Source organism: Salvelinus fontinalis, chromosome 24, assembly GCF_029448725.1.
Source record: "Salvelinus fontinalis isolate EN_2023a chromosome 24, ASM2944872v1, whole genome shotgun sequence".
Classification (NCBI taxonomy): Eukaryota; Metazoa; Chordata; class Actinopteri; order Salmoniformes; family Salmonidae; genus Salvelinus; species Salvelinus fontinalis.
The window spans coordinates 34,037,847-34,103,424 of NC_074688.1; the positions used below are offsets into that span (position 1 = coordinate 34,037,847).

Consider the following 65,578-nt stretch of genomic DNA (forward strand, 5'->3'; position numbering starts at 1 on the left):
GAAGTAACATGCAGTGAAAACAAATATTAAACTTTAACTTTTAAACTTGAACTGAGTAAAAACTCTAAATATGTGATTGCACAGTAATGTTCACTTGTTTGAGGTTGAGGGTGATACTTGGTGGTGTCCCATCTTTTCCACAAGTTCATCAATGTTCGGGGTAAGGCTCTGAGCTGAGGAAATCCTCAGAATTGAGTGGAGGTGTTCAGCAGTAAGTCGACTTCTGTGTGATGTTTTGTTCAGGTTCATCAAAGAAAACAGTTGTTCACACAGGTATGTGCTGCCAAACATAGACAACGTTTGAGCAGCCTGGATGCGCAGCTGGGGCATTGTGTCGGGGAGGAAACGGGCGAACTCCGCAGCACCCACTGCCGCATATTTTGCCCTCAGTGCATCATTGCATTGGAGGTCAATCAACTCCATTTGGAGGTTTGGTGGTGAGCTTTCCACGTCAACAGCAAATGGGTTACCGAGCAGTTCCAACCTGCTTTTTTGTGCTTCAAAGTCAGCAAATCGGCGTCGAAAGTCAGCGGCAAGCATACCTATTTTATCAGCCAACTGTGCGCTCGGAAACGCACTGGTAGAGAGCTTCTCTTTCATGGTCTGGCAGCTGGGAAAGTGGCTCAAATTTTCTTTCCGCATCTGCGTCTCCCACAGAGTCAGTTTGGTTTTAAATGCCTTCACTGTACTGTACATATCAGAGATGACATGATCCCGACCCTGCAGCTGCAAGTTCATTGCATTCAGATGACTCGTAATGTCACACAGAAAAGCCATTTCACACAGAAACATTTCGTCTCGGAGTTGTGTTGTGTCTTTCCCTTTGCTGTCCAAGAACAGACAAATCTCCTCACGAAGCTCGAAACATCTTTGAAGCACCTTTCCCTGGCTTAGCCATCGCACCTCTGTGTGATAAGGCAAATCACCATGCTCCGTTTCTAACTCCGTCAGAAATGCCTTGAACTGGCGGTGATTCAAACCTTTGGCTCTGATAAAGTTAACTGTGCGCGTGATGATGCTCATTACATGCTCCATTTTCAAGGCTTTACCGCACAACGCTTCCTGGTGTATGATACAATGATAAGCTGTCAGCTCACCTGTCGCGTTTTCCTCTTGCATCTTTTCCCGTATCTTCGCCACCAGTCCGCTCCTGTGTCCACACATCGCAGGTGCTCCGTCGGTTGTCAAACCCACGAGTTTTTCCCAAGGCAGCTCCATCTCATTTACACATCTTGACACCTCTTCATACAAATCATGCCCCGTAGTTGTGCCATGCATAGGACGTAAAGCCAAAAACTCCTCTGTCACGCTTAGGCTGGAGTCCACTCCGCGGATGAAAATTGACAACTGGGCAATGTCAGAAATGTCGGTGCTCTCATCCACAGCCAAGGAATATGCAATGAAATCTTTTCCCTTTTTCACAAGCTGCTCTTTTAGATTGATGGACAACTGGTCTACTCTCTCGGCAATGGTGTTTCTGCTCAGACTCACATTTAAAAAGAGTTGCCTTTTTTCTGGGCAAACTTCGTCACAAACTTTAATCATGCAGTTTTTGATGAAATCCCCCTCCGTAAATGGCCGGGCTGATTTAGCGATCTCTTCTGCCAAAATAAAACTGGCCTTGACAGCAGCCTGGCCTTGTGATTTGGCTTTTTTGAACAGAGCCTGTCGAGATTTGAGGCCTCGTTTTAATTCCTCTGCCTTTTGTAGCCTTTGTTCCATGTCCATATTCTTGTTTTTGTCCGCGTGTTTCGTTTCATAATGTCGTCTCAGATTATACTCTTTCAGTACCGCCACACTTTCTCCACACAAAAGACACACAGGTTTTCCAGCTACCTCCGTGAACATATACTCCGACTCCCACCTTGTTTGAAACCCCCGGTTCTCAGTGTCCACCTTCCGTTTTGCCATTTTTGATGGGTATCTGAAAGTTAATTTTACTGTGATGCTGACGACTGCTGTGCCAATAAATATTGAAATGAAGCAGCCTACTGCTCGGTGCGTCACCGTTGCATTGTGGGAAATGTAGTATTGGTGCGTGTAAAAGATCTGCGGGCTGCCGGCTTGCTGCGGTCTGCGGGCCGGTTCTAATAATAAATCAAGATCATCCCAGGGGCCGTAAAAAACCTTCTCGCGGGCCGGATGTGGCCCGCGGGCCTTGACTCTGACATATGTGCAGTACAGTATGAAGATAAGCTGATCACACTTGTAAGCAATGTCGTGACAACATTGGCTAGCAAAGCTCTTGCGTAGAAACAATTCGGTTGCATTCCAAACCCTCTCCACTCAGCCCTCAAATTAAGTCGACACTTCTGATGACGTGTCATGACGTCTGTTTACACTTGCAGGACAAGGGTCGAGGGAGGGAGGAATTCATTTTAAATGGACCGCCCTTGCCCGGAAAATTGTCACTCGTTCGTCCCGCGACAATTGTGTTTTCATCCACCGGCATACACCGGTAGCTTGTGGGTGCTTTATATGCACTACCGTCAATTATGATTGCATGTCTACTTATATTAACTATATAATTATTAATATACGCTTACTGTATGATAGCTAGCAAATTAATTACCTAACTAACGCTAGCCTGCCTAGCTACTTCTGAAGAAGGAAAATATTTTATTTCTACAATTTCCAAAAGCTAACCAAACAAAAACATCATTACTTTTATGAGAAGTGTTTGTGCATTAGTAGCACAATTTCTAATTTATTTACATTCGTTTTTACTTACACTTGTATGTTGACTCAATATTGACATTAAAGTTTTGGCGGACTTTTCTGTGCAGACGTACAATCATCGCGAATTGAATTATGGGGCGTTTCGTGCCCTGAGTGAACATAGTTGTACACTCGCAAACTCCATTAAAATCGAGGGCTGAGGGGCTTACGTTGCAAACATCCCTTGCTTGGCTAATCATTTGGACCGACGACAAATATGGCCGCGGAGATCCGCCCAAGGGCATAAAGCGAGGGTAAGTGGACAAAGGTCTTTCATGAGTTTGAAAGGCAGCCTTCATCAGTTCTAACGGTCGTCTCGCACCCAACTGCGCATGTTCAGGCCGTCAAATCAAAGGTACTCTAATATAAAGTTGTTTTTGATGAAAATGAAAACGTGTCAGTTTGTCACTTTAACGACGTTGAAGTTAAACTACTTCAAACATTGTCTCGAATCTCGGTTGTGCCTTTAAAGTTTGAGAAAATTAACAACCAAGTAAGAATTATTTGCTTCTCATTGATTCTCAAACCCTGGCCAAGTCTGTTTGGTCGGTTTCACCAGCGTTCCCGGAAGTCTCGCGATGTTGCGCCTCTGGGTTATAGAAACTGATGTAAAAATATTTTCTTCATGTTTATGTCCTAATGAACACTAAAGAGGACAATTTTGCACTTAAAATAAAATAGAAAAAAATATATGTATTTTTGTTTCTTGGCAACATGTTTTTTTTTCTCACCCCAAACACTTATGTTATGTAAAAAATAAAAAAAATAAAAAAAACGAATAACTAAAAATAAACATAACGATGGTCATTATGGCCAAGCAGTTATATTTTTGTTTCATCAGACCAGACGACATTTCTCCAAAAAGTACGACCTTTGTCCCCATTTGCAGTTGCAAACCGTAGTCTGGCTTTTTTATGGGGGTTTTGGAGCAGTGGCTTCTTCCTTGCTGAGCGGCCTTTCTGGTTATGTTGATATAGGACTCGTTTTACTGTGGATATAGATATTTTTGTGCCTGTTTCCTCCAGCTACTTCACAAGGTCCTTTGCTGTTGTTCTGGGCTTGATTTGCACTTCACTTCTCGCACCAAAGTACGTTCATCTCTAGGAGACAGAACGCGTCTCCTTCCTGAGCGGTATAATGGCTGCATGGTCCCATGGTGTTTATACTTGCGTACTATTGTTTGTACAGATGAATGTCGTACCTTCAGGCATTTGGAAATTGCTCCCAAGGATGAACCAGACTTGCGGAGGTCTACAATTCTTTTTCTGAGGTCCTGGCTGATTTCTTTTGATTTTCCCATTATGTCAAGCAAAGAGACACTGAGTTTGAAGGTAGGCCTTGAAATACATCCACAGGTACACCTCCAATTGACTAAAATTACGTCAATTAGCCTATCAGAAGCTTCTAAAGCCATGACATCATTTTCTGGAATTTTCCAAGCTGTTTAAAGGCACAGTCAATTTAGTGTATGTAAACTTTTGACCCACTGGAATTGTGATACAGTGAATTATAAGTGAAATAATCTGTCTGTAAACAATTGTTGGAAAAATGACTTGTGTCATGCACAAAGTAGATGTCCTAACCGACTTGCCAAAACTATAGTTTGTTAACAAGAAATTTGTGGAGTGGTTAAAAAATGAGTTTTAATGACTCCAACCTAAGTGTATGTAAACTTCCGACTTCAACTCTACATATTTTATTAGACCCATTAAGTCTTCATGTTCAATATCAGTTATTGAATAAAGGCATGTAGCATAGCCTTAACCCCATTTGGCCTCATTAGGCTATATGTAAAAAAAATATTTAAAAAAGACTTAAAACGATGCACACACACCCTGCATATAAACATAGACTACATTGTCATCTCAGTTATAGGCCGATTAGCATAAACTATTAGAATACATTACGAATCTTTTAAAAAGTAAATATAAGGGTGTGATGGCCCCTCCCTACTCTGTCTACTGGGTTTAGCTGTGCTTACTTCCTGCAGGAGATTGGCGGGTGGAGTAGGAGAGGTGTGTGAGCTAGGAGGGTTGTCACTGCTGAGGCGGCACACCTGTGAAAGCTCAGCAGTGGCATAAAGGCACTGTTTCCCCGTTCAGCAAGAGATTCCTCTCTCCATGCATACCTTTGGTTTTCGTTGTGTCTTTGGCAGTTGAGACCTAATTTACTGACCTTCATGCCTCATCTGATTATTGTTGAGTGTTTACTTTATTTCTGGAATGAATTCATTTTGTTATTCCTTTACTCAGTGTGTGGTTTCCCATTGTTTGTTATAATCTTGAGCCAGGTTGTAACAAGGGTTTTAAAAAGAGTGGCTGATCGTATCACCTAGTCTAAAGGTTGGTGAATACGTCTGGGCAAGTGGCGCAGTGGTCTAAGGCACTGCGTCGCAGTGCTAGTTGTGCTACTAGAGATTCTGGGTTTGAATCCGCAGCCGGCCGCGACCAGGAGACCCATGGGGCGGCGCACCACTGGCGCTACGTCGTCCGGGTTAAGGGAGGATTTGGCCAGCAGGGATGTCCTTGTCCCATCGCGCACTAGTGACTCCTGTGGCGGGTCGGGTGCAGTGTACGCTGACACAGTCGCCAGGTTTCCTCCGACACATGGGTGCGGCTGGCTTCCGGGTTAAGTGGGCATTGTGTCAAGAAGCAGTACGGCTTGGTTGGGTTGAGTTTCGGAGGACGCACGGCTCTTGAACTTCACCTTTTCCGAGTACTTGGATACCACGAATTGGGGAGAAAAAGGGTAAATAAATACATGGTTTTGACAGCTTGGTGGTCCTCGCTTATCCCACACACACTTTTCAAACCGCACCTGCATGCCCAGAGAGCACACCTCTGTGGGATGCTCAGGGTTGGTAACATACTCTGTCGGAGTCTGTACCTGCCAGTCTATTCTCATAGGCTAGGCTACTGTATGAGAATAGACTGGCAGGCACAAACAAACTGCTTAAATATCTGGTCCGGAGCTTGTGGCCAAGTTCCAGAGGGCATGGGTTCTGTTCCCCATCGACGCCGCCAATCAGAACGGAAACTGGGCGCACCCTCTGCGGGAGACCCTGCTCTGGGACGCGGACGCATCTGACACTTGCTCGACTGCGGTGCAGTAATGGACTCGCTATTACCAATGAACAGGACAGCAACTCAAATTACAATCACAAGGAAACTCAATACAATGTTGTTGTAAGTGTAAACTTTTCTATAAGATTTGAATGAGTTATTGAGTTGGAGAAACAGAAGAAAGTAAGCTCCCACTGGGTGAAAACTGGTTGAATCAACGTTGTTTCCAAGTCATTTCAACCAAAACAGTCAATGTCATGACGTTGAATCAACTTGGAAAAAAGTGGATTGGCATAAAGTCATCAATGTAAGGCAAATTATGTATGGAAATGGGACTTTACATAGACTATGACAACTCAACCAAATGTAAATCAAAACTAGATGTTGAATTGATGTCTGTGCCCAGTGGGCTACAGGCTACCTTCTCAGGGCCGGCGTTATGGGCAGGCATTAGGGTGCCTGGGCAGCCCTTCTTTCCCAACCAAATCAAATATTTAAATATTGATCATTTATTTGGCTGAGATGTTCACCGACAGAAAGACCCATCAATCTCAGATAAAGCATCCGAGTGAGCAAAACATCTCCCTTCTGTCTCAGTATGTGTAGCCCATGTATCTGATGCTGTCTGATCAAAAAAAGTATGGCATGTCATACTCTTTTCGGCCAATCCACATCAGATACATGGACTACGACAGAATTAGACGTTCATCCATGTTTCTCAAATTTCGAACTTGTTCCAAAGTGTTTAAGGTTAAGTTTAGGCATTATCTCCAAAATCTTAAGGTTAAGCATTAACTCCGAATGGTTAAGTTAAGGGTTAAGGTTTGGGATAGGCTTTACACCAAAATTTCAAAAACATTGGACATGCAACCTTTGACAGATGCTTACGCCCATCTGCCTGAAACTTACTTGAAGGTAACATGGCTCACTGTTGCCCCTAGTGGCCGGTTTCCACGTCATCTTCTGACCTCCTCAGACATGGATGGACATCCAATACTGGCTTGTATCACTGAGGATGGACATCAAATATTGACTTGTATCACAGGTAACCTGGCTGGGGCTACATCATGTAAGACAGAGGGGTGCTGTTTCACTCTCTTGGATGCTTTCTCCAGTGAGATAATTTCCGCCATGGGAATTGAAGGAAAGTTGACAGGTACACAGTGTACTGTTCAGATGCTGGAAATATTTTGGCCGAAACGTGCAAAGGTAGCCTACTTTTTGAATAAGGTTTAAATAGGTTTAAAGTAAATTCAAATACAACATTATATATTTACACCTGTCTATAGAGAAATAAATTAAATCATTCAAAATACTTCACCAGAGAGCATGACTTAGCTACAGAGGATCATCAGCTTCTTAAAAAAAAATAGCTGTGGATTGTTATAAATCAAACATGCATAGGCTATTCCAATTTGAGCAGTACACGTGGCAGTAGGCCTGGCTGATTACCAAGTTGCGGCTGTCAGTGAAAAAAAAAAGTGTGAAGATAATGTGCCTTGAGTATAATTTAAAATATTGAGACAAGTAGAAGGGGAGGGGTCCGTGGCAAATATATAGGCGTGTCTCTCCAGAATGTGCTCAACTCTCCAGAATGCCTCACCTGTCTACCACCAGTTCTTGTGCATTCATTGTTTCATTGCATGAAGAATTGTTTGCACTTGGATAGTTTATTTTGTTATAAATTCCTCATTTACATACAGTACCAGTCAAAAGTTTGGACACACCTACTCATTCAAGGGTTTTTCTTTATTTGTACTATTGTCTACATTGTAGAAAAATAGTGAAGACATCAAAACTATGAAATTACACATATGGAATCATGTTGTAACCAAAGTGTTAAACAAATCAAAATGTATTTTATATTTGAGATTCTTCAAAGTAGCCACCCTTTGCCTTGATGACAGCTTTGCACACTCTTGGCATTCTCTCAACCAGATTCATAAGGAATGCTTTTCCAACAGTCTTGAAGGAGTTCCACATATGCTGAGCACTTGTTGGCTGCTGTTCCTTCACTCTGCGGTCCAACTCATCCCAAACCATCTCAACTGGGTTGAGGTCGGATGATTGTGGAGGCCAGGTCAACTGATGCAGCACTCCATCACTTTCCTTGGTCAAATAGCCCTTACACAGCCTGGAGGTGTGTTTTATGTCACTGTCCTCTTGAAAAACAAATGCTAGTCACACTAAGCGCAAACAAGATGGGATGGCGTATTGCTGCAGAATTGTGTGGCATCCATGCTGGTTAAGTGTGCCTTGAATTCTAAATAAATCACTGACAGTGACAGTGTCACTAGCAAAGCACCCCCACACCATCACACCTCTTCCTCCATGTTTCATGGTGGGAACCACACACGCAGAGATCATCCGCTCACCTACTCTGCGTCTCACAAAGACACAGGGGTTGGATACAAAAATCTCTAATTTGGACTCATCAGACCAAAGGACAGATCTAATGTCCATTGCTCATGTTTATTGGCCCAAGCAAGTTTCTTCTTATTATTGGTGTCCTTTAGTAGTGGTTTCTTTGCAGCAATTCGACCATGAAGGCCTGATTCATGCAGTCTCCTCTGAACAGTTGATGTTGAGATGTGTCTGTTACTTGAAATCTGTGAAGCATTTATTTGGGCTACAATCTGTGGTGCAGTTAATTGCCGATTTCTGAGGCTGGTAACTCTAACAAACTTATCCTCTGCAGCAGAGGTAACTCTGTGTCTTCCTTTTCTGTGGCGGTCCTCATGAGAGCCAGTTTCATCATAGCGCTTGAAGAAAGTTCCTGAAATTTTCTGGATTGACTGACCATGTCTTAAAGTAATGATAGACTGTCATTTCTCTTTGTTTATTTGAGCTGTTCTTGGCATAATATGGACTTGGTATTTTACAAAATAGGGCTATCTTCTGTATTTCACCCCTACCTTGTCACAACACAACTGATTGGCTCACATGCATTAAGAAGGAAAGAAATTCCAAAAAAGTACTTTTAACAAGGCACACCTGTTAATTGAAATGCATTCCAGTTGACTACCTCATGAAGCTGGTTGAGAGAATGCCAAGAGTATGTAAAGCTGTCATCAAGGCAAAGGGTGGCTACTTTGAAGAATCTCAAATATATAAAATCAATTTAGATTTGTTTAACACTTTTTTGGTTACTAAATGATTCCATATGTGTTATTTCATAGTTTTGATGTCTTCATTTTTATTATACAATGTAGAAAATAGTACAAATAAAGAAAAACCCTTGAATGAGTAGGTGTGTCAAAATCTTTGATTGGTACTGTATGTCACCAGTAGTAAATGTACCATTAATCCCCATCATTTGGTTACATTCATTTCTGTCAAAGCATGTATTAATTACAGTCACTTTCCATTCTCAGTGTGAAAACTGTGTTTGCAGATTTCAAAACCTGCTACACTTGTGAGAAACACGTTTTTGGTTTATTTCATAACCATAATTTATGAGTTTTGACAAATATTTTATTGTCTTCTGTTTGGGGTGCTCCATGTGAGCAATGAGCATGTGTCTGGTTTCTCTGTCCTGTTAATGTTGAGGGAGCGTACGGGCCTAATCACGCATAGAAGTAGACCTACACTCTTAGAAAAAAGGGTTATTCGGGTGTCACCATAGGAGAACCCTTTTGGGGTCCAGGTATAATCCTTTCTGGGTCCAGGTAGAATCCTATTTGGTTGCAGGTAAAACTATTTTGGGTACCATGTAGAACCCTCTGTGAAAATGGTTCCCAATAGGGTTCTACATGGAACAAAAAGGGGTTATTCAAAGGGTTCTCCTATGGGGACAGCCGAATAACCCTTTTAGGTTCCAGATAGTACCATTGTTTCTAAAAGTATACCTTGCCTGCTGTGAGCAAAATTGGAAAGTGCCCATTTTGGGAAGTCTGATTTCTGATTGTCTTAACTCAACATGTCCACCACTAATAAGCTGACCTTCCCAGAAATGTTTTCTTCACCTCACAAGTCAACAAAGTCTGTTTATTTAACAGTATTTGAAAAAACTTTCTAACACGCTCCCCCTGGATAATCACCAAGCCTCAGTGTGAAATAGCAAATATCATGATCTGATATATCCAGTGGAAACATCATGAAATACATGAACACTTTTTCCAAAAACAGCCGTCTGTTCCGAGCTCACTGGGATGGGGAAACTCTGAAGGCCCAGAATAGGACATTTGATACAATGTTGCAAGTGTGCTAGAGTGACAGCTTCAGGCTGGACCCAATCATTGATTGATTTGATACAATGTTGCACTTCACTAGCAATAGTTAATGTCAAGACAGAAAGAAAGGGAGGCAGAAAGGTGGAGTAGAGAGATGAATGTGATTGAAAGAACCGTCATTTTCATCAGGATATTATTTTTTTTATACAGTTTTTATTTGTTGAGCTTATGTATTTTTACTTAGTCGACAATGGAAATGATAGGCCTACTACTGCATTGGCCTATAGGCAGGCCATCGCTGAGTTTCATGCATGCACTCATTTCTTTAGCTGCCAATGAATCACAGTGTGCTTTCGCATTTGTTGAGTTTTTACTTTTAGATTAATTCAGATTTGTATGATTAACAAGTCACAATGATTTTGAGAAAAGAAAATGTTATTATTTAAATGAAAGTTCCATGAAAATGTGCATATGAAAATCCTAACTGGCATGCAGATTTGTAGAAATGGAAGGATAAATTGTAAGCTTCCCCAAACTTGAAACTCATGCGCGGCCTGTAAAGTGGTTTGTTTGACAATCAGATGAAAACATAATGACTAGCCTAAACAAACAACCCAACATCCGTGTTTGTTAGGGTATTCAAATGGAACATTACATAGCCTATGACCTGACTTGAGCAGTTAGCCTATTGTTTAGTTTAGGCTACTTTAAACTTAGATACCACAGACATTCAGTATCAACAGCCGTTCCAGCCTGATGAGGACTGTTGATGGTCTTTTGGCTGGCGCAGATGAGGATCATGTCACAACCAGTGGTGGAAAAAGTACCCATTTTTCATACTTGAGTAAAAGTAAAGATATGTTAATAGAAAATGACTCAAGTGAAATTCACCCAATAAAATTCTACTTGAGTAAAAGTTTAAAAGTATTTGGTTTTAAATATACTTAAGTATCAAAAGTAAGGCTAAAAGTATGAATCATTTCAAATTCCTTATATTAAGCAAACCAGACCGCACAATTTTTTAGATATATATTTTTTAATGTACAGATAGCCAGGGGCACACTCCAACACTCAGACATAATTTACAAACAAAGCATTTGTGTTTAGTGAGTCCTCCAGATCGGATGACCAGGGATTCTCTCTTTTAAGTGCGTGAATTAGACCATTTTCCTGTCCTGCTAAGCATTCAAAATGTAATGAGTACTTTTGAGTGTCAGGGAAACTGTATGGGACACTTTCTTTAGGAATGTAGTGGAGTAAAAGTTGTCAAAAATATAAATAGTAAAGCAAAGTACAGATACCCCCCAAAAATACTGAAGTAGTACTTTAAAGTGGTTTTTACTTAAGTACTTTACAACACTTGTCACAACTGGATCTGTTTCTTTTTTCCCACCATCACACATTGGAGGTCCTGATGGTGACTACAGGAAATGGCAGTGCTAAAAACATGTTTGGTCAAGTTATTTTCCAAAAGACAAAATATTTTTTCTAAATTAAAATCAGAAATTAACAGCCATTCATTGCGTTTCATAGGCTATCCATGTGACTCATGAGATAAAGACTTTGCAACTGACAAAGCTGTCCAAAGGCTGGAATTGATAACAATACTCCATGGTCTATTATTTTCTACACGAGTAGAAAAGGCCATATACAAATACTGTAGTTGATCTCACTAAATGTTCATTTGAGGCTACAAGTAGTTCTCTTGGTCAGGATATGGTTACAGAAGAGTGAAAATTATAGGAATGACAATGACCTGCAATGAGCCTCCTTTTTGTTACTATGCTGTAGGCTACTGTGCTTTTACACTGTGAATGAGTGGCAAAAAGTTTACTGCAATCAGTAATGTTTCCCTCCTCTTCTGGTATCAGATATCCCAGATCTTATATTGTGGGAGTCAACCTGTCTGTGTAGAGCAGGGTTTTCCAACTGGCAGTCAGCAGGCCGAATTTGGCCCACGGGGGGTTTTCTGAGCAAAAAAATCCACAATTCAAATATTTAATTCTTGGACATAAAATACTGTAAAAACACCAGGAAATCAGCTCCAAGTGATTTTAATTTTGGAAATGTGTTCCCAAGTATCCCCACACATAATATAGAGATACAGTGGGGAGGACAAGTATTTGATACACTGCCGATTTTGCAGGTTTTCCTACTTACAAAGCATGTAGAGGTCTGTCATTTTTATCATAGGTACACTTCAACTGTGAGAGACGGAATCTAAAACAAAAATCCAGAAAATCACATTGTATGATTTTTAAGTAATTAATTTGCATTTTATTGCATGACATAAGTATTTGATCACCACCAACCAGTAAGAATTCCGGCTCTCACAGACCTGTTAGTTTTTCTTTAAGAAGCCCTCCTGTTCTCCACTCATTACCTGTATTAACCTCACCTGTTTGAACTCGTTACCTGTATAAAAGACACCTGTCCACACACTCAATCAAACAGACTCCAACCTCTCCACAATGGCCAAGACCAGAGAGCTGTGTAAGGACATCAGGGATAAAATTGTAGACCTGCACAAGGCTGGGATGGGCTACAGGACAATAGGCAAGCAGCTTGATGAGAAGGCAACAACTATTGCGCAATTATTAGAAAATGGAAGAAGTTCAAGATGACGGTCAATCACCCTCGGTCTGGGGCTCCATGCAAGATCTCACCTCATGGGGCATCAATGATCATGAGGAAGGTGAGGAATCAGCCCAGAACTACACGGCAGGACCTGGTCAATGACCTGAAGAGAGCTGGGACCACAGTCTCAAAGAAAACCATTAGTAACACACTACGCCGTCATGGATTAAAATCCTGCAGCGCACGCAAGGTCCCCCTGCTCAAGCCAGCGCATGTCCAGGCCCGTCTGAAGTTTGCCAATGACCATCTGGATGATCCAGAGGAGGAATGGGAAAAGGTCATGTGGTCTGATGAGACAAAAATAGAGCTTTTTGGTCTAAACTCCACTCGCCGTGTTCGGAGAAAGAAGAAGGATGAGTACAACCCCAAGAACACCATCCCAACCGTGAAGCATGGAGGTGGAAACATCATGCTTTGGGGATGCTTTTCTGCAAAGGGGACAGGACGACTGCACCGTATTGAGGGGAGGATGGATGGGGCCATGTATCGCGAGATCTTGGCCAACAACCTCCTTCCCTCAGTAAGAGCATTGAAGATGTGTCGTGGCTGGGTCTTCCAGCATGACAACGACCCGAAACACACAGCCAGGGCAACTAATGAGTGGCTCCGTAAGAAGCATCTCAAGGTCCTGGAGTGGCCTAGCCAGTCTCCAGACCTGAATCCAATAGAAAATCTTTGGAGGGAGCTGAAAGTCCGTATTGCCCAGCGACAGCCCCGAAACCTGAAGGATCTGGAGAAGGTCTGTATGGAGGAGTGGGCCAAAATCCCTGCTGCAGTGTGTGCAAACCTGGTCAAGAACTACAGGAAACGTCTGATCTCTGTAATTGCAAACAAAGGTTTATGTACCAAATATTAAGTTCTGCTTTTCTGATGTATCAAATACTTATGTCATGCAATAAAATGCTAATTAATTACTTAAAAATCATACAATGTGATTTTCTGGATTTTTGTTTTAGATTCCGTCTCTCACAGTTGAAGTGTACCTTTGATAAAAATTACAGACCTCTACATACTTTGTAAGTAGGAAAACCTGCAAAATCGGCAGTGTATCAAATACTTGTTCTCCCCACTGTATGTGATCATATAGAAATAATAATAATTGATTGGATTTATATAGCGTTTTTCTACCAACTGAGGTACTCAAGCGCTTTACATAGTAAGGGGGAAACTCACCTCATCCACCATCAATGTGTAGCACCCACCTGGGTAATGCACGGCAACCATTTTGTACCAGAACGCTCACCACACATCAGCTATCAGGTGGAGAGGTGAGGAGTGATATACGCCAATCAGGAAGGAAGGGGATGATTAGCTGGCAGGGATGGAATGTGCCCAGGTTGTGAATTTAGCCATGACACCGGGGTGAACACCACTACTCTTACAATAAGTGCCATGGGATTTTAAATGACCACAAAGAGTCAAGACACTGTTCCCACATGTAATCAAGGTTTGAAATGATTGTTTTAGTCAAATATATCTGTTTAGGCTTCTTGCGGTCAATTTGCAGTCTTATTATGTTCCGCACACCTGACCATCCGCTCAAGAGAAAATTGGCTTGCGGCTCAATCTAGTTGATCCCTGGTCTAGAGACTACTCCTCTTCGAATATGCGAGGTCCTAACTCTGTACCCCCCACAGCTGTCTGCTAGGCCGCAGTATGAGAGGAGGAATCGGCTGCTATACCTCCTGTTCCTGGTGTCAGCTGGGCTGGGTCACGAGGTCTTCTACATCACCTTCCCGCCTTGCTTACACTGGAACCTGGACCCCTTCCACTGCAGACGTCTCGTCAACATCTAGACCGTAAGTCACCTGTGGTTGCAAAAAGAGAGTCTTCTCTGCTCTTCAACCCATCCATATTTTCTCTCTCTTCCCCTGCTACCTATTCAATTCATACCTGTGGTTTCATTACAGAAAATACACGTTAAACTGTTGGAAATACCCACACCATAAGTCAGATATGGTATGCCAGATCAGCGTATGCCTTGGTGGTCACAGACTGATGCTTTGCTGGAATTGTTATTTTATTTTACCCATATCTTACCAGGTAAGTTGACTGAGAACACATTCTCATTTACAGCAACGACCTGGGGAATAGTTACAGGGGAGAGGAGGGGGATGAATGAGCCAATTGTAAGCTGGGGATGATTGGGTGGCCATGATGTTATGAAGACCAGATTGAACATCCCATACAATAGTATGTTTTATCGTATGTGAAAGAGAGAGAGAGCGTGCAACAATAATGCTCTTCTTCTCCTTCACCTCCTCTGACCCCTTACCCCTCTCTGACCCCCCCCCCCCCCCTTACCCCTTTCTGACCTGGTCCTGACATCACAATGTCCCCAGGCCACAAGGACCACATGGGGCCAGGTTGACTGGTGCTACAGGGTAAAAGAACAGGCAATAGGACAGAACAAGAGGGTCTCTAAATGACTCACTATTTGGCAAGCACCTATTAACAGTCACACAATTTCAACCATTGTATCATAACTATTTATTACTGGGTTATAAACAATCTAATAATTAATAGTTTATACTCATAGATCATCCATGTTCCTGCATCTAGTTATGCTTTGTCCATGAAGCTCAAACACACGCAAACACACGCACACACACTCTGACAACAAGTGACAGTAAGTTTGTTTCTTCTCCTCCAGCACAAGGTGTGTGCTCTTTGAGCGACCTGCCCATGTTCTGCCCCAGGGGAGGAACGGTTTGGGCAGTGAACTCTGAACACCTAGACACCTCGCACGCACACACACACACACACACACACACACACACACACACACACACACACACACACACACACACACACACACACACACACACACACAGTCACACACACACACACACACAGTCACACACACACACAGTCACACACACACACAGTCACACACACACACACAGAGTTCCTCTCTAGAGTGTAGTTAGGTATTGCAACCTAAGTTGATCTCTCGTCTAGTCAGCCTGTTTTATTGACCTGGTCATTGCTTTGAGGTTCTCTCTCTATGGGAACCATTTGGTCTGACTGCCCTTAGGGCAAACAGCTCTGCGGTTGTAACGCCCTCTCTTATTGTGAAGCTGGTGTTTTCTAGGGTTCACGCTGTGCCCCTTACACATGCACACACACACACTCCTCTCGTTTAGCACAACACGCACCTTAATTATAGGGTAACATCAGTTGCCATGGTAACACATGACTTTTCTTAATGATCATAACTAATGTCACTGAATTAGAGACTGACCCTCTCCACTCTGGTCCTCTTCCTAAAGCATGCTGTGTTGACAGGACTTAAACCAGCATTTATTACTTCATCAGAAAACTAACCAACAATGTTGTTTTTTATTATTTTGTTTTAAGCCTTCACCAAACCGTAGCCCTAACCTTAACCACTCTTAATGAATGCCTAAAGTCTTAACCTTTGAGTTGTTTCTGTTTTAACCCTGTAACCACACGGAATTGCTACTGTAACCACGCAGAATGAATGCGTCCATAATATATCACATTTCGATGGGAAAATATGAGATCTTGTTGCAGGAACAGCCCATTCCTCCCCAACCCACCACCCTCCCATGTTGACAGATCAAAGTCCAGAGCGACACTCGGCCTAATCAATACTCTCATTCATTCAGCTAACTCTGTGCTGCTACTATCTGTTTATGACCTGCACCATCTTTAACTCATGTCTTCATGTGATGGAGCCTGGTCAGTCCTTTGATGTGGCCCACACAAAGAGCCTAATGTGTCGGCCCACTGTATAGGTTGATCTGAGGGCAGTACCAGTGGCATTGATATGATTGGTTGGCTGGTAACAGGGTACGCTATTTGTCAGATTCAGAGTGTTTAATAGTCACATGTACAGGGTTGCAGGTGTGATTGCAGGGTACAGTGAAAATCTTAGGCTCTGAGCTCCAACATGCAGGACTAAGTGAAATAAAATAATACAAATGGTCATAAAAAACAACAATATAAATAGCACTATATACATCCTAACTATAGCAGTGATGAATAAATACATGTTCATTGGGGTGGAGGCAGAGTAAATGGTGCCCGTGTCTTACAAGCGGCTGATTGCTAAAGAGATAGATAGTGACTGTCTTTCCTCCCTCCCTACCTCCCTCCTCTTTTCACTTTCAGTCTATAAACTCTGGTTGCTATGCTAACCATGAGGATAAGAAGCCTATAGGCAGTTCTCTCTCTCATGGACCATGGTTACTCAAACACTCAATGATTATAGTCTCCCCATCTTGTCAGTTGGAATAGTCATGGTTACCACCTCTATCTTTCTTTCTGTAGCTTGCACACTCTTTCCTACCCCATCTCTCTCTCTCTAAATATAACAGGCAGAGCTAAATACAACTCTAGCCTGGGTGGAGGGTCAGCCCCCGTGTCCCACTAGCGCCGTCTCCTAAGGATGTGTAGTAGACAGTCAGTGTGTACTGATTGGCCGCACATCCCTGGCCTGGCATTGCCTGCACACTGCACACCCTCTCTGGCCACGTACACACTAAGGTTTTGCTACTGATGTACAATGCATTTGTGATACATCGTTTTTCTGCACAAACTCTCTGCTGTATCACTAAAATATCAGTTGTTTCACAACCATTGTGTCAGAACCTGAGTTCTGTGGAGCGTGTCTGTGTTACTGTAGGGGTACACAGTCAGCATCAACTGAAGACACTGTGTCAGAACCTGAGTTCTGTGGAGCGTGTCTGTGTTACTGTAGGGGTACACAGTCAGCATCAACTGAAGACACCGTGTCAGCAGCTCATGGATGTATTTGATTTTTACAGTAGATTGTGTTACTGAGCAACTGCAGACTGTGCTCCTTTTATAGAAGTGTGCCTTGCATCTTCTTGCAAACTGGTTACTACAGACTGAATGATTACATAGTTATAGGATACTGTGTGGCCATTCTTAATGGAGCATTGAACAATCCGGTTAGCTTCATACATTAGAATGTTTTTCATTTATTCTTTGCACAGTAAAAGTGTACCGAGTTCCAACCAATCAAATGTATTAGTAAAGCCCTTTATGAAGACTTACCCTTCTCTCTTTTCCTCTCCTATCTTCTCTTCTCCTCCTCTCCTCTCTCCTCCCCTCTCCTGTCTTTTCCTCTCTTCTCCTTTCCTCTCCTCTCTCCTCCTTTCCTTTCCTTTCTTCTCCTCCTCATCCTCTCCTCTCCTCTCTTCTCCTCCTTTCCTCTCCTCTCCTCTCCTCTCTTCTCCTCCTCTCCTCTCCTCTCCCCCCCCTCTCCTCTCCTCTCATCTCCTCCCCTCCTCCTCTCCTTCTCCTTCAGATGGTAATGTACATCGGCCAGGCCCAGAAGGCTGTGCTGAAGCTGCCTCGTCCTCTAGCGCCCCCAGTGGTTTAGCTGGAGAAGCGTGTGGACGCTGTGTATGGCCTTCCCACCACCCACGCCATGGCCGCCACCACCATCCTCAGTGTCGCTTCCAGGGTTCAGGTGAGGACCTTGCAGCGCCTTGAGCCCCTTGGGTCCCCTGCCAAGCTTCTGCTACTCAGTCTTGGGGGAGACTCATCACTTGCACCCTTCCCTGGGACAAGGCCTGTACAGAACCATAGATGTAAACATGAAGAGTTTCGTGCCACATAGTTACATATACTGAACAAAAATATAAATGCAACATGCAACAATTTCAAAGATTTTACTTAGTTACAGTTCATATCAGGAAATCAGTTTTAGGCCCTAATCTATGGATTTCACATGACTGGGCAGGGGTGCTGGGGAGCCAGGCCCAGCCAATCAGAAGGAGTTTTTCCCCACAAAAGGGCTTTATTACAGACAGAAATAGCCCTCAGTACCCCCACACCCCTCAGACGATCCTGCAGGTGACGAAGCTGGATGTGGCGGTCCTGGGCTGGCGTGGTTACATGTGGTCTGCGGTTGTGAGGCCGGTTGGACGTAATGCCAAATTCTGTAAAAGGACTTTGGAGGTGGCCTATGTTAGAGAAATTAACATTCCATTCTCTGTTAACAGCTCTGATTGACATTCTTGCAGTTACCCTCAAAACTTGAGACATCTGTAGTATTGTGTTGTGTGACAAAACTGCACATTTTAAAGTGACCTTTTATTGTCCCCAGCACAAGGTGCACCTGTGTAAGGATCATGCTGTTTAATCAGCTTCTTGATATGCCGCACCTGTCAGGTGGATGGATTATCTTGGCAAAGGAGAAATGATCACTAAAAGGGAGATAAACACATTTGTGGACAACATTTAAGAGAAATAAGCTTTTTGTGCATATGGAAAAGTTATGTGATGGCCAGTCACCATCAATCACCTTCAGACACACCCACACAGCTGCTGTTTGTTCCTCTGATTGACTATAGAGTAAATTACTGTCAATCTCTCTCCCTCTCAAACACACACAACAATCAATCAGCTACTCAAACACCAGCCTCAGATACAGTGGTTGTGTGCACCAGCCTCAGATACAGTGGTAGTGTGCTTCAGTGGTGACATTGTTTCTGAGAATCAAAGAAAGCACATAGCTATAGTGGTCTGGTGCAGTGGTGACTTAGTTTATGTTTCTGAGAGGGCACATAGCTATAGATGTGTAGTGGTCTGGTGCAGTGGTCTGAATGGCCTGAGGCGATCTCTTAGGTTGAGGGGTGAAAGGTCAGGACAGTCAATCACAGTGGCCCCTCCATCCCAGCATCCTTTGTGTCCATTGAGTCCTCTCTTCATTAACTTCTTCTGAAAGGCCCCCCTAGCTACAAGGGGAAGGAACAGACACAGGAAAGAGAGGAGGAGGAGCAGGGGAGGGAGGGAAAAGGAGGTCAATGAATATACATGACATGGGCTTGCTTCACTGTCATTGAAATGGAGAGAAACAAAAACACATAGGTAAATTATATAAAAGGAGGGAGAGGGAAGGGGAGCTGGACAGACATGAGTAAAAAGTGGCAGAATAGATGGATGACAGATAGCTGTAGTTGTCTTAGGGGGACTGGCTAATGGAGGACAAATATCAACAAGAAGAAAAGGATAGACAGAGGAAAAGAGAAAAGGTGAACACGAAGTGGAAGATAAGAGCATGGCCCTGCCCAGAAACAACCCCTACCCCTAGAGCCGTGTAGACCTGGAGGAATTGGATAGGTGTATAAACAATACGTACATTTCCCTCCTATTGGCTAGCAGGATTAAGCACGTTCCGACTATGTATGGAAGAAGGTTGGGAATTTCTTGGTTACACCGTCAGTCTGACAGTCCCAAACGGAGGTTTTCAGATTGTATCCCTTATTTATCAAAGTATCAGAGAACGTCTCATCAGATAGTTGTGTATTTTGTAGTAGTGTGTGTAGCCACGTCTGAGTGTGATTTGTGTGTGTACCTATATATTCTGTCCACAATTCCAGTTTGAAGTGGGTCTGCTTGTGGCGGTGGTGTTGTCTGTGTAGGTGTGTCTGAGGCATCTGTACACAGGCATGCATTCTGATCTGGTGAGTCTCTTCCTCTGCTCTGCCCCGACAGCACTATATAAAGTACTGTATAAAACATTCAGACCCAATACAGTATTTATTATTCATACTGTATGTCTGGCTGGCACTGTTAGTTAGGGGGACCTGCCTTTCACTTTGACATTCATCATGCCATTACATAAGAATAAGTAGTTCATTATGACCTGTAAAGTTGAGATAACAGAGGTTCCAGAGCAACACTCAGACCAGAGGAGGCTGGTGGGAGGAGCTATAGGAGGACAGGCTCATTGTAATGGCTGGAATGAAATAAATGGAACGGTATGAAACATATGGAAACCAAATGTATGACTCTGTTACATTAATTCCATTCCAGCCATTACAATGAGCCTGTCTCCTATAGCTCCTCCCACTAGCCTCTTCTGACTCAGACTAGCACTTCATCACCATAAAGACCACGTCACCCTTCAGGCTACTATGAATATGTCTGTCTAAGCAGTTGCAAAAATGTATCAAATACATGTACAAAATATACACTCCCCCTCCCTGCTGGTTTCAGGATGTGATCTGTGGTGCTTTAATCTCAGCCACATTGATAGTGGTCACCTATCCATACTGAGAAACATTTGACCGGCTCCAGCTCACCTCCCCACTCGGGGCATTGGTACTGGTCTTCTTCCTGAGCTACACCTACCCCAAGCTGGACCAGTACACCACCATCCTGGAGGTGAATGTGGGCTACTGGGTAAATGAGAGGCTGGGGGTGACGTTTAAGCCCCAGGGGGTGCTACCCGTACCCCTGCCAGCACTGACACTGGGTGGCTTAGCCCTGGGCAGTGCCGCTTTACGGTGGGTGTTGTGGCGTCTCGACAGATGGTGAAGACAGACAGTCTGTAGGTGCTGTACTCCTGCTATGGACTGTCAGTCAAAGACAGACGTAAGGAGAAGGAAGGAGATTGAGGTGCCGTATAAATTCACCACCTATACATTCATAGGCCTGGTCCACTCTATTCTGGTCAATAGTGGTCCCAGTACTATGAACAGTCTATGACCCAATGCTGTTACTATATAACATAATTGATGACAGGATTCTAGCAAGTGTAGTATAAAAATGTGCCTTGTATATTTGTGACATTTGTACATTGATTCTGTATTTCACACATTGTGTAACTTTGAAAGACTGAAGACAAATAAAAATAATCTGAATTGCACCAATTTTATTTGCAACATGTTATTTGCATTATTTGTTATTTGACCGGTTTATCCCTTCACTTTTGTAAGTTCTTCATATGTCCTTCCTCTCACTACCACAACCATACCTAAGCAACATCTGCATAATTACAGTACTGCATTGTACAGTATGTCAGAGTTTGTCCTGTTGTATCTTTCATTAAGTAGATGAAGCTCCGCCCAAGAGCATTCGCCCACCTAACAAGACCATGTAAGTCAAAAATAAAACCTGTTGAACAACAGCTGTGGCTTCCTGTTATTTACACTCATACAGCATATAGGCCTATTGCACTGTAAGACAAACCTTTAACGTAAATGACTGGAATTGAAATGATTGCTCAGAGCAATGCCTTTCAATGGTACAGTATATGGGTTAAAAGCTCATGTGAAACAGGACTGCAGTGAATTCAGACTGATGTCCCATGTACATTTTAATTACCATGGAGATAAAAATACAGCCACATTTTATGTAGTGCCTTCTGAAAATATTCAGACCTCTTTCCACATTTTGTTACATTACAGCCTTATTCTAAAAAATTATTATTATTTTTTTTACGATCCCCTCAATCTACACACAATACCCTATAATGACAAAGCGAAAACAGGTTTTTAGAAAATGTATAAAAAATTTAAAAAACAAATATCTTCAGACCCTTTGCTACGAGACTCGAAATTGAGCTCAGGTGCATCCTGTTTCGATTGATCATCCTTGAGATGTTTCTACAACTTGATTGGACATGATTTGGAAAGGCACAACCCTGTCTATACAAGATCCCACATTTGACAGTGCATGTCAGAGCAAAAACCAAGCCATGAGGTCAAAGGAATTGTCCGTAGAGCTCCGAGTCAGGATTGTGTCGAGGCACAGATCTGGGAAAAAAATGTCTGCAGCATTGAAGGTCCCCAAGAACACAGTGGCCTACATCATTCTAAAATAGAAGACGTTTGGAACCACCAAGACTCTTCCTAGAGCTGGCCACCTTGCCAAATTGAGCAATCGGGAATGAAGGGCCTTGGTCACGAAGGTGACCAAGAACCCGATGGTCAACCATCTCTGCAGCACTCCACCAATGAGGCCTTTATGGTAGAGTGGCCGGGACGGAAGCCACTCCTCAGTAAAAGGCACATGACTGCCCGCTTGGAGTTTGCCAAAAGGCACCTAAAGACCCTCAGAAACAAGATTCTCTGGGCTGATTGAACTCTTTGGCCTGCATGCCAAGCATCACGTCTGAAGGAATCCAGGCACTATCCCTACGGTGAAGCATGGTGGTGGCAGCATCATGCTGTGAGGATGTTTTTCAGCGGCAGGGACTGGGAGACTAGTCTTTCGAGGGAAAAATGAACGGAGCAAAGTACAGAGAGATCCTTGATGATAACCTGCTCCAGAGCGCTCAGGACCTCAGACAGTGGCGAACATTTCTAAGCACACAGCCAAGACAACGCGGAGTGGCTTCGAGACAAGTCTTTGAATGTCCTTGAGTGTCCGAGCCAGAGCCCAGACTGAAACCCAATCGAACATCTCGAGACCTGAAAATAGCTGTGCAGCGACACTCCCCAGCCAACCTGACAGAGCTTGAGAGGATCTGGAGAGAAAATTTTGAGAAACTCCCCAAATAGAGGTGTGCCAAGCTTGTAGCATCATACCCAAGAAGACTTGAGGCTGTAATCGCTGACAAAAGTGCTTCAACAAAAGTACTGAGTAAAGGGTCTGAATACTTATGTAAATGTGATATTTCCTTTAAAAAAAAATATATATATATATATATATATATATATATATATATATATATATATATATATATCTATATATATATATATATATATATATATATATATATATGGAATCCATTTAAGAATAAGGCTGTAATGTAACAAAAATGTGGAAAAGGTCAAGGGGTCAATACTTTCCGAATGCACTGTACCAGCCAAAAGTTTCTATGGTTACTTCATACACTGATGTACATTTGTCCAACAGAAATACCATGCATGATATCAACTGAACAATTAATTTGGGTCCGAATCCTAACTTTTGCACTTTACTCATCTCAAGCTTTCAATGTGATGTCAACGGGAGATTTGCGTGAAAACGTGAGTTCCGCTGGAGCGGGTTGGGCCTGTACTCTGCTGGAGCTGGGAACACCTGTGTTGGGATGGACTGGGCATGAGTAAATGAACCCGTGTTGGGATGGACTGAGCATGAGTAAATGAACCTGTGTTGGGATGGACTGGGCATGAGTAAATGAACCCGTGTTGGGATGGACTGAGCATGAGTAAATGAACCCGTGTTGGGATGGACTGAGCATGAGTAAATGAACCCGTGTTGGGATGGACTGAGCATGAGTAAATGAACCCGTGTTGGGATGGACTGAGCATGAGTAAATTAACCTGTGTTGGGATGGACTGAGCATGAGTAAATTAACCTGTGTTGGGATGGACTGAGCATGAGTAAATTAACCCGTGTTGGGATGGACTGAGCATGAGTAAATGAACCCGTGTTGGGATGGACTGAGCATGAGTAAATTAACCCGTGTTGGGATGGACTGAGCATGAGTAAATTAACCTGTGTTGGGATGGACTGAGCATGAGTAAATGAACCCGTGTTGGGATGGACTGAGCATGAGTAAATGAACCCGTGTTGGGATGGACTGAGCATGAGTAAATTAACCTGTGTTGGGATGGACTGAGCATGAGTAAATTAACCCGTGTTGGGATGGACTGAGCATGAGTAAATTAACCCGTGTTGGGATGGACTGAGCATGAGTAAATTAACCCGTGTTGGGATGGACTGAGCATGAGTAAATTAACCCGTGTTGGGATGGACTGAGCATGAGTAAATTAACCCGTGTTGGGATGGACTGAGCATGAGTAAATTAACCTGTGTTGGTTGATGAGTTTGGTGGTCTTACAAGTTCGGTGTGTGCCTGGGTGTGACATCACACCCAGGGTGTGGTTGTGACATCACAGGAAGGGCTCGATGTCGATGTCCAGGGCGGAGCATGGCATGGTGAGCTCAAAGTGGTTGATGACATTAGGGTGAAGGACCCCGAGGCGTCCTATGCTCTTCCCGCGTGCAAAGATCTCAGCACAGCGACCAGGGAAGAAGGTGGAATCTGAAAGTGGGGAAACAGAAGAGGGGGGTGGGAAGGAAGGAGAGGTGATGAGGTTTCTCAGTGGTCCAGTGAAAATAAACGTCAAAAGTGTAGTCTCTGAATAAATGTTTCCACAGAAGAGAGAGACTCAAGAGATAATGAGATATAACTATTCTCAGATGTGTGGAATAGTTAGTCACTTTAATAACTCTACTGTACCTACATGTACATTTTACCTCGACACCGGTGCCCCCGCACATTGACTCTGTACTGGTACCCCCTGTATATAGCCCCGCTATTGTTATTTACTGCTGCTCTTTAATCATTTGTTATTCTTCTCTTACTTTAAAAAAAATGTTTTTTCTTAAAACTACATTGTTGGTTAAGGGCTTGTAAGTAAGCATTTCACTATAAGGTCTACACCTGTTGTATTTGGCACATGTGACAAATAACATTTGGTTTGATGTGAGAGACAGCTCACTGACAAGGTTTTTTAAAACAATGACTGCTAGAGCCTGTTCAAGGAGAACATCTAGGCTCAGGGTTGCTATGACTCCACTTCCACAGACATGTTCCGTTCCTATGCTGTTCTGTTCTCTTCTCTATGGTGCTTCACTTCTTCCCACGTTGCTTTGCTCCTAAAAGCTAATGTACTCCTTAGCTAACCGTTCAGATGCTAACTCCTAACTAGCAACAGAAAGCGCTCTACATTGTGTGTCTCTTCGAAAGCAGGGCAGCACCATGACAACAAGTCTTTAAAATGGTACACTAATAGCTAAGTTCAAGCCAGCCAGCATGACAAGTGACAACATATTCCACCCACCCTGAAAACACTCTCAGATTCATTCTCTCTGAGCCAAGGTCAACACTAACCAGACAGTCAAGCATGTCTTTAACAGTGAACGGGAAGGGCTGAATTTGACAGTTAAGTGAAACATAGGCATCTGCTCCTTAAGAGTCCCTCCCTCCCCCCATAGGGTAACATTGCGGGAGGTCCTGCAGAAGATCATGACCCTGTAATGGGGTTAAGGTCACACGGACATGAGGAGCACATCTTTTTTTGCATGTGTGCTGTGTGTCTGGTCTGCATAATAGTTTGCTAGTCGTGTAAATGTAACAGTTTAAGTGTTTTTTTGTAGCTGTGTAAGTGTGTTTGTTTCAGGCAGTCTAAATGCCCATGGATGTGCCAGTCTATCTCCCTGTAAACCCAGACAGGGGCACTGCAGCAGCAGACGTGACTCACATGCAGTCTGACTCCCCCTGCTGAAACTACATGCTCTTACTCTCTATCCCCTGATTTCCAAGTCTCTCTCTGTCCCCCGCACCCCTGCTCTCCCTCTTTGCAACCTCCTCATCCCTCTCTCTCTGTGGTACTTGAGCCCATCGATTTCCCCTATGTCTGATTGTGGCAGGAGACACGCACATCGATGGGGGGGGGGGGGGGGGGGGTGAATGAGTGAAACAGAGAGAGAGTCCAGTTTAAACTAGTGAGATGGCTCCCTGGTTGTCTTACCGTCGGCAGCCTGGATGTGGTAGCCATTGCCCTGGCCTGGTTTGACCTCCAGCAGCTGCATGACCCTGTCCATCAGGCCGTGGATCACCTCAAACCCAGGACTCTTGTTGTAGTAGACAGCACACAGACGACGGTTGTTCCTGGCCCCCACATCTGAGAGGGAGAGCAGAGGACAACGTGGCCATTAGGATGTCTTTAAAACTGATAATGACAGTGTGTCTTCTTGAGTATGAGGGAATCAGTATGTACATTCATGTTTGTCCGAATAAAGAAATTAGAAAGGCAGGCATACAATGACATTATTTCTACACATATCCGTGAATACACTACATGATGAATACTTGGGTCACACCCACACACCTTTGGTTTCATCCTTGAGCACCACGTCTGAAATCTCAAACAGCCTCAGAGGCAGAGGCATCTTCCTGTTGGCAGCAACAGTCTTCAGCAGGCCTGACAGCAGGGTGGTGCGCGCCACCTGGTGGAGAAGACGAGCACTGCTGTTACCACCACCACCAGCCGCTGACCAACCCACCCAGTCACACAGCACTCTCTTATGTAGTAAACACTCACATCAACAGGGGGTGATAAAATCCATTCAACTGTTTTACTTGATAATTGCTGTAATTTATACCAATCATAAGAAATCATTCAGAAACTAAAGGGGGGCAGTTTATAATGTTATCAGAGAGACATGATTAATCCACGGTAATGGTGGTCCACCTGGAACTCAGCTGTCTTGGGGTTGGAGATGTGACATGCTCTGGTCTCTGAGATGTTCTTCAACAGCTTGTCAGCTATGTCCTCCTGAGAACACTGCACAGGAAGACAGATACAACACATGAAAATGTGTGTGCATGTTTATTATTTGGATCCCCATTAGCTTTTTCAGAAGCTACTCTTCCTGGAGTCCACAAAAGATAGAGAGAGTGAGGTGTCATTACCAGGGCGAAGGTGAGGGCCTCTGTGAATCCAGCAGCAGCCAGGTCCTGTCTCAGCAGCTCTGACAGCTTATTCAGTGGGAGCTAAAAACACAAGAGTCATGAGACAGAAAACAATACCACCCAACCAGCAGCTCCAGTCAACAACCAATCAACTTCACTCCTGAATAACCTGCTGAAGAATACCCTCACCTGATTGGCTACGGTATAGGTGCGCGGCGTGGTGCGGGGAATATTGTTGAAACCATACGCCATGGCGGCGTCCTCCATGATGTCACAGGCGTGGATGACGTCAGAGCGCGTGGGCGGGATCTCCACCTCGATCTGTTCGCCGTCGCTTGTGACCTCTGAGCGCAAGCACATCTTGGTCAACAGCTGGGCGATGTGCTCAGTCGACTCACTGGAGACAAACAAACCATTACAAACAGTGGCAGGTATCCTAGCGGTTAAGAGCATTGGGTCAGTAACTGAAAGGTTGCTGGTTCGAATCCCCGAACATACTAGGTAAAAAAAATTGTCATTGAGCAAGGCACTTAACCATAATTGCTCATGTAAGTCGCTCTGGATAAGAGTGTCTGCTAAATATGTACAATGTAAACCATTTATAAGCATCTGCAGGAATGTTGCAGTGGAGGCCGCCTTTAGAGGAGGAAGGGGAGGACCATCCTCAGTGAAATTTAAATAAATACAAAAATTGTGAAACATTAAAAAGTTATCCTTTTTAGATAAAACGTACTAAATATATTCATATGTCACCAAATAATTGATTAAAATACACTGTTTTGCAATGAAAGTCTACAGTAACTTCAACATCACTGTCTGGGCTAGCACCATGGTGTAGCCGAAGGACAGCTAGCTTCCGGCCTCCTCTGGCTACATCGACTTCAATACAAATCTAGGAGGCGTGTAGGACTCACTCGCTTTCATAGACATACATGGTAATTATGACCACTTCCGGAGGACGTCCTCCAACCAATGAAAGTTTTTGCAGTATGAACTGACATGTTGTCCATCCAATCATAGAATTACTAATTTCAGAGAATGAACCTAGTGTGCTGTATTGGGATTGTGCCACAGAGCATTATGGGGGTTCTGTGTGTTGAGAGGCTTGGTGACATTGTTGGATCGAGATTAAGAGTTATAGTTGAGCATTTTGGGGATATTATTCAATTCAAATTCGTTTTTTCAAGTTACAGGAGACGGAGGAGGTATATTATAAAGAGTTTTCTTGGTTTTAGAACATTATTTGTGTGTCCAGTTAGCAAGGCAAATTTAAATAAATTGCACTAACTTCAGTAGCTAGCTACCAGCATGAGTGTGCTGTTCTCTCCACCAGAATGGTAGAATGGCCAATGCTGCCGATTATGTTGTGGCCTTTTTGTTGAAGAACCCCTTTCATTGTCTGGGGTACATTAAAAGCGAGGGTCAACCTCTGCCTGAGATCAGTTTCATGATAAAGGATGAAAAGGTGAGGGCATTCAATACAAACTGGTATCAAAAGTATAACGTTAGCTGGTTAACAGGGAGCCTTTCATCAGGCCACCTGTATTTCTGGCCTTCCCTGCTTTTTGGAAAGTCTGAGCCTTGGTCGAAAGGTGGGTACAGTGACATGAAGAACATCAATCGTTTAGCCAAATTAAAAAACAAAAGCACGGCATGCAAGAATTTGCTTTTAAAGGACGACCAGAGGGAAAGTTTGGTTAACAGGGGCAACTACAAGGAGCTTGCAGAGGTAATTGCACATTACGATGCTTTACTTGCTGAACATATCGAACTTTCGACTGTCTTTTCTGGGATGTCGAAACAATTCCAAATGATTTGATAGCTTCCAAATGTTAGATTAATGTTAGAGGTTGATGCAACGCATTTTTTCACATGCATTCAGGGAGGCTTTCCACTTTCCTCCAGTACTAATTTAACAAAGATGATAACACAATCACTCCGGACAGACAAGCAAAAACTCATGGCATAAATGTTGCAGCAGCCTAGGCTACACCTAAACATTAGAAATCTGACATGCTGTATCAGATGACAACAAGACATTGTTTTAGACTAATCAACTGTTAAAAATTGCCCCACTGCTCTGGGACCTATTGTGCCACCAGCAGTTGTCAGTTATCGTCAGGTATGTGGATGATAAGGGTTTTATTCAGGAACGTGTTTTGGGCTACTTTGATGTGTCAAGTGGGTGAGACGCGCAGTCTGTTTGACTTTATGAATTTTGAGATGTCTGAGTTTAAGTTCATAGAGAAACTCGTTGTCCAAACCTACGATGGCGCAGCTGTAATGGAATGTATCTGCTGTTTGTATTTACAGCTAAGTCCCCTCCTGTTCCCTGATTAAGCAGTGATGACCACTCCACTCCACTACCAACAACTTTCTCCTGACATGAACTGAAGCCACGACTTCTCATGTGCCCACACATCCACTGGCACATTGAGTGTTTCCCTTCCAAGCACTGTGAGTACCCCTATCCATTTCCTCACATTACTGTATGTAGAGTCAATCACATACACAATCACATTATTAAGCTTTGCTTGGACTAACTCATTCTTAGCTCTTTTGTCTAACTGTGTAGTGTGTTGTGTTATTGTTTTTTGTCTTCCCAGTAAAATCCTGTCCAGCACTGGTCAAGCCTCTGAACATCTCAACTCATGCCTCATAACCTCATTCAATCACTGCTGTGATCCCTTTCCAACACTGTAAGTAGCTCTCAGTCCCATTTATTTATTTAACTAGGCAATTCAGTTAAGAACAAATTCTCAATCTCAATGACGGCCTAGGAACAGTGGGTTAACTGCCTCGTTCAGGGGCAGAACGACAGATTTTTGCCTTGTCAGCTCGGGGATTCGATCTTGCAACCTTTGTTACTAGTTCAACGCTCTAACCACTAGGCTACCTGCCGCCCCAGATCTCCAGAAACAGGGTTGGATATTATTTCAAGTCACTTATTTACCTGATGCCAACTTTGCGGTTGATGAAGTCTGCTGACAGAGTCTCCTTCCTGTAAGCCAGCTCCTGAGAGGTCACATGGTATAGCAGGAAGGTAGAGGGTTAGGAAAATAATAGAATGGGGATAGTCCGAATTTAAATATTGACAAGCAGGTTCAAATATATACACTGAACAAAAATATAAACGCAACATGCAACAATTTCAACAATTTTACTTAGTTACAGTTCATATAAGGAAATCAGTCAACTTAAATAAATTCATTAGGCCGTAATCTATTGATTTCACATGGGTGGGCCTGGGAAGGCATAGGCCTACCAACTGGCGATCCAGGCCGCCAATCAGAATTTGTTTTTTCCCACAAAAGGCCTTGATTACGGACAGAAATACTCATCAGTTTTATCAGCTGTCCGGGTGACTGGCCTCAGACGATCCCGCAGGTGAGGAAGAAGGATGTGGAGGTTCTGGGCTGGCGGGGTTACACGTGGTCTGCGGTTGTGAGGCCGGTTGGACATACTGCCAAATTCTCTAAAACGATGTTGGAGGCGGCTTATGGTAGAGAAATGCGTATTAAATTCTCTGGCAACAGCTCTGGTAGACATTCTTGCAGTCAGCATGCCATGCCAATTGCACACTCCCTCAAAAATGGAGACATCTGTGGCAATGTGTTGTGTGACAACACTGCACATTTTAGAGTGGCCTTTTATTGTCCCCAGCACAAGGTGCACCTGTGTAATGATCCTGCTGTTTAATCAGCTTCTTCTTAATATGCCACACCTGTCAGTAGGACAAATTATCTCGGCAAAGGAGAAACGCTTACTAACAGGGATGTGAGCAAATTTGTGGACAAAATTTGGATAAATAATAATTTGTGCGTATGGAAAATGTATATTATTTCAGCTCATGAAACATGGGACCAACACTTAACATGTTGCGTTTATATTTTTGTTGAGTATATTTTCCCCACAAAAGGAAACAGACTGCAGAGTGATGGTAAGTGGACACAGTACCGGGTACAGGAAGGTCCTGCCATCTGGGTACACCACCTCAGCCTCCTCTACCCTGAGAGAGAACAGGACATAGATCAAGAGGAGTATTTTAAAGTGGGGCCGGGCAAAGGAACTTCTTATCACTGTCATTTCCACTAATTCATGGTCTTATTTTACACACAAAAATACATTAGGTTCAGCTATTAGTTATTTCATTTCAGTGATAGAAATCTAAACAGCTGTTGCCTGGACTCACGTGAAAGGCTCCTCACAATACTCGCAGAACATCGTCACCATCATGTCCAACACGATTTTTGCCTTGGTAAGATCAGTGGCTGTGCACTCGATAAAAACATTCTTTGTATTCAAGGAGATTTTGGAATGGTCCCCTAAAAAAACAACAGAGAGAAGACTGTTAGAATAGCATCTATAGCATACGACTATAGCATACGATGGGTTAATCAATATTGGAAGTCCACTAGGTTTATAGTTTGGCATGTAACCTGTGGTTATATGTGTGTGTCCTCACCATTGATGATTGGAGGCATAGACAGTACAATGCCGTTGCTGTCATAGATGACAGGATATACAGGCTTGTCTTCAATAATGTGCAGATAGTGTCGCAAGTGGCTGTCTGTCTGAGGGAGAAATTCAAAGAAATCGAAACATAGGGTGACAGAAATAAAAGATCTCTAGCCATAGCCAATCATAACTCATTTTACAGAGGCTCATAATCTTTGTTGCCAATCCCTGCTCACCTTGTAGAGGCTCATGAGTTCCTGTGCGGTGTACTCCTTTGCCTGGTTGAGAGGTTTGAAGCGGATGTCACCAGGTGGTTTGGCTGTGTAGGTGAAGGGGCCTGAAATGGTGTCCAGATCATGGGTGCCGATGGCAATCAGAGTCCTTTTCCTACAGAGCACAGATTAGTCACAACTTCCCCTGAGACAACAACACAGCTCAGAAACTCCCAGAAAATAACACACTGAAAGCCATCACTGAAGTATGAGACATGGTATTGTAAAAAGTTCTGACCAAAACGTTGACAATAAATATGCAGAGGTAAAATGCTGTGCGTAAGTAAGCCTTGTCCAGCCAGAACGGCTCAGAGGGCCAAGAGCCTATCTCCTATTTCTGTAGCATAAGGAAGTTTTATATACATGCACACCTGCTGGACATCTCCTTAATGCTGAATGCCAAGCATAGGGGCATCAAAGCCTATGGTAAAATTCGACTGGGGACCGAACCACCAACCTTCCAATCTCAGGGCAGACACTAATCTCAAGGCCACTGAGTTGGTCAAACTTATGTGTGGGAATTATATATATTTTTCTGTGAAGGTAGAGATGTGTTAGGTGTCAGACTAACCTACAGACGTTCTGATGGAGTTTCTCCTGTAGTTCGATAAAGCTGTCGTAGCGTTCCAGTGTGAAGGTGATGTTTCTCAAAACTGCAGCCACAGCGTGGGGTCGCACAGCAGCCGTCTGCGACAGGCACACCCACACTCTGAGTCAGGATTCTCGCATTCATCTCTAAAATTCCACTCTCTTACTTCCAACACTTGACCCAAAGCCTCCTTTGCACAGCCTCTACAAATGTAGAGGCATTCATCAACAGTTCAATATCTTAATTCATCATCTTGTCACAAAGGACTACGGTGGTGGTTCATTCATGATAAGATGTATGAACCAACCCTACACTCTGTCCAGAACCCAGGCCATTAAACTAAAAGTCCATGTTTTCCACCCCCCTCTGTGATGACCAAACGAACCAACCCTAACACTCTGCCCAGAACCCAGGCCATTAAACTAAAAGTCCATGTTTTCCACCCCCCTCTGTGATGACCAAATGAATCAACCCTAACACTCTGCCCAGAACCCAGGTCATTAAACTAAAAGTCCATGTTTTCCACCCCACCCCCCTCTGTGATGACCAAATGAACCAACCCTAACACTCTGCCCAGAACCCAGGTCATTAACTTCTTATGGCTGCAAGGGGCAGTATTGAGTAGCGTGATAAAATGTGTCCATTTCAAACGGCCTCGTACTCAATTCTTGCTCGTACAATATGCATATTATTATTACTATTGGATAGAAAACACTCTCTAGTTTCTAAAACCGTTTGAATTATTTCTCTGAGTGAAACAGAACTCATTCTGCAGCACTTTTCCTGACCCGGAAGTTCAAAGTCTGAAATCGATGCTCTCTTCCTCTTCCTGCCTATAAATGGGCACAAGAGCTATTAGTATACATGCACGTCATACACCTTCCTCTGGGTGTCAAGAAGGCTGTGAGAGAAGAAATGAGGTGATTATCTCGATCTGGGATGGAATAAATCCTCTTGGAATGACGTGTACCCCAGTTCCGGTACTCTGAAGAACGCGATTTGGACAGTGGGGTTGCCTTTTGTTTTGCTGACGTTATAGGCGACTATTATTTCCGGCTTTGATTTTATTTGATACATGTCACCATATCATCGTAAAGTATGTTTTTTCAATATAGTTTCATCAGATTATTTAAATTTTTTCGGGAGTTTTGCCGTGTTCCGTTCTCTTCCGTTTGTTTACATGGAGAGATCCGTGCAACCCGGCTAGCGAGCTTGCTAAATGGAGAGAGAAAGTTGCCATTCTGAATCCAAACAACGACTCATCTGGACGAAGGACACCTTGTTCAACATTCTGATGAAAGATCAGCAAAAGTAAGACCCAATTTATGATGTTATTTCATATATCTGTCGTAGTCGCCGGCGCCCAAGTGTTTCTGGCTATTGTGCTAAGCTAATATAACGCAACATTTTGTTTTCGCTGTAAAACACTTAATAAATCGGAAATATTGTCTGGCATCACAAGATGCCTGTCTTTCATTTGCTGTACACTATGTATTTTTCAAAAATGTTTTATGATGAGTAATTAGGTATTTGACGTTGGTGTCTGTAAATATTATGGCTGCTTTCGGTGCAATTTCTGAATGTAGCTGCAATGTAAACTATGATTTATACCTGAAATATGCACATTTTTCTAAAAAAAACATATGCTATACAATAAATATGTTATCAGACTGTCATCTGATGAGGTTGTTTCTTGGTTAGTGGCTATTTATATCTTTATTTGGCCGAATTTGTGATAGCTACTGATGGAGTCAAAAACTGATGGAGTAATAAAAGTGGAGTCTTTTGCTAACGTGGTTAGCTAATAGATTTACATATTTTGTCTTCCCTGTAAAACATTTTAAAAATCGGACATGTTGGCTGGATTCACGAGATGTGTACCTTTCATATGCTGTATTGGACTTGTTAATGTGTGAAAGTTAAATATTTAAAAAAATATATATTTTGAATTTCGAGCCCTGCACTTGAAGTGGCTGTTGTCATAAATGTACCGACGTCGGGCTTGCACGCCAAACAGGTTAAACTAAAAGTCCATGTTTTCCACCCCCCTCTGTGATGACCAAACGAACCAACCCTAACACTCTACCCAGAACATTAAACTGAGGGTGTGGCTCGTGATTTCCACACACCTCCTCTGAACACCAAACTAAATAACACTACACTCTACCTAAGACCCAGATCATTAAACAGAGAACCTGTTCGTGTTATCCACCCACCTCCTCTGTGATGACCAGCCTCTGAGGCTCTCCGTTGGCTGGACTCACACGCCTGTAGCGAGGTGCTTCCATCCTGGAGCGCAAACACACATGGAGAAGTCAATACACGGCTGAAGACAACACACACAATAAAGCAGCACAAGCTGAAGTACTTTGGCAATGTAAAAGTCATGTTTAAGCACACAATTCTCCATATAGATGTGTTTACATACTTCTGCTTGAAGACCTGCAGGCCCCTGACCAGCCCTTCCAGACACAGCAGGTCATAGCGGTTAGCTGGGACATCAATCTTATACAGAATCACATCAGATGCCCCCTCTGCCTTGGTGTCCCCCTGCTCACGACTGATGATGTCCTTCTCTGAGGTCTGAAGGACAAGGTTAGAAGGAGGATGGTTAGCCCGAAAATACTAAATTGGTTATCACACAAACAAGTGGATATGGTTGAGGTTCATCCTCAGTCTTCTACTCACAATCTCATCAAGCTCCAGTCCAAACTCAAAACACAACTCATCAAATTCTTCATCAGCTGAAAGAAAGGAAAAGAGAATAAACATTTTAATATCTGTTGGAACAATGCATGTATTTTGGTCACACCTCCATTCTTAATTGAGTTATATTTTACTAGTTAAATGGACGTAGCTATGTGGTGGTCAGTCAGTAGCAGGCTAGGATAGGTCTGGACTGGGAAATGATGCAATCGTGGTGAAATAACAAGCATCAATTCTGTCAACACTTTCTTTACAACTAGAATTAGAACAGCTTTACACAGATCAAAGGATGCCTTTGTAAGGTCAAGAGCAAAATGGATTGAAGAGGGGGTAAGAAACACTAGTTACTTTTTTGCACTTGAAAAGACAAACTACAAAATAAAATCTATAACTGCACTCAAACTTAACGATGTTTTATGCAAAGATCCGATTACAATATCATAATTTGTCAATTCCTTTTATGAAAACCTTTACAGCTCTCAATTTCAGGAAGATGGTTGTGAAAGCTACATTTGCCACATTCAGAATTATGTCCCTGTAATTGAGGATGATCTCCACTCAGTTTGCGATTCACCTGTGTCAATTGAAGAAATTAGAGAGGCTCTGAATTCACTGAAAAAAGGGAAATCACCTGGTCCTGATGGCTTGTCAGTTGAATTCTATAGACAGTTTTGGAAGTTACTAGAAGACCCGATTTTTAATATGTTTCAAGATTGCATTAAAAGTGGGGAAATAGTCTCCACTATGAAACAGTGCCTTATTTCACTGATTCTGAAGCCCGATAAAGACCCTTCTCTCATTGACAATTGGAGACCAATTACTTTATTAAATATTGATTACAAATTGATTGCTCTGGTTTATGCCAAAAGACTAAAGAAAGGAATAGATACCATTATAAATGAGACTCAAACAGGATTTATGAAGGGCCGTCACATAAGCTCTAACATTCGTTTAGTCTTGGACCTTAAAGACTATTCAGATGCAATTGACTCCGATGCGATTGTCTTATTTTTAGACTTCTGTAAAGCCTTTGACACAATTTAACATTCATTTCTCTTTAGGTCTCTTAAACATTTTGGATTTGGTGAAAATTGTATCAAAGTAATTTGCATGTTTTACAACGATATAAATAGTTATGTGTTACTAAACCTTAATACTTCCAAAAGATTCAGTATCAACAGAAGTGTACGTTAGGGATGCCCAATTTCGCCATTTTTATTCATTTTGGTTGTGGAACTTCTACCTCTAGATATTCTGAAAAATGCAAATTTGTATGGCTTAACCATTTTTAACAAAGAAATCAATTTCCCAACTGGCTGATGATACTACTCTTTTCTTAAGAGACAAAGACCAGGTTGCCCTTAATACTATAACTGCATTTTCTATCGCATCAGGAATAAAACTGAATGTTTCTAAATGTGAAATCTTATGTTTATTTGACTCGGAATATTTTATATTTCTTTATCATCCTGAAAAGGACTGTTAAATATTTAGGAATACATCTGTCAAAAAAACACTTAGTCAGACAATTTTAGGAGAGAAATTCAAATGTTAAGAGAACCAAAAATATATTTAATAATTAGCTACAGAGATCTTTCTATAATTGGGAGAGTACTTCTGTCCAAGGCAGAGGGACTGTCTCATTTTGCGTACCCCTCATTATCGTTATGTGTAAATTCTGATCTCTAAATCCTGTAAAGAGATCAATAAGACCTTTCTTGACTTTATCTAGAAAAATAAGTCTCAAACTAAAACAGTCAGTCCTTTCTAACAAAAAAACTGAAGGCAGTCTAGAAGTGTTGGATTTTGTTGATATAAATAAAACTTTCAAGATAAACTGGTTGAAAAGATGCTTGACCAATACTGAATCAATATGGTATTTCATTCCAAATAATGTGTTTAATAAGTTGGAAGGTCTTCAAGTTTTACTGAAATGTAATTATATTCTTGAAAGATTACCTGCTAAATTGGCTAGGTTTCACCAACAAGCTTTAATGGCCTGGAAAATATGTTTCCTGCACAATTTCCCCCCTCATAAAGCTCTTTTGTGGAATAATTCAGACATAAATGTAAGGAATAAGTCATTGTTCTACCCCAGCTGGCATGAGAGGAATATTGACTTTGTTCTTGATGTTTTCGACAACAAGGGTAATATTCTCACATATGAACAATTTATAATATTGAAAGAGTTTCCAATACCTTTCAGAGAGTTTATTTCTGTGATCAAAGCTGTTCCCAGTGGTCTAACTACACTTATGAAAACTCATCTTAGTTTTGGGAATGATCACAAAGTTTATCCAGAACTCAGATTGGAAGGCTTGGGCTTACTTGAGAGATCTTGTTGTAATAAATATATAAGACAAATTCTTCATTCACAAAACCAACTTACACCGAGAGGAAAGTTTTTCTGGAACATGCTTATTCCTGACATTGTCTGACAAATATTGTATACCAAACAAAGTTAAGGAAGTGCACTTCAAAATTTTACATAAGATATATCCATGTAATTATATGATATCCAAATTTGTGGCTATTGATATGTGTTTTCTGTGAAAAAAGAAGGTGAGAATCTGTCTCACTTGTTCTTTGAATGTAAATTTGTGTCAGAATTTGGGGAAAACCTTGCAAAAAACTTATTTACCATTATGAACACCACCTATGTTTTTGACATGAAAGATATAATATGTTACTATTGCAATGATAACAAGACCACTGAAATGATTGTATATTTTTTTCCTTCTTGTTGCCAAATACTTCATTCACAAACAAAAATTCCAAAGTACTATACCAAAATAAAAACATTTTTTGATTGAATTTAACCATTTTATTAAAACATTAACCCTAGTGAACAATAACAATAATAATATTTTCCTAATCACTCTGAAAAAATAAGATTTTTTCAGAGTGATTACAATTGCACTAGAATTTTTTTATTTATTTTTTGTTTGTTCCAGTATTTTCTCATTAATACCTGCGTTCTGTTTTGATATAATGTTGATGTAATAATGTAAATTGTTGATCTGTATTTTGATTACAAAAATTCAAAAAGTTCTGTCAACACTATCAAATCCTGTTAATCACGATTCAGTAGAAACTGAGTAAATGCCTTTGTTGTGTATGTGAAATATGTGATATGTTGATGAACAACACACAAAATGAGCGAAAAGCTGTTATTGCCACGGCATCAGTTACTGTTACCTGAAGCTAGCTAACAATTTCCCCATCCATTCAAACATGCAGCCACTAACTAGCTAGCTATAGCAACGTTCCTTCTGTCTGAAAACACAACGCAGAAACATACTAGTTTAATTGTCAAATTTACTGAATATCTATTACTTGATATGGTAAGTAACATTTCTTACTGTATGTTCTGCCCAAGGCATGGAACAGAAGATCCCTTTTGACACTGACAGTCGGCATGTTGACCACCGCTAACCGCTAACTGCAAAGCCTTCTTCCAAGACTGAAGGACCCCTCGAAACCGGCTGTAGCTGTCCGGGATAATGCCAGTCTGAATTATGGGTAAAGCACTACTCTTACCAAAAGTAGCATTTTGTATCGAATAACATAAACGGCCATTTCAAATAGTTAATTCACAGTCACACTGGACTATCGAAGACCAAGTGTAACGGGGTAGAACCATTGTATTGTGAACGCACAATAATTGGTCTACCAGTCCCAGGTGGGAATGGAAAGACGATACCTATAGTGCTTTCAAGACAATAGTGATTTTTTTTTTTTTTTTTACTCAGAACTCAGAAGAATACGAGGTCAAATCATGACGTCAGTGACATTCAGGTCGGAAAGTTGGAGCTCAAGAAAGAGGCCCTAATTCCCAAATTGAAATTCAGAGTTGGATGACTGTTCAAAACGATTTTTCCTAGTCTGCGCTTGTTTATTTCTGAGTTCCCAACTAGTCAAATCAAATCAAATCACATTTTTATTAATACAGTTTATTAACCCCCCCAATTAAAAAAAAAATATATATATATATATAAGACTAAGAAATAAAAGTTACAAATGATTAAAGAGCAGCAGTAAAATAACAAAAGCGAGGCTATATACAGGGGGTACCGGTACAGAGTCAATATGGTGGTGCACCAGTGTCGAGGTAATTGGGGTAATATGTACATGTAGGTAGAGTTATTAAAGTGACTATGCATAGATAATAACAGAGAGTATCAGCAGTGTAAAAGAGGGGAGTGGGGGGCAATGCAAATAGTCTGGGTAACCAATTGATTGTATGTTCAGAAGTCTTATGGCTTGGGGGTAGAAGCTGTTTAGAAGCCTCTTGGACCTAGACTTGGCGCTCCGGTACTGCTTGCCTTGCGGTAGCAGAGAGAACAGTCTACGACTAGGGTGTCTGGAGTCTTTGACAATTTTTAGGACCTTCCTCTGACACCATCTGATATAGAGATCCGAGCAGTTGCCACACCAGGCAGTGATGCAACCAGTCAGGATGCTCTCGATGGTGCAGCTGTAGAACCTTTTGAGGATCTGAGGACCCATGCCAAATCTTTTCAAAGCCTTTCAAAGCACTTGGCTACATACGTGAGTGCTACAGGGCGGTAGTCATTAAGGCAGGTTACCTTAGTGTTCTTGGGCACAGGGACTATGGCGGTCTGCTTGAAACATGTTGGTATTACAGACAGACAGGGAGAGGTTGAAAATGTCAGTGAAGACACTTGCCAGTTGGTCAGCGTATGCTCAGAGTACACGTCCTGGTAATCCGTCATTCAACCCAACCCCTCTGAATCGGATAGGTGTGGGGGCTGCCTTAAAGGAAAACTTCACCCCAAAACTATTTTTTGGTATTTGTTTCATTAGTCCATTGTTGACATAGTCCCAAAATGTTTCGTTGTCAGCAAACAAGTTTTCAAGATATGTAACTTTCAAATGTATTTATAAAGCCCTTTTTACATCAGCAGATGTCGCAATGTGCGATAGAGAAACCCAGCCTTTAATCAATGTCTACGTTATCAATGCCTGGAGAGCAGTTGTTGTTGGGGCTTAATAACTGCCTTGCTCAAGGGCAGAATGCAGATTTTTCCAGCTTGCCGGCTCTGGGATTCAAACCAGAACCCTTTAAGTTACTGGACCAACACTCTTATCCACTTGGCTCATTGTTAATTAAAGGCGAGATCGTTGTTCAAGATGTTCAAACGTTCATAAATGACCAGTAGGGTCAAATAACAAATAATAATCTCAGTGGTTGTAGAGGGTGCAACAGGTCAGCACCTCAGGAGTAAATGTCAGTTGGCTTTTCATAGCTGAACATTCAGAGGTCGAGACAGCAGGTGCAGTAGAGAAAGAGATGGAGGGACAGGGTAGCATGTCCGGTGAACAGATCGGTGTTCCATAGCCACAGCCAAAACAGCAGAAACTGGATCAGCAGCATGACCAGGTGGCCTGCGGACAGCCAGGAGTCATCAGGCCAGGTAGTCCTGAGGCATGGTCCTAGTGCTTAGGTCCTCCTCCGAGAGAGACAGAGAGGGTCGAAAACAGCAGGTCCGAGATAAGGTAGCACGTTCCGTGAACAGGTCAGGGTTCCATAGCCGCAGATAGAAAAGCTGAAACTGGAGCAGCAGCACGACAAGTTAGCCAATTGGAGGATGCATGCCAGCAAAGCCACCACACAACACAACATAACACTAAACGATACATTAATTGCACCATAACAGTGACAAACGATGCCCACAAACTGTTAGGGCCTACAAAAAGCTGGCCCAACAGCAGAGCTTTCTTTTCAGCGCCATGGAGTGATCCTTACCACCACTACACCTGGCTATCAGCAGAGCCTTGTCTGGCAGCGACACTGTTCATTCAGCCTCATTTACTGCCTGATTTAAAAACATGGCTGATAGGCTGACTTGCTTAAACAAATGTGGTTTCTACTGACAATTGAGATGTACAAACTATGGCATAAGGGAACGACGAGTGGATAAGAGGCAATCTGAGCTAGGACAGATGTAGTCAATATTTTTTATTTTATTTTATTTCACCTTTATTTAACCAGGTAGGCCAGTTGAGGACAAGTTCTCATTTACAACTGTGACCTGGCCAAGATAAAGCAAAGCAGTGTGACAAAAACAACAACACAAAGTTACACATGGGATAAACAAACGTACAGTCAATAACACAATAGAAAATCTGTATACAGTGTGTGCAAATGAAGTAAGGAGATAAGGCAATAAATAGGCCATAGTTGCAAAGTAATTACAATTTAGCAATTGACACTGGAGTGATAGATCTGCAGATGAGGATGTGCAAGTAGAAATACTTGTGTGCAAAAGAGAACAAAAAAAACAAAAAACAAATATGGGGATGAGGTAGGTAGTTGGTTGGATGGGATATTTACAGATGGGCTGTGTACAGCTGCAGCGATCGGCAAGCTGCTCTGACAGCCGATGCTTGAAGTTAGTGAGGGAGATATAAGTCTCCAACCTCAGTGATATTTGCAATTTGTTCCGGTCATTGGCAGCAGAGAACTGGAAGGAAAGGCAGCCAAATGAGGTGTTGGCTTTGGGGATGACCAGTGAAATATACCTGCTGGAGCGCGTGCTACGGTGGGTTTTGCTATGGTGACCAGTGAGCTGAGATAAGGCGGAGCTTTACCTAGCAAAGACTCATAGATGACCTAGAGCCAGTGGGTTTGGCGTTTAAGAGCAGTTAGAGGCCACGGAAGGGGTGTTGTACGGCATTGAAGCTCGTTGAAGCAAATATACTGTAACTATTTGTTCAGCACTTTTGAAATGTACAGCAACAGAGTTCAGAACATGGGCAGTTCTTACAGTATTACACCAAGTCAGAACTGTAGAATAAATAAAAGGGGCATAGAAGCAGACAATGAAAGATCCTACAACATTTGATGATTACATTTCTCTAAAACAGGCTATAGGCTACATGTGCATCACCAAGTCAGAACAGTAAAGGAAATGGGGATACCTAGTCAATTGTACAACTGAATGCATTCAACTGAAATGTGTCTTCCACATTTAACCTAACCCCTCTGTCACGTTCTGACCCTAGTTCTTTTGTTATTTCTTTGTTTTATTGTGGTCAGGGCGTGAGTTGGGTGGGTAATCTATGTTCGTTTGTCTATGTTGGTTTTTTCGTTTGGCCTGGTATGATTCTCAATCAGAGGCAGGTTTCGTTAGTTGTCTCTGATTGAGAATCATACTTAGGTAGCCTTTTTCCACTTGGGTTTCGTGGGTGGTTATTTCCTGTTTAGTGTTTGTGTGTTTCACGTTACGGGACTGTTTCGGTTTTCATTTTGTTTCACTTTGTTAGTTTGTATTTTGTCGTATTCATTCTCATTAAAAGTCATTATGGATACGTACTACGCTGCATTTTGGTCTTCCGATCCTTCCTACTACTCCTCATCAGAGGAGGAAGAAGAAAGCCGTTACACCCTCTGAATCAGAGAGGTGCGGGGGGCTGCCTTAATCTACATCCACGTCCTCGTAAACTAAATTGTGAGGGGGAAAAGGGACCAAATTATTAGGGTGAGGCACATGGACTACTAACAGCTTACTACACAACATACACTTAGGATTACTTTGTTGGCTACAGTATACATATCTCCCTGGCATATTACATCATTTATGCAGCAACATACAATACATTTTTAGACTCACCTTGTTGTGCTGTGCTCACTTGAACAGGAAAGTGGCGGGGTAGTGCTTCTTGTGGGCTCTAGAAAGATCTTGTCTCATCGCTGCAACTCCCCTATGGACTCGGCGAAGGTCGAGAGCCAAGCCACACTGCTTCTTAACCTGGAAGCCAGCCGCACCAACGTGTCGGGGAAAAACCATCAAACTGACGACTGTAGTCAGCTTGCAGGTGCCCGGCCCGGCACAAGGAGTTACTAGAGCACGATGAAACAAGGAGATCCCGGCCGGTAGAATATATAGTGAAAACAATAGTGGTCCTAAAACAGAAACTTGAGGAAAATAGAAACTTACAATTGATTTGTCAGTGAACAAACCATCCACAGAGACAAACTGATATCTTTTCAACAGATAAGATCTAAATCAGGCAAGAACATGTCTGTGTAGACCAATTAGGATTTTCCAATCTCTCCAAAAGAATGTGGTGATCGATGGTGTCAAAAGCGACACTAAGGTCTAGGAGTACGAGGACAGACGCAGAGCCTTGGTCTGACGCCATTAAAAGGTCATTTGTCACCTTCACGAGTGCAGTCTCAGTACTACGATAAGGTATAAAACCAGACTGGAGCGTTTCGTATACATTATTTGTATTGATTTGCTGCATAACAGCTTTTTCCAAAATTTTTGAGAGGAATGGGAGATTCGATATAGGCCGATAGTTTTCAAAGAATTTCTGGACCAAGGTTTGGCTTTTTCACAAGGCTTTGTTACTTCCACTTTTAGTGAGTTTGGCACACATCCAGAGGATAGGGAGCCATTTATTATGTTCAACATAGGAGGGCCAAGCACAGGAAGTAGCTTTTTCAATAATTTAGTTGGAATAGGGTCCAGTAGGCAGCTGGAAAGTTTAGAGTCCATTACTATTTTCGTGAACGTTTCGAGAGATACAGGATAAAAAAAATTGAGTATCTCCATTGATCCTAGGTCCTGGCAGTTCAGTGCAGACTCAGGACAACTGAGTTTTGGAGAAATATGCAGATTCAAAGAGGAAAGTAATTTGCTTTCTAATGATCAGGATCTTTTCGTTGAAAGAAGTTAACGAATTCATCACTGCTGAAGTGAAGGCCATCCTCTCTTGGAGAATGTTGCTTTTTAGTTAGCTTTGTGACAGTATCAAAAATAAATGTTGGATTGTTTTTAATTCTCCTCAATTAGGTTGGATAAAGTAGGCTGATCGAGCAGCAGTGAGGGCTCTTCGATCTTGCACTGTGCTGTTTTTCCATGCTAGTCGGAGGACTTCCAGTTTGGTTAAGCACCATTTCCATTCCAATTTCCTGGAAGCTTGCTTCAGGGCTCGGGTATTTTCTGTATACCAGGGAGCTTATTGCTTGTGACAAATGTTTTTTGGTGTGACTGTATCTAGGCTAGTACGCTAGGTTAAATTTAGATCCTCGGTAAGGTGGTTAACTGATTTTTGTACTCCTATGTCCTTGGGTATGTGGAGGGAGTCTGGAAGGGCATCTAGAAATCTTTTCTTTGCCCGAGAATTTATAGCGCAGCTTTTGAAAATCCTTGGTTGGGGTCTGAGTAGAGTATTTGTTGCGATTGCGAACATATTAAGATGGTGGTCCGATAGTCTAGGATTATGAGGATTTGTTTTTAGATCGACAATATTTATTTCATGGAACAAAACTAGATCCTTGGTATGACTGTGGCAATGCATAAGTCCGGAGACATGTTGGACAAACACCACTGAGTCAATGATGGCTCTGAAAGCCTTTTGGAGTGGGTCTGTGGACTTTTACAAAAATGACTACAAGGTCCGACAGGAATTCAGGGAACTCAGTGAGGAACGCTGTATACGGCCCAGGAGGCCTGTAAACAATACAGACTTCATAGACTTCTGAAGAGACTTCATAACTACAAGCTCAAAAGTATTTTTTATTTTCTTTGTAAATTGAAATTTGCTGTAGTAAATGTTAGCAACACCTCCGCCTTTGAGGAATGTGTGGGGATATGGTCACTAGTGTATCCAGGAGGAGAGGCCTCATTTAACATAGTAATTTCATCAGGCTTGAGCCATGTTTCAGTCAAGCCAATCACATCAAGGTTACAGTATGATCAGTGATTAGTTAATTGACTATGACTGCCTTGGAAGGGAGGGATCTAACATTATGTAGTCCTATTTTGAGATGTGAGATATTATCACAATCTCTTTCGAAAGTGACAGGAATGGATGAGGTCTTTATTCCAGTGTGATTGTCACGCCCTGACCGTAGAGATCCTTTTTATGTCTCTATTTTGGTTGGTCAGGGCGTGAGTATGGGTGGGCATTCTATGTCTGGTGTTCTATGTTGTCCTTGTTTTGTATTTCTATGTGTTTGGCCTGGTATGGTTCCCAATCAGAGGCAGCTGTCTATCGTTGTCTCTGATTGAGAACCATACTTAGGTAGCCTGTTCCCACCAGAACTGTTCGTTTGTCGTTTTGTTGTTTTTTGTTCGAGTGTTCATATTTATTAAACGTATTATGAATACTTACCACGTTGCACCTTGGTCCTCGTCTCCTTCTCCAGACGACAGCCGTTACAGGGATTGCTAAGTCGAACACGCCATTGTCACACCCTGATCTGTTTCGCCTGTCTTTGTGCTTGTCTCCACCCCCCTCCAGGTGTCTTCCATCTTCCCCATTATCTCCTGTGTATTTATACCTGTGTTCTCTGTTTGTGTTTTGCCAGGTCATTTTGTTTGTAAAACCTACCAGCATTTGTTTCCCTGCTCCCACCTCTTTCTTGCTCCTGTTTTCTAGTCCTTCCCGGTTTTGACATTTTCTGCCTGCCCTGACCCTGAGACTGCCTGCCGTTTTGTACCTTACCCCACTGTTCTGGATTATTGCCCCCTGCCTGCCCTGACCCTGAGACTGCCTGCTGTTCTGGACCGTTTACACCCTCTGGATTATTGACCCCTGCCTGCCTTGACCTATTTGCCTGCCCCTGTTGTAAAAACGTGTTACTTCGACACTGTCTGCATCTGGGTCTTACCTAAACCTGATAGCCATGTTTAGTTTTTCCTGACCTAGATCGAGGCACAGACACGGTCACAATGGGGAAAACTGAGCTGACTATACTGACTGCTAGTGGCAGACTCCACTAAGCGGGCAGGCTGGCTAACATCTTGCTGCCTGGCCTGCACCCCATCTCATTGTGGAGCTAGGAGCGTTAGAGACATTTCTACGTTGATAGACAAGATGAGAGCACCCCTCAAGCTTGGATGGAATCCATTACTCCTCAGCAGGCCAGGCTTAGTCCTGTTTGTGGGGGAGTCACACTATCTTTTGGGAGGTTCAGAAAACAGTTTTCAACCAGCGATTGAGTTGTGCAAGTCTGCTGTAGAGCGCATCACTCCCCTTAACTGGGAGGGGGCCAGAGACAATTACTCGATGCCAACACATCGTTCTAGCTAAGTTACATGCTGAAGTTATGTTGCTGATGGTTTAATCCAAACATCGTTGGTGCCGATGTGAATAACAATGTCCCTATACAGTCTACACTCGCCAGTTTAAGCCTCAGCCAGCACCATCTTCAGATGAACTTTTATGTCGGTAGCCCTGCCCCCTGGATCATACAATGTATGATCACTGGCTGATTCTTTTTAAGTATAATATTGCGGGTAATGGAGTCGTCAATGACTAGGGTTTTCAATTTGTCAGAGCTAATGGTGGGAGGCACCGGGCTCAGACACTTCCTAACCTCCTGCCACATTTATGACCATATTAGAGACAAATATTTCCCTCATATTACACAGACCCACAAAGAATTAGAAAACAAATCAAATTTTGGTGAACTGCCATATCTATTGGGTGAAATAGCACAGTGTGCCATCACAGCAGCAATATTTGTGACCTGTTGCCACAAGAAAAGGGCAACAACTGAAGCACAAACACAATTGTAAATACAACCCATATTTATGTTTATTTATTTTCCCTTTTTGTACTTCAACTATTTGCACATTGTTACAACACGGTATATAGACATAATATGACATTGGAAATGTTGTTAAGGCAGTCAATGTTGTTCTCCTCCTCAGACGAGGAGGAGCATGGATCGGACCAAGATGCGGATTGGTAATTGTACATGTTTAATGTAAAAACACAAGAAAACACTACAAAATACAAAACAACAAACGTGACTAACCTCAAACAGTCCTGTGTGGCCCAAACACTAACACAGGAAACAAACACCCACAAAACACCAGTGAAACCCTGGCTGCCTTTGTATGACTCTCAATTAGAGACAAACAATACACACCTGTCTCTAATTGAGAATCATACCAGGCCGAACACAAAACCCCACATAGAAAATACAAAACATAGACAAACCCACCCAACTCACGCCCTGACCAACTAAAATGAATACAAAACAAAGGAAAACAGGTCAGGAACGTGACAGAACCCCCCCCTTAAGGTGCGAACTCCGGGCGCACCAGCACAAAGTCTAGGGGAGGGTCTGGGTGGGCGTCTGTCCACGGTGGCGGCTCTGGCGGTGGACGAGGTCCCCACCCCACCATAATCAATCCCCGCTTCTTTATCCCCCTCCCAATGACCACCCTCCCACTAACCCCACCTAAATGAAGGGGCAGCACCGGGATAAGGGGCAGCACCGGGATAAGGGGCAGCACCGGGATAAGGGGCAGCACCGGGACAAGGGGCAGCACCGGGACAAGGGGCAACACCGGGATAAGGGGCAGCACCGGGACAAGGAGCAGCACCGGGACAAGGAGCAGCACCGGGACAAGGGGCAGCACCGGGACAAGGGGCAGCACCGGGACAAGGGGCAGCACCGGGACAAGGGGCAGCACCGGGACAAGGGGCAGCACCGGGACAAGGGGCAACACCGGGATAAGGGGCAGCACCGGGACAAGGAGCAGCACCGGGACAAGGGGCGGCAGGTCCTGGCTGAGGGACTCCAGCAGGTCCTGGCTGAGGGACTCCGGCAGGTCCGGGCTGAGTGGCAGCTCCGGACTGTAGGGCAGCTCCGGACTGTAGGGCAGCTCCGGACTGTACGGCAGCTCCGGACTGTAGGGCAGCTCCGGACTGTCGGACGTCTCTGGCAGCTCCTGACTGGCGGGCGTCTCTGGCAGCTCCTGACTGGCGGGCGTCTCTGGCAGCTCCTGACTGGCGGGCGTCTCTGGCAGCTCCTGACTGGCGGGCGTCTCTGGCAGCTCCTGACTGGCGGGCGTCTCTGGCAGCTCCTGACTGGCGGGCGTCTCTGGCAGCTCCTGACTGGCGGGCGTCTCTGGCAGCTCCTGACTGACGGACGGCTCTAGCGGCTCCTGACTGACGGACGGCTCTACTGGCTCGGGACAGACGGGCGGCTCTAATGGCTCGTGGCAGACGGATGACTCAGATGGCGCTGGGCAGACAGATGGCTCAGACGGCGCTGGGCAGACAGATGGCTCAGACGGCGCTGGGCAGACAGATGGCTCAGACGGCGCTGGGCAGACAGATGGCTCAGACGGCGCTGGGCAGACAGATGGCTCAGACGGCGCTGGGCAGACAGATGGCTCAGACGGCGCTGGGCAGACCGATGGCTCAGACGGAGCTGGGCAGACGGGCCGTTCAGGCACCGCTGGGCAGACGGCAGACTCTGGCCGGCTGAGACGCACTATAGGCCTGGTGCGTGGTACCGGAACTGGAGGTACCGGGCTGAGGGCACGCACCTCAGGGCGAGTGCGGGGAACAGGAACAGGGCACACTGGACTCTCGTGGCGCACTCTAGGCCTGGTGCGTGGTACCGGAACTGGAGGTACCGGGCTGAGGGCACGCACCTCAGGGCGAGTGCGGGGAGAAGGAACAGTGCGTCCAGGGCTCTGGAGACGCACAGGAGGCTTGGTGCGTGGTGCCGGAACTGGAGGCACTGGGCTGGAGACACGCACCATAGGGAGAGTACGTGGAGGAGGAACAGGGCTCTGGAGATGCACTGGAAGCCTGGTGCGTGGTGTAGGCACTGGTGGTACTGAGCTGGGGTGGGAAGGTGGCGCCGGATATACCGGACCGTGAAGGAGGACACGTGCTCTTGAGCACCGAGCCTCTCTCCGGTAGCCTCCGCTCTCCTCAGTGCCTCCAGCTGTTCCCATGGGAGGCGATCTCTACCAGCTAGGATCTCCTCCCATGTGTAGACACCCTTTCCATCCAGAACATCGTCCCATGTCCATTGCTCCTTCTTTTCCTGTCCCTTTCTCCTTTGACTCCGCTGCTTGGCTCTGGAGAGGTAGGTGGTTCTGTAATGGAAAGGGTGTCTACACATGGGAGGAGATCCTAGCTGGTAGAGATCGCCTCCCATGGGAACAGCTGGAGGCACTGAGGAGAGCGGAGGCTACCGGAGAGAGGCTCGGTGCTCAAGAGCACGTGTCCTCCTTCACGGTCCGGTATATCCGGCGCCACCTTCCCACCCCAGCTCAGTACCACCAGTGCCTACACCACGCACCAGGCTTCCAGTGCATCTCCAGAGCCCTGTTCCTCCTCCACGTACTCTCCCTATGGTGCGTGTCTCCAGCCCAGTGCCTCCAGTTCCGGCACCACGCACCAAGCCTCCTGTGCGTCTCCAGAGCCCTGGACGCACTGTTCCTTCTCCCCGCACTCGCCCTGAGGTGCGTGCCCTCAGCCCGGTACCTCCAGTTCCGGTACCACGCACCAGGCCTAGAGTGCGCCACGAGAGTCCAGTGTGCCCTGGCTGCCTTTGTATGACTCTCAATTAGAGACAAACAATACACACCTGTCTCTAATTGAGAATCATACCAGGCCGAACACAAAACCCCACATAGAAAATACAAAACATAGACAAACCCACCCAACTCACGCCCTGACCAACTAAAATGAATACAAAACAAAGGAAAACAGGTCAGGAACGTGACAAATGTCCCTATTCTTTTGAAACTTTTGTGAGTAATGTTTACAGTTCATTTCTGATTGTTTATTTCACTTTTGTTTATTATCAATTTCACTTGCTTTGGCAATGTAAACATATGTGTACCATGCCAATAAAGCCCATTGAATTGAATTGATAGATTGACTCATCTTTGTATCTGTGCCATTATAGCATCTGTGACATCATGGGCAGCGCTATTGATGCTATATCAATTTTAAAGTAGTCAATTTTCTTCTTCTTCGTTGGCTGATGGCGCTCAACTCATAGGAATCCCCACCCAATTGACTACTTTAAAACGGTGGAAGCCCTCAATGGCAATGTCCATGCTAAAATATCCATGATGAGTCCTCCAACTATATATATGACAACCAGCACAACACCAATGTAAAGTCATTTTGGGTAAGTTGCCGAAATGTCACGCATATCAGTGCGTTCGTATCAACCTAACCATTACAAAACTTCTATTTGATCAAATATGCCTCATGAATCAAATTGGCAATTACATTTTTGTAGACCAAATTCAACTCTCTCATTGACCGCCATACAAAAATTCCTCACTTCGTGCATTTATTTTTGTGGACAGAGTTTGGGTGAAGTAAAACCTCTCTCTTCTCCTCTTCCTCTCTGGGTGTACTCAATTTAACTCCTTGGTTGTACTTTATGTTTTCCACAAGATGGTGCTAGTAGAAAGAAACCAGAGTAAGCGAAAGCCTGATATCGCAATCATATAGCAGCCAGTTTAGAGCAGTGTTTTGGAAGTTGATAAAGTCAAGTGTATGGTAAGAGACCAGGCACACAAAAATGAGTATAGCCTATCATTTGTATTTTACTTGAATAGTTCTGCGCATGAAGTCTTGCCAAAATGCCACGAACTTGGATGACCGCCTTGTTAAAGCTGCTGAGTATAAAAAGATTTTGACAAGGACAGGGGCATAAGATAGTGACCCTTCCCCTGCTCTGTGCCCTTGACCACGGAACATTTTAGAAGCCGGGAGTGGGAACCGCAGACATGGTCAAGATAGAGCTTGCACCGTTGAATATCCCGTTCAACCGACGTTTACAGACAGCTGCAGTTCTTCAATGGGTCTTCTGCTTTCTCTTTGGAGGTAACTGGTAGGCTTCTGCACACTTCCTCATCTTCAGCAAATCATAACCATGGTGGCCCAGGGTTGGGGTCAATTAAAATCAGTGCTTACTCATGTGATGCCCATATTTTTCTTCACTTCCATCTTGTCGTGTCTGTCTAGCGCAGTGTTGTTTTTGTGTGTATGTTGTGATCGTGTTGAATGGATACTGGCACATGGCTGCTCTGTATGCCCTGTGGCTCTACCTGGACTGGGACACACCTCAGGCTGGGGGCCGCAGGTCTGACTGGGTACGCCACTGGACCGTGTGGAAACACTTTGGAGACTATTTCCCCATCCATGTAAGTAGGCGTATGATGTTTTCTGGTTGTGTAGCCTATGCATTTAATGGTACATGGAGGCCAACTAATATCAAGCCTCATTATTATCAACAGTAATAGGTTATTGCACCATTCTTTGCATAATTTAGACTTCAGCCTGTGTGTAATGACACTCAGAATTACTGATTGAATTCCATGTTGATTTAATAATATCACAATTTGTATGCGAACACCTATTAACTGAATGATAAATGTAATTGAGGACATTTGTCTCAAGGCAAGCATGACTGCCTACCCACTCTTTATCCACTGCCCTTTGGTGTATTAATAGCTCAAATAGGTCAAAGCCATTGTAAAGTGGTCATTGGCCAATACATCATCCCATACATCATCCCATGGCTAATGGCCCAGCACCCTGTCACATCCACCCATTCTGTGGTTGAGTTCCTGCCCGACTACATTGCAGATGTATGCCAGATCTTACAAGGCCTGGATAGGTATTTAACATATCAGCTAACCTGTCATAGCTGTCGCTTTCCTCATCCTCGGACGAGGTGAGGAGAGAAGGATCTTCAGACCAATATGCGGAGTCAGGGAAATATGCCATCTTTATTATTAATACGAAAACTGATGGCAACACGAAACAAAACAAACACTTTCAAAACTTACAAAATAACAAAACGACGTACAACGGAACCTGAACATAAACTCACATCAACAAACGTAAACTCACGAACAGGAACGTACATCAAAACGAACGAACAGCCAAACAGCTCCAAAAGTGAATACATCGAACATAACGAAGACATCACAGGAGACAATCACCCACCAACAAACAGTGAGAATGCCCTACCTAAATATGACTCTTGATTAGAGGAAAATGCAAACCACCTGCCTCTAATCAAGAGCCATACCAGGCAAACCGAAACCAACATAGAAACAGATAACATAGACTGCCCACCCAAAACACATGCCCTGACCAAAAACACATAAAAACTAACATAAATAGGTCAGGACTGTTACAGTACCCCCCCCCCCCAAGGTGCGAACGCCGGGCGCACCAGCACAAAGTCCAGGGGAGGGTCCGGGTGGGCAGTTGACCACGGTGGTGGTTCCGGTTCAGGACGCTGTCCCCGCACCACCATAGTCACTCCCCTCTTCTTTCTACCCCTTCTACTGACCACCCTAACACTACCTTCCCCTAAATAAACAGCTAGCACCGGGACAAGGGGCAGCACCGGGACAAGGGGTAGCACCGGGACAAGGGGCAGCACCAGAACAAGGGGCAGCACCGGGACAAGGGGCAGCACCGGGACAAGGGGCAGCACCGGGACAAGGGGCAGCACCGGGACAAGGGGCAGCACCGGGACAAGGGGCAGCACCGGGACAAGGGGCAGCACCGGGACAAGGGGCAGCACCGGGACAAGGGGCAGCACCGGGACAAGGGGCAGCACCGGGACAAGGGGCAGCACCGGGACAAGGGGCAGATCCCGGCTGAAGGACTCTGGCAGGTCCATGCAGGCTGACGGCTCTCGACGCTCATGGCAGACTGACGGCTCTCTACGCTCATGGCAGGCTGACGGCTCTCGACGCTCATGGCAGGCTGACGGCTCTCGACGCTCATGGCAGGCTGACGGCTCTCGACGCTCATGGCAGGCTGACGGCTCTCGACGCTCATGGCAGGCTGACGGCTCTCGACGCTCATGGCGCTCTGACGGCTCTGGCTGCTCATGGCTCTCTGACGGCTCTGGCTGCTCATGGCTCTCTGACGGCTCTGGCTGCTCATGGCTCTTTGACGGCTCTGGCTGCTCATGGCTCTCTGACGGCTCTGGCTGCTCATGGCTCGCTGGCGGCTCTGGCAGATCCTGTCTGGTTGGCGGCTCTGGCAGATCCTGTCTGGTTGGCGGCTCTGGCAGATCCTGTCTGGTTGGCGGCTCTGGCAGATCCTGTCTGGCGGGCGGCTCTAGCGGCTCCTGTCTGGCTGACGGCTCTAGCGGCTCCTGTCTGGCGGATGGCTCTGTAGGCTCATGGCAGACGGGCGGCTTTGCAGGCTCATGGCAGACGGGCGGCTTTGCAGGCTCCTGGCAGACGAATGGCTCAGATGGCGCTGGGGAGACGGATGGCTCAGATGGCGCTGGGGAGACGGATGGCTCAGATGGCGCTGGGGAGACGGATGGCTCAGATGGCGCTGGGGAGACGGATGGCTCAGATGGCGCTGAGGAGACGGATGGCTCTGGCCGGATACGGCGCACTGTAGACCTGGTGCGTGGTGCCGGAACTGGAGGCACCGGGCTAATGATAAGCACCCTCCTACTAGTGCGTGGAGCAGGGACAGGGCACACTGAACTCTCAAAGCGTACTCTATACCTGGTGCGTGGTACCGGCACTGGTGGCACCTGGCTGAGGGCACGCACCTCAGGACTAGTACGGGGAGAAGTGACAGTGTGTACAGGACTTAGGAGACGCACAGGTGGCTTAGTGCGTGGGGCCGGAACTGGAGGCACTGAACTGGATACACGCACTATAGGGAGAGTGCGTGGAGGAGGAACAGGGCTCTGGAAATGCACTGGTAACCTAGTGCGTAATATAGGCACTGTAGGTACTAGGCTGGGGTGGGGAGGTGGCGCCGGAAATACCGGACCGTGCAGGCGTACTGGCTCTCTTGAGCATTGAGCCTGCCCAACCTTACCTGGTTGAATGCTCCCGGTCGCCCGCCCAGTACGGGGAGGTGGAATAACCCGCACCGGGCTGTGTAGGCGAACCGGGGAAACCCTGCGTAAGGCAGGTGCCATGTATGCCGGCCCGAGGAGACGCACTGGAGACCAGACGCGTTGAGCCGGCCTCATGACACCTGGCTCAATGCCCAATCTAGCCCTACCAGTGCGGGGAGGTGGAATAACCCGCACTGGGCTATGCACACGTACAGGAGACACCGTGCGCTCTACTGCGTAACACGGTGTCTGCCCGTACTCCCGCTCTCCACGGTTAGCCTGGGAAGTGGGCGCAGGTCTCCTGCCTGCCCTTAGCCCACTACCCTTTAGCCCCCCCCCCAAGAAATTTTTGGGAGTTACTCACGGGCTTTTCGGGCTTCCGTGCAAAACGAGTCCCCTCATAATTCCGGTTACGAGCTTGATTCTCCGGCTTCCATCCACGTCTCCTAGCTGCCTCCTCATACCAGCGCTCCTGGGCTGTGGCTGCCTCACTCTTCTCACGAGAGCAGCGATATTCTCCAGTTTGCGCCCAGGGTCCTCTACCAGACAGGATCTCCTCCCAAGTCCAAAAGTCCTTGTTGCTCCGTCGAGCATTCCCATACCGCTTGGTCTCTGTATTTTGGTGGGTGATTCTGTCATAGCTGTCGCTTTCCTCATCCTCGGACGAGGTGAGGAGAGAAGGATCTTCAGACCAATATGCGGAGTCAGGGAAATATGCCATCTTTATTATTAATACGAAAACTGATGGCAACACGAAACAAAACAAACACTTTCAAAACTTACAAAATAACAAAACGACGTACAACGGAACCTGAACATAAACTCACATCAACAAACGTAAACTCACGAACAGGAACGTACATCAAAACGAACGAACAGCCAAACAGCTCCAAAAGTGAATACATCGAACATAACGAAGACATCACAGGAGACAATCACCCACCAACAAACAGTGAGAATGCCCTACCTAAATATGACTCTTGATTAGAGGAAAATGCAAACCACCTGCCTCTAATCAAGAGCCATACCAGGCAAACCGAAACCAACATAGAAACAGATAACATAGACTGCCCACCCAAAACACATGCCCTGACCAAAAACACATAAAAACTAACATAAATAGGTCAGGACTGTTACATAACCACATCATATGACAGAACCATCTGATGCCTGACTGCACAGTCGATGACGTAGCACACGACCATTGGTTGACGCAATGCAACATCTGCGCATCTAGTCAGGCAAGAACTCAACCTATGTCTTATCCATTGTCCTCTCACTGTTCATGTCTTGTCTGTGTCTGTGGTCAGCTGATTAAGACATGTGACCTAGACCCAGAAAGGAACTACCTGATGGGGTTCCATCCTCACGGAATCCTGGTAGCCGGAGCGTTTGGCAATTTCTGTACAGAATACACAGGTTTCCAAGAGCTCTATCCAGGAATGACTCCTTACCTGCATACCCTCGGCATCTGGTTTGGCTTCCCATTCTTCCGGGAGTACCATATGTCCTCAGGTGAACCTTGTTAGGGATGTATTTATGAGCCATAATCATCAGATGCATTCCACCACAATGCTTCTGGTTTTTCTAATTTAAACACTATCATTGAGCTTTCAAGGTTAGGTAAATACTGGAGTGCATTTTGAAGGACCCAAACATTACATTTCAAGGTCCAAACATTGTGTCGCACACTGTAGTGCAGTATTAGTTTGTCAACAATTCTTTCTTCATATTGTGGATATTGTAAATCTTTTCAAATAAACTCTGCCCTGTGAAAGTTTTTTCGTGGCCACATTTGTTCTAAGTATACTGTGCTGTACCTGCCCTAAGGGGTTGTTTCTTGTTCCAAGAAGAGTCTTACCCATGTGTTGAGCCAGAGGGGAGGGGGCAACGTGTCAATCATAGTGATTGGTGGGACGGCAGAGTCCCTGGAGGCCAGGCCTGGGAGCCTCATCCTGGAGGCCCTCAACAGGAAGGGCTTTGTCAAGATTGCTCTCAGGTGTGGGTGAGTCTCTGTCTGCGTCCGCTTGTACACTTAAAAATGCATCCTTCCTGCCTTATTTCCTGTCAATCTACTCATCATATATAACCATCTCGTTTTAAATAAAGTATTAGAAATGTTCATGTTGACTGAAATCTCCCTAAGGGCCATTACTGAATGTACTGTAGGCCATAAAGTGAACTATGAATCTTAACCCCAGGGATTTTAATGACCCATGTGTTGAGATGACAGGAAATGCATTGTAATATTACAGTACACACACACCTGCATGAATAACTGATTTATGTCCTCCGCTCAGAGATTTGAAAGATTCACTCATTTGACTGGGCATTTAGTTGTTAAAAACAGAATTAGGATACACTCAGGTCAGAAGGATTATGGGTAGCCGCTCTACATTCCACTTTAGATAGATTGGTGTGAGCCGAGGATGAGCTGGGAGTGATGAGGGAGATAGTGAGAGCAATAATGACAGGAACATAGATTTTTTTAGCAAACAAAAAACACGAAAAGGATCAGATCACATTGAAATACATTGATTTTGCAAACAACCACAAACATCAAATTATGAGGTTGCGATCAAACGTGGAATTGTGCCGCTGGTAAAAATTCGGACTTGTTCTCTCACCCTGTCTTGTGTGCAGGGCTCATCTGGTGCCAGTGTTCTCCTTTGGGGAGAATGATCTGTTTAATCAGCTGAAGAACCCGAAGGGCTCCCTGGTCCGTACCATCCAGGAGGGCATGAGGAAGACCCTGGGCTTCAGTTTGCCTCTGTTCCACGCCCGGGGGGTTTTCCAGTACAGCTTGGGCTTCATGCCCTTCAGACAACCCATCTACACCATTGGTGAGTGGGGGATGGGGGACAATGTGGGTGGAAAGTCATGGGAAGAGAGAGGTGACGAGGAATAAGAGACTAAAATATGACCCATTTGTTTCTATGGGGAAACATATTCCTTAAACTATTTACAAACAACATTCAGAAACAATGTGCAGTCACAGTGCTCTGATTGAAGGAAATCTTTGAGTTAGCTAGTCATCACCCAGATGGCAAAATAAAAGCTCCCTGGGGGAGAGGGAGAACAGCCGACATAAGGGAAACTGGTAAACTGGGTCATAGCTAACTGTGTTAAGGGTAACTGTAACCGTGGCAGCAGCTGGGGTCAGCCAAGACATCGTGACCAGCTGGAACAGAGCCGTCCACAGTGAAGGGTCACTGGGCTACAGCCAATCAAATCACCTTAGAGCTGTAAACTCATGTGTCCTCCGTCTTGCCCTCTGTTCTACTTCCTTTATCTCTCCCCTCCCTTTCTCTCCTGTTCTTCCTCTGAGTGACTACATTTGCACATTCTGTAATTCCTCTGCCTTTCATTTTCTGCTCTGACTGAACCCCATCTGTATTTTTACTCTCTCTTTCTCCACTGCCTATCTCTCTCTCTCCATCTACCCTTGGCCCATCTTTCCCTCCTTCCTTTCCCTTCCTCCATCTCTTTCTCAGTGGGAGAGCCCATAGTTGTGGAGAGGAACGTGAGCCCCTCATCAGCTGAGGTAGACAGGCTGCATGGCTGTTACCTGGAGGCGCTGGCTAAGCTGTTTGAGCAGCACAAGGCTGAGTACAGGATCCTAGAGCACCAGCACCTCATCTTCACCTGACCAGACCAAATGAAGTCAGATAGCACTACACTGTAGGATTGCACCATTCAACCAGCTCCTGACCAATACACACTGATACAGACTTTCAAACAAACATAGTGCAAACATACACAAAATCACACATGGGAAATGGACACGTGCATGCTTGCATACATGTAGAGTGAACACCCATTTACACAATCAAACGGGCATCGCTCTCATCCTTTACTCTCTTATACAGTCACCATAGGCCCAGAGTAAGTCAGCTGAGTTGAGCGTTGGAAACCCCGCTCATTGAGCACCGCTATGGAACTCCATCTCCTTTCCACCGGCTCTCTAAAAACCCCTTCACGTTCATTAAAATCACAATTTAACCAACACCAATCTATTTTTGTGACTACCTAGACCTACCATTTGGTTTTGAAGTATTGAAATCAAACCACATGACTTGAATGAAAAGTATTTTAATGAACATGAAAAGGTGAATATAAGAAGCGTTCATGTCATGTGAAACAACATATAAACACTGTAAATAGGTCAGGAGCCAGACAAAGAGTCTAAGAAGGATTGAAAATGTATTATTTAGGCTATTTTATTTCAATCATTTAAAGGCTATAGGGTACAAAGTAATACATTGTGAAGCATTTTTGAGTGCAACACACAGGGCTGGGAGGGAGTCAGGAACATTACCAAGTGCTCAGCATTTAAACAACATTTCGTTGTATTAAATCATTATAGTCTATAAATTGGGCATATAGGCTGATTTATGTTTTTAGGCAAAATAACCCAATTAAAAAACAGAAAGCTCTTTGAAAGTTGGAATATGCCTATTGGGCCAAAATCAATTATTGCCTATTGTATAGATAATAGAACAAAAATGAAGGAAACTTTTAAGATATCAGATTTTTAGTTTATAAATACTTTGCTACAATGACACACTTAATTAGCTACCCAGCTCATTCATTTATTTTAGTTTAGCATGTGCAGTAGTAATAAGTACACCATCATGCTTTCGGGATACGTGTCTTTTCAGATTCCACTATGATTCACCTCACTCCCTCTCTTGCTCTTGGTCCTCATCTTTGTAAGCAGTGGCGGAACTAGAGTTTTCTACATGGGGTGGCCAAGGGGTGTCCAAGGCTACTTCAGGGGGTCCATAGACCATGACAGTAAATTAGTGTGTAACCCTAACCTGGCATCTAAGGAGCATGAATGAATCATATGATTGCTGATTAGAGGTAGAATTGATCATTCACTTAACCCGAAGTTCTTCAATGTGACAGATAGTGTGGTCCAAAAGGGTTTGTTCACTAGAATTATTTAAAATACTATGAATAGTCAGGGTCTCTACCTCGGAACTGCAGCTCAATTTCTTTCTCTCTCACATACACACTGTACTGTACTCGCATACTGGAGAGACTTGGGTCACTCTGTTTTCATGAATATATCATCTGGATCTATAAGTGTTGAACATCCAAAATATTTTCCCAAAAATAAAGCTCAAGCGCCAAGGAGATAAGATAGCATTTGTGTGTTACATAAATTGCATAGTTTATTTACAAAAAAGTAAATTTACAAAAAAACACACTGCAATTTGATATAGCAGGTATCAAGCAGAAACAGACTTTAAAAATCATTTTGGTGCCCATCAATATTACAAACTTACAGTATCATATTAATGCTCATATATATTATGTTAACTAATAGCAAAGAAAAGTTTTGGAATTGGCCTAATCAAGACCAAATTAAATATGTGTGACATGATGCCCTTTGGATTTATCATTTTAGAATGTCAGTGTACCAGCTAGTACACAGTGCAGGTTTTAATCATGACCAGAGGGACCGTCTAAGTGCCAAATGATCCTAGGTAGATTTAAAACAGCATACTTCTGCGGTTCTGGTGAGAACTGGCTAAATGTTTCACAAACTCATCCATGTTGAGGGAGCGTGCCCTCCTTGACTCAACACTGAGAATTCCGAAGTAACTTAACCTGTCATCAACCATTGTTGTCCTAAGGTGGGGTTTAATCAGTTTTAAAGCTGAGAAGCTTCTCTCGCAAGAAGCACTGCTGACTGGTGTAACAACAGAAATCTTACAAAGTCGAAATAGCTCATGGAAGACCTCTTTATAAAGTTCTAGAAACACAACAAAGTCAAGGAGAGTAGACGGTCTGTCCCTTCCACTTTTCTCTCTCCTATCAAGAAGCCACTTGGTTTGATGAACCTCATGTTTGAGGTCCTCTAAATCTGACTCAAATGTCTGAGCAAAAGCAAACAAAGGCTCCTCATTCAAGAATGTTGTACTCTATGGGTTGAGAGACTGGACCCCTTGCATTATCTCGCAATTCTTCTTTGAAAACGTATCTGCGGCACAGCTGTGAGACTGTCAAGCACCTGATAAAAGATAGCTCTTTGGAAGCTCTCACCATCACTTTGGTCACTATTTTTCTGTCCTACAGTGCTCATCATCAATGAGTCGTGAAATCTTAAACTTGTTTTAGGCTGTATTTTACACACTGTTTGTACACTTATTTTTCAGTGCTCTGCAATCTCTTCAACCTCTTTCCATAGTTCTCCAAAGTAACCCTCACTTCTGTGGTCCTGTAATGTGTCTGTAAGGGCACCTACTAGATCCACAACCCTTGCTAGGTCAAGAGAGCTCGATTGGAGCATGTCAGAAAGACATTTGGCCTCACCAAGCACTTTACAAAAGGAAACCAAAAGCCCTATGAATTGTAAATCTATCTGAGAAAGAAGGCCTCCTTGCCTCCACTGATCTATCACCACTATTTTCAAGTGTGATATCCTGTAGCACTCTCAGAACTGCTGGAAGCCTGTCCCTCAGATTACGGCATGCCATGTATCTGCATGCCCACCTTACATCCGTAAGTCTCTGTGGTTCCCTGGGCTGCTGCTGTGGATACAGCTCTTTCTGAACTGCAAGCCACTTGAGATGAACGTACGAGCCAGATAGAGTTATAAAGCTTCTGCAGGAGAGCAAAAAAAGTGAACTGCCTCAGGCACTGATTTTACAGCATCGACAAGAACCAAATTCAAACAATTTGCATTACAGTGCACATAAAATGCAAATCTTGCACTGTTTTTAATCCGTGCAGACACACCAGAATGCTTCCTGCTCATGACAGATGCACCGTCATAGCCTTACCCCACAATATTATTTGTAGTCCAGACCATGTTTGTCAAGGCAATCAATTATCATTTTTGTGAGACCTGCTGCATCTAAGCTTTCAGCTGACTAAAAGTGTAAAAAGCTTTCGTGGATGGCCCCGTTATAATAGTACCTCACAACTGAAGACATTTGTTCTTTTTACTTTAAATATTTAGTTTCATCTGCAATTACACTAAAAACTTCACTTTCTTTTACTTTTCTTATTATTTGACTTTGTACCATCTCAGCTAAGCCCTCAAGAACTTTGTTCTGGATTTGGTGGCTTGTGTACTTAGCATTGCCATATGCATTCATCCTTTTCTCTATGAGAGGGTCATGCTTTGCTATTTCTTCTAAGATTGTCCAAAAATGACCCTTGTTGTGAGAGTCATCAGACTCTCGATGACCACTCTGCAATATACTTTGAGTGATAGTTAATAGGAGCACATCTGCAATTGTTTTAATATAAGTACAGTTTTCCTCCCCTTTCTTTTTCCGGTCCTCATTTATGACATCTAACATTGATGAGTTGCTGTCAATAGCCCTTTTATGCTGATTCCAAGCATACATAGAATTGATATGATGCTCTGCCTTCGAATGGAGCTTAAACCCAGCATCTTTAAACAGTACCTTTTTCCAGTTACAAAAACCTGACTGTGATGTGAAGGCAGATTCAGGTGTATTGGGCAGATAAAAATGCCTACAGCTGAAACAATAAGTCGAATCTTGACTTACTTAATATTCAAGCCATAAATTGTCCTTTATACCAGGAGCTGTTGAAAGCCCTTTACCTAGTACCATGCTGAGTTCTGGGAAATGTTTTCAAACACGACTGTCCTGTACCCTCTTCTCTGGATCTTGAAATGTCTGAAAAACACGTTAAATAATGTGTCATATCTCTATGGAAATGTATAATTAAGGGATCCACAAGATTAGATACTAACAGCTGCTAACTAAAATCTGTAGTTTAAGGTATAGGCCTGTCCTACCATTAGGTCCTTTTGGAACAGCATATCTGGTGCTTGATGCAGTTGGGAGGGGCTCGATGAAATCTCCTGGCAGCTCTGGCTCACTGTCTGGCTCAGAGCCAGAGGTCTCTGTGTCATCCCTTGATATATCTATTACATTAAAATAACACAAGAACTATTAGTGTATAATCACAATAAAAATGCCACAGCCATCAAAACAAGAACACACATGAATCAACAACCAAAATTTTAAAGTGAGGCTTAATCTGACAAAATCATCTAGATGCTCTGACCTGGTGGTGGTAGACTGGGTCCTTGTGGAGTCTGACCACACTGACTCTGACTAGCCTCTGACTATCCTCAGGTAGGGAACTGCTCTGGGGTCAGGTGATGATGCAAATGAGATGTCAATCAGCATCAAACTGCCAGTAGTGAATGAAATTTTGGGGTGGCACCCGGGGTGGCCAATCAGATGTCAGGGGTATCCAGAGCCACCCCGGACACTCCTCTGGCTCCGTCCCTGTTTGTAAGTCACCATGATTTTGCACCTGTGTGTTTTATCAGTTTCTTTATGAAAACATTTAGCGACTTCCATGACAGTAGCTAAAGCAAGGGGCTGTAGCAGCACACAAGTAGACTACAAATACATGCTGGGCCAGGCATGCCCTGAGCTTATGAAGTGAGCGCTACTTTGGAGTGCTATTGGAGCAGGCGAGAAGGCCAATGCGCCAGCCTTTCAGAACCTTGCTCCGAGCTCCAGACAAATTGGGCACACTCTGCTCACATACTCTGGCATAGGCATATAGTGCAGGGAAATATTGTACAGTTGGTTGAAAATCATTTGACATCAGGCTCTATTCATGACCAGCTCTTTCCTCCTGCTAACCTTATGGGACCTCATGGCACAAATGGGGCATGTCAGGTTGTGTTTGGTGCACCAAGGGAACACTTGTAGGGCTGCATGGGCGATGTTTGCGTGCTAGTCTCTCTGCGGTTGTGGGGAGTGTCAGGTCTCTCTCTACTCCCAATCTCTCTTTCTCTCTGCCTGTGAGTAGCAGGCAGCAATGCTAAAATAGACATTCATGTCACATGACATTAGGGTTAAATTTAGACCACACCGGCTGAGCTACTGCACAGAGAGGATGCTGCTAAAATGAACCCCTGCTATGCCATTGACATAAACCTGTATAATAAATAGACAATACTACAGGTTATAAGATCGCAGGCAATGTGTTGTGAGATTTTGTTAATGGCATGAAATAGGGATTGGAAATGGGATCAGATCAGCATTGCATTGCATTGTAAGGGATTTAACATTTAGAAACATGGAGGGGGTTTCACTCTTTGACCCAGTGGATCATGACATGGCCATGCAGATTCCTGTGGAAAGTGTAGTCATAGGTTACTCTCACAAAGATATTACTAAATTCCCAAGAAATGGGAATTGATTGAGTAAGCTAATATATTTATATACAGTATGTGAGAATAAACTAATGTAGGCTATAGGCCTGATATGTGCATAACTGTGTTTTAAAGTATAAATGTTATTTATTTTGTGTAAATACATAGCTATTTTTGTCTGATTACGAGTTGTCCTCTTGTAATGTATTTATTCATAACATATTTTCTTTACTATCACCTTTAAAGGCCCAGTGCAGTCACAATTCTGTTTTTCCTGTGTTTTGTATCATATTGTACAACAGCTGATTAAGAAATAGTTTTGCTATAAAGCAATTCTTTCCCATTTTAATGGACATTTATTACAGTAAGGTACTTAATATGCAGAAATGATTTGATATGAATATACACTGCTCAAAAAAATAAAGGGAACACTTAAACAACACAATGTATCTCCAAGTCAATCACACTTCTGTGAAATCAAACTGTCCACTTAGGAAGCAACACTGATTGACAATACATTTCACATGCTGTTGTGGAAATGGAATAGACAAAAGGTGGAAATTATAGGCAATTAGCAAGACACCCCCAAAAAAGGAGTGATTCTGCAGGTGGTGACCACAGACCACTTCTCAGTTCCTATGCTTCCTGGCTGATGTTTTGGTCACTTTTGAATGCTGGCGGTGCTCTCACTCTAGTGGTAGCATGAGACAGAGTCTACAACCCACACAAGTGGCTCAGGTAGTGCAGTTCATCCAGGATGGCACATCAATGCGAGCTGTGGCAAAAAGGTTTGCTGTGTCTGTCAGCGTAGTGTCCAGAGCATGGAGGCGCTACCAGGAGACAGGCCAGTACATCAGGAGACGTGGAGGAGGCTGTAGGAGGGCAACAACCCAGCAGCAGGACCGCTACCTCCGCCTTTGTGCAAGGAGGTGCACTGCCAGCGCCCTGCAAAATTACCTCCAGCAGGCCACAAATGTGCATGTGTCAGCATATGGTCTCACAAGGGGTCTGAGGATCTCATCTCGGTACCTATTGGCAGTCAGGCTACCTCTGGCGAGCACATGGAGGGCTGTGCGGCCCCACAAAGAAATTCCACCCCACACCTTGACTGACCCATCGCCAAACCGGTCATGCTGGAGGATGTTGCAGGCAGCAGAACGTTCTCCACGGCGTCTCCAGACTCTGTCACGTCTGTCACATGTGCTCATGTGCTCAGTGTGAACCTGCTTTCATCTGTGAAGAACACAGGGCGCCAGTGGTGAATTTGTCAATCTTGGTGTTCTCTGGCAAACGCCAAACGTCCTGCACGGTGTTGGACTGTAAGCACAACCCCCACTTGTGGATGTCGGGCCCTCATACCACCCTCATGGAGTCTGTTTCTGACCGTTTGAGCAGACACATGCACATTTGTGGCCTGCTGGAGGTCATTTTGCAGGGCGCTGGCAGTGCACCTCCTTGCACAAAGGCGGAGGTAGCGGTCCTGCTGCTGGGTTGTTGCCCTCCTACGGCCTCCTCCACATCTCCTGATGTACTGGCCTGTCTCCTGGTAGCGCCTCCATGCTCTGGACACTACCCTGACAGACACAGCAAACCTTTTTGCCACAGCTCGCATTGATGTGTCATCCTGGATGAACTGCACTACCTGAGCCACTTGTGTGGGTTGTAGACTCCGTCTCATGCTACCACTAGAGTGAGAGCACCGCCAGCATTCAAAAGTGACCAAAACATCAGCCAGGAAGCATAGGAACTGAGAAGTGGTCTGTGGTCACCACCTGCAGAATCACTCCTTTTTTGGGGGTGTCTTGCTAATTGCCTATAATTTCCACCTTTTGTCTATTCCATTTGCACAACAGCATGTGAAATTTATTGTCAATAAGTGTTGCTTCCTAAGTGGACAGTTTGATTTCACAGAAGTGTGATTGACTTGGAGTTACATTGTGTTGTTTAAGTGTTCCCTTTATTTTTTTGAGCAGTGTACAAACGGCTGCATTGGGCCTTTCACATCTCTTCCATGCATTATTTGATTCAACACATCATTGACGATGGGACATCACCAGGACCATGCTTTCGGGGCTTTAGCACAGAATGATTTTGGGTCAGCCCTAAATCTTTTGTGCTGCTGCACTGGTATAAAAAAAAAATTATACTCAACTGAACGTACCGCTAGTTAGTTCATAGAGACGTGGTTAGGCCTATGTGAAACTCCCAAAGTCAACCAACCGTTTGTTGCGCAATTGTTGCGTGTTGTCAACAAGGTGATCCTTTTAGCACCCTTTTGATTGGGACAGTGACATCGCGTTGCTTTGAGACAAGCAGGGGACATGTCTTGGTAAATCAATCAATGTCAGATTTTTTCCCCACTGAATCTCCATTTGGATATTTGGTTACAATTAGACTGGGAAATGCTATCTAAGTTAAGGAGAGTGCTCCCCAATGGGCACAGACTTCAGTTCAATGTTAAGTTTTGATTTACAATTGTTTGAATTGTCAACTAATGTGAAATCAACAAAAAATGTCACCCTGTCATTGGATTTAGGTTATAAATTGGGTGAAAAAAAATACTAAATTCCCTTATGTTGATGACTTTTTGCAAATTAAATCAGTTTTTCACGTCACATTTACGTTTTTGGTTGAAATTACATGGAAAAAATGTTGATTCAACCGGTTTTTGCCCAGTGGGTCATTAGTCGAGTTTGCTCATCTATTAGCAGGACTGGCAGAGCATTTTGCTAGCATGTTATTGCCAGGTTAAAAAAAAATGTAAACTCGCAACTCGGAAATCTCTGTCTTCAAACTTCAGAGCACCATATGTAGGCTACAGGATAGCCTAGTAGATTATTTTGTTCTTCACTCACGTAGTAGCCATGACCCCATTTCTGAAAGGTAAGACTCTCATGAACACTTAGGCCTACGTGTTTTCTGTTTCCCTCTACA

At 43.9% G+C, this 65,578-nt stretch overlaps 2 protein-coding genes and 1 pseudogene across 4 annotated transcripts; 2 read left to right on the forward strand and 1 right to left on the reverse strand.

The window, feature by feature from the left end:
- The first annotated feature begins 5,539 nt into the window (after positions 1 to 5,539).
- On the forward strand, positions 5,540 to 21,219 carry LOC129822534 (sphingosine-1-phosphate phosphatase 2-like; annotated as a pseudogene).
- Positions 18,239 to 38,315, reverse strand: LOC129822337 (phenylalanine--tRNA ligase beta subunit-like). Of its 3 annotated transcripts, XR_008754474.1 has the most exons (17): positions 38,192 to 38,315; positions 34,812 to 34,867; positions 34,552 to 34,706; positions 34,340 to 34,412; positions 32,106 to 32,221; positions 31,499 to 31,649; positions 31,270 to 31,378; positions 30,997 to 31,129; positions 30,762 to 30,813; positions 29,758 to 29,819; positions 26,994 to 27,201; positions 26,805 to 26,885; positions 26,584 to 26,676; positions 26,221 to 26,338; positions 25,861 to 26,013; positions 24,165 to 24,368; positions 18,239 to 19,323 (listed from the first exon to the last, which is right to left on the reverse strand). XR_008754474.1 is itself a non-coding variant. In XM_055880551.1 (16 exons), the coding sequence occupies exons 1-16, from the start codon at positions 38,247 to 38,249 to the stop codon at positions 24,217 to 24,219; spliced, it is 1,770 nt and encodes a 589-aa protein (XP_055736526.1). In that variant the 5' UTR covers positions 38,250 to 38,315; the 3' UTR covers positions 23,077 to 24,216. The 3 variants fall into 3 exon arrangements, 2 of the variants coding, with proteins under 2 accessions (XP_055736526.1, XP_055736527.1); XM_055880551.1 differs by lacking the exon at positions 18,239 to 19,323 and having other exon boundaries at positions 23,077 to 24,368; XM_055880552.1 differs by lacking the exons at positions 18,239 to 19,323; positions 34,340 to 34,412; positions 34,552 to 34,706; positions 34,812 to 34,867; positions 38,192 to 38,315 and adding an exon at positions 32,487 to 34,319 and having other exon boundaries at positions 23,077 to 24,368; positions 32,106 to 32,223.
- An 11,858-nt stretch (positions 38,316 to 50,173) lies between these two features.
- On the forward strand, positions 50,174 to 59,588 carry LOC129822338 (2-acylglycerol O-acyltransferase 1-like). The gene is made up of 6 exons (XM_055880553.1): positions 50,174 to 50,468; positions 50,610 to 50,788; positions 54,789 to 54,993; positions 55,309 to 55,483; positions 56,122 to 56,321; positions 56,973 to 59,588. The coding sequence occupies exons 1-6, from the start codon at positions 50,372 to 50,374 to the stop codon at positions 57,125 to 57,127; spliced, it is 1,011 nt and encodes a 336-aa protein (XP_055736528.1). The 5' UTR covers positions 50,174 to 50,371; the 3' UTR covers positions 57,128 to 59,588.
- The last annotated feature ends 5,990 nt before the right edge of the window (positions 59,589 to 65,578 follow it).

Coding starts and splice junctions, on each gene's coding strand:
- LOC129822337 (XM_055880551.1), bottom strand. CDS start 38,249: ATGCCGACTGTCAGTGTCAAAAGGGATCTTCTGTTCCATGCCTTGGGC. Junction 31,130..31,269: donor TATGCCTCCAATCATCAATG/GTGAGGACACAC, acceptor TTGTTTTTTTAG/GGGACCATTCCAAAATCTCC. Junction 27,202..29,757: donor AACCGCAAAGTTGGCATCAG/GTAAATAAGTGA, acceptor GTTTGTCTCCAG/TGAGTCGACTGAGCACATCG.
- LOC129822338 (XM_055880553.1), top strand. CDS start 50,372: ATGGTCAAGATAGAGCTTGCACCGTTGAATATCCCGTTCAACCGACGT. Junction 50,469..50,609: donor CTTCTGCTTTCTCTTTGGAG/GTAACTGGTAGG, acceptor GTGTCTGTCTAG/CGCAGTGTTGTTTTTGTGTG. Junction 56,322..56,972: donor ACAACCCATCTACACCATTG/GTGAGTGGGGGA, acceptor TCTCTTTCTCAG/TGGGAGAGCCCATAGTTGTG.